At 40.7% G+C, this 72,089-nt stretch overlaps 4 protein-coding genes and 1 long non-coding RNA gene across 5 annotated transcripts in view; 1 reads left to right on the forward strand and 4 right to left on the reverse strand.

Moving 5' to 3' along the window:
* Positions 1-12,540: 12,540 nt before the first annotated feature.
* Positions 12,541-20,196, reverse strand: LOC145644913 (uncharacterized). Its single transcript, XM_081695373.1, has 7 exons — positions 20,109-20,196; positions 19,941-19,995; positions 19,606-19,799; positions 15,488-15,642; positions 13,642-14,105; positions 13,144-13,349; positions 12,541-12,969 (listed from the first exon to the last, which is right to left on the reverse strand). Exons 2-7 carry the CDS (start codon positions 19,954-19,956, stop codon positions 12,772-12,774), a joined length of 1,233 nt encoding a protein of 410 aa, XP_081551499.1. The 5' UTR covers positions 19,957-19,995; positions 20,109-20,196; the 3' UTR covers positions 12,541-12,771.
* Positions 20,197-26,038: 5,842 nt separating this feature from the next.
* On the forward strand, positions 26,039-31,305 carry LOC145659954 (uncharacterized). The gene is made up of 2 exons (XR_014126147.1): positions 26,039-26,149; positions 30,889-31,305. It is a non-coding gene; the product is annotated as an uncharacterized LOC145659954 (long non-coding RNA).
* A 4,150-nt stretch (positions 31,306-35,455) lies between these two features.
* LOC118241791 (uncharacterized) lies at positions 35,456-43,114 on the reverse strand. Its single transcript, XM_035528774.2, has 7 exons — positions 43,026-43,114; positions 42,858-42,912; positions 42,523-42,716; positions 38,403-38,557; positions 36,557-37,020; positions 36,059-36,264; positions 35,456-35,884 (listed from the first exon to the last, which is right to left on the reverse strand). Exons 2-7 carry the CDS (start codon positions 42,871-42,873, stop codon positions 35,687-35,689), a joined length of 1,233 nt encoding a protein of 410 aa, XP_035384667.1. The 5' UTR covers positions 42,874-42,912; positions 43,026-43,114; the 3' UTR covers positions 35,456-35,686.
* Positions 43,115-53,645: 10,531 nt separating this feature from the next.
* LOC118241849 (uncharacterized) lies at positions 53,646-61,000 on the reverse strand. The gene is made up of 7 exons (XM_081694536.1): positions 60,955-61,000; positions 60,787-60,841; positions 60,452-60,645; positions 56,359-56,513; positions 54,515-54,978; positions 54,018-54,223; positions 53,646-53,843 (listed from the first exon to the last, which is right to left on the reverse strand). Exons 2-7 carry the CDS (start codon positions 60,800-60,802, stop codon positions 53,646-53,648), a joined length of 1,233 nt encoding a protein of 410 aa, XP_081550662.1. The 5' UTR covers positions 60,803-60,841; positions 60,955-61,000.
* Positions 61,001-70,256: 9,256 nt separating this feature from the next.
* LOC145659955 (uncharacterized) overlaps positions 70,257-72,089 on the reverse strand; it is a 2,592-nt gene continuing 759 nt past the window's right edge. The window contains exon 2 of the mRNA XM_081723795.1: positions 70,257-72,089. This exon is cut by the window's right edge and continues 215 nt beyond it. Within this exon, the coding sequence (XP_081579921.1) occupies positions 71,364-72,089 (726 nt within the window). The 3' untranslated portion in view covers positions 70,257-71,363.

A 72,089-nucleotide genomic window follows, 5' to 3' on the forward strand; every position in this document is an offset into this window, starting at 1 on the left:
TAAAAGCGAATTAGGTCATCTAAACGGCTTAGAATTCTTGGTTTTGAAGAACATATGAAAAATACTTATGCATAGTAATTTATTGATTGAAACACTGGGAAATCAAACTCATATCAGACTTTGGCTATTGAGCGAGTGACATACCTTAAATAACGCGGAAAACCGCTTTTCTTCACTTGAGGAAAAAGAAAAGCTATTGCTACCAATGTTTAACTTGTTGTTATCTAGCCATTTATCATTAAGGGCAATATTAGGTTTGGAACTTTTGCCATGGGGGCAGGTGAATCGTTGCCAACTCCAGCAAACAGGTGATGAGCAAACAAATCCAACAAGGAGCAGAAAAAAGAGTTGACCTTTAATGACCTTATAAAATGCAAAAACATTTTGTGAGGCTGTGAGGCCGTAACAAGGAAAAAGAAGGAGAAATGGCTAATGTAATGGAAGTTGTGAAAAAGTGAGCAGCAGCAAAACAAACAGAAGCACAAATGGAAGGGGTTTTCAGTGTATTTTACAGAGCTTATCATTCATAAACAAACAATCATACTGGTGCAACTGTCTTCAGGAGTGATGCAAGCCAAAATAGCAAACAAAACCCAGACTAATTAAATAAAACTACACACTAACTAATCATAACAACACAACTCCCTAACTCCCTAACACAAAAACAGAAACAAAACAAACGGCCAACAAAAATAGCAGTCACTCCCTACCACCAGTGTCCAACACCAAAATACCAAAAAACCATATTTACACAATCTATATATATGTATATAGGTATATATACACAACTGCGGAAGTAGGAAGGGCGAAGCCAAAGACGAAGTCCAAAAATGAGGAAACACTCACTCACTCATTCATTCATTCATTCAATCTCACTCACTCACTCTCTCTCTCTCTCTCTCTCTCTCTCTCTCTCTCTCCCTCTCTCTCTCTCTCTCTCTCTCCTGGGAGGGGCCTTTAAATAGCCAACACAGTTGGCTGGGAAAGCCGGCAAGGAAAGGGGCGGAGTCTCAATCAGGGTGGAAATCCTGGCAGTGGATCTGGAGCACACACACACATCCATCTTTCCGTAACAAATATGTGACAGGAATTATGTGGAATCCATTCTAAATCCACTCTTATTCGTTATATAAGTCTAAACAGTGGTTTGAATGTTTTTTATATCTTTTTTATAGATTTGGTCAGCTTTTGGTGGTTTCTGTTATAAAGTCGCTAAAATATTCACAATACAGTGAAAAGAGGCCTTCAGACTTCAGCAACCATCCAACACTAATACACTAAATGCTACTTTGCATTTCCCCTGTGAGGCTGTCAAATCAAATAAACTGTTAATTGGTGGTGGACATGATCAGTCAAGACATTAAAGTTTAACTCGGACACATGAAATTGACTAATCTTCAAAATAACAAAACAGTTACAGAAATTTCAGACCACAAATAATGCAAAGAAAACAAGCTCATAATCATTTATAAACAACACAGTACTAATATTTCAACTTAGGATGAGTCAACAAATCAATATTTGGTGGAATAACCCTGATTTTTAATCACAGCTTTCATGTGTCTTGGCATGCTTTCCACTAGTCTTTCACATTGCTGTTGGGTAACTTTATGCTACTCCTGGCACAGAAATTCCAGGAGCTCGGTTTTGTTTGATGGCTTGTGATCATCCTTCTTCCTCTTGATCACATTCCAGAGGTTTTCATTGGGGTTCAGGTCTGGAGATTGGGCTGGCCATGATAGGATCTTGATTTGGTGGTCTCTCATCCATTGAAATACACAAAATTTCACCTCGTCTGCCAGTTCAGTCCAGTGATTAATCATTCCACATGCCATCCTGCTACCAATATTTTCACAGTGCTGTTGCGACCTCACCACCTAGAGAGAGTCATAACACAAGGCTAAACTCCTGCTGAACCTTCTTTTTTTTTTTGACTCTTCTTTTTCTGCTGGTGATTGCTCACCTGAGATGGAAACTCCAGGAAGGCACCAAACGCAACACATCAACACTTATTCTAACGTGATTGTGTGTGTATAGTAGGAGTAAGTTTGTACTTTTACCAAACTACTATCAGAGGAAAATGGCTTTAGTAACGACTAGCACAGCCTTGGCTAGGTTCCACCCAAGTGATTCAAACTAAATACAAGCTGTTTAATAGTCACCACTTGTCATATTGTAGGTTTGAATGTCCACAAATTAAAGATCTCGGTCTGCTTCAACAGTCTTTAACTATGTTCTACTGAGAGAGAGAGAGAGAGAGAGAGAGAGAGAGAGAGAGAGAGGGGTAATGTAAAGAAATTGTGTGTCCATGTCCATTTTTGTCTTAGCGGAGGTGGAGATGTCTGTACTTCAAGACCCACGTGAGGCAGCACACCAGCTGTTCTGCAGGCCCAGACACAGACCAGTGGAGAAGAAGCACCCCTGCCCCACTCACACACCCACGCAGAAGCCCAGACACAGACCAGTGGAGAGGAAGCACCCCTGCTCCACTCACACACCCACGCAGAGTTCTGGATCTGAGACGTGAGAGCAGCCTGCATTCCTGAGAATGGGAAGTTCTGGATCTGGATCGCCCCACAAATGAGTGACTGCATTGCACTTATTACATTATACCTACTTCAATGTAAAATACTTTTGGGTGTGAGATACTATGATGCCTATTTTGGTGTTTTAATGTTAGGTAGGCCATCCAGGGCTGATCTAAGCTTTCTAAGAGTTTATGAACAGATAGCAGTCAGAAGAGGATAGATTTAGTGTGTTTGGTTCCTCCCCCTTTGAATCTTGATGCCTCTCAAGGTTTCTTCCTCCTGCTCTAGGGAGTTTTTAATTGTCACTGTCAACCCTGGTTTGCTGACTGAGGGTTTGGACTTGGACATTTGTAAAGCTGCTTTGTGACATCTGTTGTAAAAAGTGCTATATAAATAAATTTGATTTGATAGTTAAGTGCAGGAAGTGAAAAACATGATTTGACTGATGTGTTGTAATTCTTACTCAAAGTAACTCACAAACAAGGTAAAGTGTTCCACAGGTCTATATAATATGCACGAGAGAGAGAGCATGTGAAGCTAGGTGAAGTTAGCGCTCAGCGCCGAGCACCTCTGAGACTGCTGCAAGTGCGCTCTCTGGTGGAGCAGCAGCAGAACTGCAGGGATTCCCCAGACCAGAGAAACAGGCTTTACTCAAAAACAGACGTGAGGTCCTTTTCTAAACTCTACAGGGTTATACAGTGGAAAAAGAAGGAGGAGTGGAGAAGAGCTGGGGGGGGAGGGAGGGAGGGAGGGAGAGAGAGAGAGAGAGAGAGAGACAGACAGACACACACACAGACAGACACACACAGACTCAGAACACAACACACAAAGAGAGTGTGTGAAAGATGTGTGTGAATGAGAGAGAGGTAGGTGTACTTCCATCAGATAGAGCAAAGACCAAACTAAAAGACAAAGGTAAAGGATATTCAGACAAAGAGACTGTGTCTCTAACAGCCACTAGTGTAATGCTGATGTCCATGTGCAGTGAAAGCATACAGCTGTGAAGAAGTCCCAGTATGAGCCAGACACTAGGTTAGATTAGCAGGTCCCTCAAACATGCACGCGTTGTTTGAATATTCTGAATCTTCTGTAGCGCTGCACAGCTGAGAACACAGAGCACCACGCACTGTCCAGACGGCTTTCACTGTCTCTGTGATGAGGTCTCCTGTCTCATGTAGGACTCCACTGATCTTTTCAACCAGAATGACTCCGGATGGTGACTTTGTAATTCTTGTTAACGTTAACCTGCAATAAAGGATTGACCAGCAGTTCTCTTCTATTAATTCTGAAGTCTGCATCATCATTTTCTATTTGAATGATTAATTTTAAAACTAGCTGACTGGGGATTTAGGAACGACATTTATCGGTGGCCCGTACTACGGGAACTTTGTCTGTGGACCCACACTGTTATCAGCACAAACTGACAGATCACCTAAAAACTGCATTGTTCTGTGTGTGATGGCTGAAATTGACAGAAGCGCACGTTTTGAAGGTAAGATGATGCCTTTTAAAAGTTCTGCATAGTTGGAAATTTCAGACTTTTGTTCAGAGAGTTTTGTAGTGGTTGGGTCTCGGGATCATAGAAAGTGCGGACTGAGTGTTGGTGAATAAGAATAGATTGTTAACGTTATAAAAACAATTAAAAGGAGTAACAGTGCACAAAAATGAAAGTGAGACCTTATGCAAACTTAAATGATTGTGTGTGAAAAAAATCTGTATGACAAATAACTATGAAAAAGCCATCCTATAAAAATTTTAAAAAGTAATAGCAAACACCAGCTTGATAAAAAACATACAACTATGAGATGAACAACTGCTCAGAGAGAGATACAGACAAAAGAGCTCAGAGTAAAAAGGCAAAAGCACTGTGGACCCACACTGTTATCAGCACAAACTGACAGATCACCTAAAAACTGCATTGTTCTGTGTGTGATGGCTCAAATTGACAGAAGCGCAGAGAGATAAATGTTAAATGTAGTTGATTGGGTTTGTCTAAAGTGTTCACCTAAGTGTTTGTCGTTTTGTTTCTCTAAAGTGAAGTTAAAAGCGAATTAGGTCATCTAAACGGCTTAGAATTCTTGGTTTTGAAGAACATATGAAAAATACTTATGCATAGTAATTTATTGATTGAAACACTGGGAACTCAAACTCATATCAGACTTTGGCTATTGAGCGAGTGACATACCTTAAATAACGCGGAAAACCGCTTTTCTTCACTTGAGGAAAAAGAAAAGCTATTGCTACCAATGTTTAACTTGTTGTTATCTAGCCATTTATCATTAAGGGCAATATTAGGTTTGGAACTTTTGCCATGGGGGCAGGTGAACCGCTGCCAACTCCAGCAAACAGGTGATGAGCAAACAAATCCAACAAGGAGCAGAAAAAAGAGTTGACCTTTAATGACCTTATAAAATGCAAAAACATTTTGTGAGGCTGTGAGGCCGTAACAAGGAAAAAGAAGGAGAAATGGCTAATGTAATGGAAGTTGTGAAAAAGTGAGCAGCAGCAAAACAAACAGAAGCACAAATGGAAGGGGTTTTCAGTGTATTTTACAGAGCTTATCATTCATAAACAAACAATCATACTGGTGCAACTGTCTTCAGGAGTGATGCAAGCCAAAATAGCAAACAAAACCCAGACTAATTAAATAAAACTACACACTAACTAATCATAACAACACAACTCCCTAACACAAAAACAGAAACCAAACAAACGCCCAACAAAAATAGCAGTCACTCCCTACCACCAGTGTCCAACACCAAAATACCAAAAAACCATATTTACACAATCTATATATATGTATATAGGTATATATACACAACTGCGGAAGTAGGAAGGGCGAAGCCAAAGACGAAGTCCAAAAATGAGGAAACACTCACTCACTCATTCATTCATTCATTCAATCTCACTCACTCACTCTCTCTCTGTCTCTCTCTCTCTCTCTCTCTCTCTCTCCCTCTCTCTCTCTCTCTCTCTCTCCTGGGAGGGGCCTTTAAATAGCCAACACAGTTGGCTGGGAAAGCCGGCAAGGAAAGGGGCGGAGTCTCAATCAGGGTGGAAATCCTGGCAGTGGATCTGGAGCACACACACACATCCATCTTTCCGTAACAAATATGTGACAGGAATTATGTGGAATCCATTCTAAATCCACTCTTATTCGTTATATAAGTCTAAACAGTGGTTTGAATGTTTTTTATATCTTTTTTATAGATTTGGTCAGCTTTTGGTGGTTTCTGTTATAAAGTCGCTAAAATATTCACAATACAGTGAAAAGAGGCCTTCAGACTTCAGCAACCATCCAACACTAATACACTAAATGCTACTTTGCATTTCCCCTGTGAGGCTGTCAAATCAAATAAACTGTTAATTGGTGGTGGACATGATCAGTCAAGACATTAAAGTTTAACTCGGACACATGAAATTGACTAATCTTCAAAATAACAAAACAGTTACAGAAATTTCAGACCACAAATAATGCAAAGAAAACAAGCTCATAATCATTTATAAACAACACAGTACTAATATTTCAACTTAGGATGAGTCAACAAATCAATATTTGGTGGAATAACCCTGATTTTTAATCACAGCTTTCATGTGTCTTGGCATGCTTTCCACTAGTCTTTCACATTGCTGTTGGGTAACTTTATGCTACTCCTGGCACAGAAATTCCAGGAGCTCGGTTTTGTTTGATGGCTTGTGATCATCCTTCTTCCTCTTGATCACATTCCAGAGGTTTTCATTGGGGTTCAGGTCTGGAGATTGGGCTGGCCATGATAGGATCTTGATTTGGTGGTCTCTCATCCATTGAAATACACAAAATTTCACCTCGTCTGCCAGTTCAGTCCAGTGATTAATCATTCCACATGCCATCCTGCTACCTATATTTTCACAGTGCTGTTGCGACCTCACCACCTAGAGAGAGTCATAACACAAGGCTAAACTCCTGCTGAACCTTCTTTTTTTTTTTGACTCTTCTTTTTCTGCTGGTGATTGCTCACCTGAGATGGAAACTCCAGGAAGGCACCAAACGCAACACATCAACACTTATTCTAACGTGATTGTGTGTGTATAGTAGGAGTAAGTTTGTACTTTTACCAAACTACTATCAGAGGAAAATGGCTTTAGTAACGACTAGCACAGCCTTGGCTAGGTTCCACCCAAGTGATTCAAACTGAATACAAGCTGTTTAATAGTCACCACTTGTCATATTGTAGGTTTGAATGTCCACAAATTAAAGATCTCGGTCTGCTTCAACAGTCTTTAACTATGTTCTACTGAGAGAGAGAGAGAGAGAGAGAGAGAGAGAGAGAGAGAGAGAGAGAGAGAGGGGTAATGTAAAGAAATTGTGTGTCCATGTCCATTTTTGTCTTAGCGGAGGTGGAGATGTCTGTACTTCAAGACCCACGTGAGGCAGCACACCAGCTGTTCTGCAGGCCCAGACACAGACCAGTGGAGAAGAAGCACCCCTGCCCCACTCACACACCCACGCAGAAGCCCAGACACAGACCAGTGGAGAGGAAGCACCCCTGCTCCACTCACACACCCACGCAGAGTTCTGGATCTGAGACGTGAGAGCAGCCTGCATTCCTGAGAATGGGAAGTTCTGGATCTGGATCGCCCCACAAATGAGTGACTGCATTGCACTTATTACATTATACCTACTTCAATGTAAAATACTTTTGGGTGTGAGATACTATGATGCCTATTTTGGTGTTTTAATGTTAGGTAGGCCATCCAGGGCTGATCTAAGCTTTCTAAGAGTTTATGAACAGATAGCAGTCAGAAGAGGATAGATTTAGTGTGTTTGGTTCCTCCCCCTTTGAATCTTGATGCCTCTCAAGGTTTCTTCCTCCTGCTCTAGGGAGTTTTTAATTGTCACTGTCAACCCTGGTTTGCTGACTGAGGGTTTGGACTTGGACATTTGTAAAGCTGCTTTGTGACATCTGTTGTAAAAAGTGCTATATAAATAAATTTGATTTGATAGTTAAGTGCAGGAAATGAAAAACATGATTTGACTGATGTGTTGTAATTCTTACTCAAAGTAACTCACAAACAAGGTAAAGTGTTCCACAGGTCTATATAATATGCACGAGAGAGAGAGCATGTGAAGATAGGTGAAGTTAGCGCTCAGCGCCGAGCACCTCTGAGACTGCTGCAAGTGCGCTCTCTGGTGGAGCAGCAGCAGAACTGCAGGGATTCCCCAGACCAGAGAAACAGGCTTTACTCAAAAACAGACGTGAGGTCCTTTTCTAAACTCTACAGGGTTATACAGTGGAAAAAGAAGGAGGAGTGGAGAAGAGCTGGGGGGGGAGGGAGGGAGAGAGAGAGAGAGAGAGAGAGAGAGAGAGAGAGAGACAGACAGACACACACACAGACAGACACACACAGACACAGAACACAACACACAAAGAGAGTGTGTGAAAGATGTGTGTGAATGAGAGAGAGGTAGGTGTACTTCCATCAGATAGAGCAAAGACCAAACTAAAAGACAAAGGTAAAGGATATTCAGACAAAGAGACTGTGTCTCTAACAGCCACTAGTGTAATGCTGATGTCCATGTGCAGTGAAAGCATACAGCTGTGAAGAAGTCCCAGTATGAGCCAGACACTAGGTTAGATTAGCAGGTCCCTCAAACATGCACGCGTTGTTTGAATATTCTGAATCTTCTGTAGCGCTGCACAGCTGAGAACACAGAGCACCACGCACTGTCCAGACGGCTTTCACTGTCTCTGTGATGAGGTCTCCTGTCTCATGTAGGACTCCACTGATCTTTTCAACCAGAATGACTCCGGATGGTGACTCTGTAATTCTTGTTAACGTTAACCTGCAATAAAGGATTGACCAGCAGTTCTCTTCTATTAATTCTGAAGTCTGCATCATCATTTTCTATTTGAATGATTAATTTTAAAACTAGCTGACTGGGGATTTAGGAACGACATTTATCGGTGGCCCGTACTACGGGAACTTTGTCTGTGGACCCACACTGTTATCAGCACAAACTGACAGATCACCTAAAAACTGCATTGTTCTGTGTGTGATGGCTGAAATTGACAGAAGCGCACGTTTTGAAGGTAAGATGATGCCTTTTAAAAGTTCTGCATAGTTGGAAATTTCAGACTTTTGTTCAGCGAGTTTTGTAGTGGTTGGGTCTCGGGATCATAGAAAGTGCGGACTGAGTGTTGGTGAATGAGAATAGATTGTTAACGTTATAAAAACAATTAAAAGGAGTAACAGTGCACAAAAATGAAAGTGAGACCTTATGCAAACTTAAATGATTGTGTGTGAAAAAAATCTGTATGACAAATAACTATGAAAAAGCCATCCTATAAAAATTTTAAAAAGTAATAGCAAACACCAGCTTGATAAAAAACATACAACTATGAGATGAACAACTGCTCAGAGAGAGATACATACAAAAGAGCTCAGAGTAAAAAGGCAAAAGCACACAAAGAGATAAATGTTAAATGTAGTTGATTGTGTTTGTCTAAAGTGTTCACCTAAGTGTTTGTCGTTTTGTTTGTCTAAAGTGAAGTTAAAAGCGAATTAGGTCATCTAAACGGCTTAGAATTCTTGGTTTTGAAGAACATATGAAAAATACTTATGCATAGTAATTTATTGATTGAAACACTGGGAACTCAAACTCATATCAGACTTTGGCTATTGAGCGAGTGACATACCTTAAATAACGCGGAAAACCGCTTTTCTTCACTTGAGGAAAAAGAAAAGCTATTGCTACCAATGTTTAACTTGTTGTTATCTAGCCATTTATCATTAAGGGCAATATTAGGTTTGGAACTTTTGCCATGGGGGCAGGTGAACCGCTGCCAACTCCAGCAAACAGGTGATGAGCAAACAAATCCAACAAGGAGCAGAAAAAAGAGTTGACCTTTAATGACCTTATAAAATGCAAAAACATTTTGTGAGGCTGTGAGGCCGTAACAAGGAAAAAGAAGGAGAAATGGCTAATGTAATGGAAGTTGTGAAAAAGTGAGCAGCAGCAAAACAAACAGAAGCACAAATGGAAGGGGTTTTCAGTGTATTTTACAGAGCTTATCATTCATAAACAAACAATCATACTGGTGCAACTGTCTTCAGGAGTGATGCAAGCCAAAATAGCAAACAAAACCCAGACTAATTAAATAAAACTACACACTAACTAATCATAACAACACAACTCCCTAACTCCCTAACACAAAAACAGAAACAAAACAAACGGCCAACAAAAATAGCAGTCACTCCCTACCACTAGTGTCCAACACCAAAATACCAAACAAACGATATTTACACAATCTATATATATGTATATAGGTATATATACACAACTGCCGAAGCAGGAAGGGCGAAGCCAAAGACGAAGTCCAAAAATGAGGAAACACTCACTCACTCACTCACTCATTCATTCATTCATTCACACACTCTCTCTCTCTCTCTCTCTCTCCTGGGAGGGGCCTTTAAATAGCCAACACAGTTGGTTGGGAAAGCCGGCAAGGAAAGGGGCGGAGTCTCAATCAGGGTGGAAATCCTGGCAGTGGATCTGGAGCACACACACACATCCATCTTTCCGTAACACATATGTGACAGGAATTATGTGGAATCCATTCTAAATCCACTCTTATTCGTTATATAAGTCTAAACAGTGGTTTGAATGTTTTTTATATCTTTTTTATAGATTTGGTCAGCTTTTGGTGGTTTCTGTTATAAAGTCGCTAAAATATTCACAATACAGTGAAAAGAGGCCTATCTGTTCTGGGAGATCAATCCATCATCCCTCAGACGCCGTGTGGCAGAAAGAGTCTGACAGTTTTATGGAACAGCTAAGGAAAACAAAAGTTTTGGACCAGACTTCAGCAACCATCCAACACTAATACACTAAATGCTACTTTGCATTTCCCCTGTGAGGCTGTCAAATCAAATAAACTGTTAATTGGTGGTGGACATGATCAGTCAAGACATTAAAGTTTAACTTGGACACATGAAATTGACTAATGGTCAAAATAACAAAACAGTTACAGAAATTTCAGACCACAAATAATGCAAAGAAAACAAGCTCATAATCATTTATAAACAACACAGTACTAATATTTCAACTTAGGATGAGTCAACAAATCAATATTTGGTGGAATAACCCTGATTTTTAATCACAGCTTTCATGTGTCTTGGCATGCTTTCCACTAGTCTTTCACATTGCTGTTGGGTAACTTTATGCTACTCCTGGCACAGAAATTCCAGGAGCTCGGTTTTGTTTGATGGCTTGTGATCATCCTTCTTCCTCTTGATCACATTCCAGAGGTTTTCATTGGGGTTCAGGTCTGGAGATTGGGCTGGCCATGATAGGATCTTGATTTGGTGGTCTCTCATCCACACTTTGATTGGCCTGGCTGTGTGACATGGAGCATTGTCCTGTTGAAAAAAACAACCATTACAGTTGGGGAACATTGTCAAAGCAGAAGGAAGCAAGTTTTCTTCCTGCACAGTTTTGTAAGTTGCTTGATTCATGCGTCCTTCACAAAGACAAAGCTGCCCGATTCCAGCCTGGCTGAAACACCTCCAGATCATCACCAATCCTGCACCAAATTTCACAGTGGGTGTGAGATACTCTGGCTTGTAGGCCTCTCCAGGTCTCCGTCTAACCATTACACGACCAGGTGTTGGATAAAGCTTAAAATTGCACTCATTGGAGAAGATGACCGTATTCCAGTCCTCTACGGTCCAGTCGTAATGGTCTTTTACTAACTTCAGTCTGGTTCTTCTTTGCTTCTCATTGATGAAGGGCTTTTTTCTAGCTTTGCACAACTTCAGCCCTGCCTCCAGAAACCTGTTTCTCACCGTCCTCGCTGTGCAATTCACCCCAGCTGTTGCATGCCACTTTTTGTAGGTCACTTGACATCATTAAGTGACATTTGAATGAGGTGGCGATCATCACAGTCGGTAGATAGTCGAGGCTGCAAGTGCGGGTTAGGAAAGTGTTCTATTCGGCGCGAACAGACACAGGAAAACAGCAGCGGTGCAGCAGTTAGTGATTCGGGTGTTTTCTTTTTAACGTGACCCGATCCCGGGGCTGGTATGGAGTCGAGTTTGTTTAAGGTGCTGATGTATTTGTTTTATAGGCAACTTGGGAGCAGCTTGCATCCTGAATGAAAGGAGGGCGGTGGGAAAAGTAAAAACGTTTTGAGCGGGTGAACGCAATTTTGGTAAAAATGGAGTATGATGTAATGTGTTTTGTTTGTTGATTTTGTGCTTACTTTGTCGTGATGTGGGATAATCTGTTGTGTATTTTGTGTGCAGGGAGCTGAGTCACGTTTTTGTTCCCACTATGAGTATTTCCTGATTCTGAGTTTTTCAGTAATGTAAGGTTTTATTGGGTGTGGTGTGGAAATATTTATCAGGAATTGTACTGATGAAGTGATTCATGTACGTGTGATGGTGACCACGTTAAAAGTCATTGAAGCCATTTGTGCTTAAACTCAGAACCAGATTTTCCACTCATTGTGTGTTTTAGTGTTATGGTTTTTAAATTGTATTAAACTTGTGTGACCTGGTACTGGTGGTGTTGCTGTTTTTTTTTTAAAAAAAGGTGATACCTGTTGCACATACACAGATGGAATTTGCATAAAATACTGTTTAATGGTGGAACTCTCCCAAAAAGGCAACTTCTGTTCTTAAAGACTCAAGGTAATCTTTCACTGATATGGGTATTTTGTGTTATTTTCATGTTATGTGGCTTCATGTGACCTGTCATACTACAGTTGTCATAGCAACACCAGGTCTGTTTACAACACTACTACATTAGTTGGAGCACTTGGAGCTGTTGCGTCTATATGCTCCTGGATCTCCTCACACATGATCTACTGCCACCTCATGATTTACACAAGCGCTGGCCACAAAGATTTGGAAGTAGGTGGCTCTGAAAAACAGATTCATTGAGCTGCTGTAATGGCCAGTTTCACATGGCAGTAAAGTTCATTATGGGAAATTAAAAGAGGAGAAAGATTTTTTTTTCAGCCTTGAATGATTTGAGGCTTAAATGAGAAAGCTACGCTATTTTAATCAGGTACACATACATTGTAAATTGTGTATGACTGACTACAAGGTCATATAGTTCTGATTAAAAAAGGAATGACTGATTGTACCTAAATACAGAAAATCAATATTATCTATAAAAATTACCAATATATGACCACCAATTAACAGAGTATTTGATTTGACAGCCTCAGAGGAGAAATGCACAGTAGTATTTAGTGCTTTAGTTTTGGATGGCTGCTGGAGTCTGGTTCAAGACTTTCATTTCCTGTAGCTGTCCCATAACACTGTTATACTCTTCCTGCCACACGGCGTCTGAGAGAGACGATGGATCAATCTCCAGGAACGCATAGGCATCCTTGGACTGTATTTTGAATATTTCAGCAGCTTTACCACAGGAACCACCAAAATTTGACCAAATCTGTAAAAGAGATACAAAAACCATTTGGACAACTGTTCTGACTTACATAATGAACAATAGATTCCACAATATACTTATCAAGCATTACTCTAATGTGCAGTGTTTTTGAATTTTAAAAAATGTCATTGTATATTGTAATTTTACTTTACTGTAACTGTTTCATATATCAGTTACCTCTGAAGCCTTTTGGATTGAATTCACAAATTCTTCTTTAAGTTCAGGTTCATCAACAAGATCTTCATTAACAAATGTCTTTTTCTGCATGACACCCAACATACTGTGCACCTTTTGCCAGAAGTTTTTGATCTGAATCAGAATGTTCTGGATTTTAGTCAGATATCGCTGGACCTCGTTCAGGTGGACAGGGCTGGGTATAGAGCCTGGTACACACAAACAGAAACACAGACTGCTTATTTAAACCAACAATGAGTACAGGACAGGAAAATTGTGCAGTGTTTTGCTATGGAAGTGTTTTCAGAGCTCTGTGTACTTTTGTATTCTTAAAAATAGATTGTTTACAGTCTCATTTACTAATGTACATGTGTGGAGATGAACTGGTCCAGTAACACTACACACAGAACCCATGAGCTTATTCAAAAAACTGTTAACAGACAGACAAGCATACATAACCAAAAACAGTCATCCAGCAGACATCACCCAATCATCACTCACCCTTGTCGATTTTTACTTTGGCCAGTTTCATCTGTAAGTCAATCTGCTGGACCTCAATGCTCCACTGTTGGTTCATCAGAGCCGTCTTTTGAGAGGTGAGCTGATTCAGCTGGTTTTCAAGAGCTTTGATTTTTGCAGCAGCAGCGGGGGATGTTGCGGCATCGTAAATGGACTTGACGATTGGCCCAATGAACGGCACAATCGCAGCGAAGATTCCGAGGCCTGAGCTTTTGCTTGTCACGTCCCTTACATAACTCTCAAGTTCCAGGTTTTTGGCATCTATCTTCCTTTTGGTGTCTTCAAGCTCGTTCCTAACTCCGGCAAGCTTTTCTTCAAGGGTCTTTATAGCTCCCTCCATTTCCTGAACTTCCTTGGAAAGCTGCTCAGACTTGGCCTCAGTGTTTGCCTTTTCAGTGATGATGTCACTGGTAGTTGTGGCCACATCTTCGTTGTGTTGAACATAGCTAAATATTAAAAGTGTGAAAATAGTCAACATTCATTTACTTTGTGTGTCTGTAGGTTGAGAAGATTCCAGGTATTTGTTATCAGTCTATGTCACTGTGTCATTAAAGCTGCACTAGGTAACATTTGTTTGTTAAAATTGAAAGAAGTCACATTACTAAGCCAAGAGGAAAAACCTTCTGCTAAAATATAGTGTCTTTCTGCAAGTCACCCTATAAAGCATGAAATATTCATTCAGATTCTGAACTGTTGGGGCGGATTTGGCAAGTGTTTTCTGAACCACATCAGATGTTTTTATGAATTAACGAATCACACGCACAGGATCAAAAACAAGGTCCGGCTCGATTGGCCGTTTCCCTGAGTAATGTTACAGGGGGCGTGGCTCACAGTTCTGATATACCTGTGCATGTGTACAGTGCTGAAAGTCAGTGAATTGAAGGATAGAGATACTGCCTCATATGGAGACATCAGAACGGCAACCCCAGTCATCCTCTGCAGCATTACCCGCATGTGACTCCTACACATTGTGTTGACTTTTCAGGGGTGTCAACAGCCTGCAGGGGTTCAGGAATGTTGGTTTATTTTTGATTGCTGAACAGGTACATTATGTTGGTGGTTTGCTAGCTAGCAAGCAAACAAGCAATTTGTTATTGATTAGGAATTTATTGTTATCTTGTGTATTGTACAAGGTAAATGTTAAGCTGTTTTAGCTATGTAGCCAATGTTAGCTGGCAAATTCGCTAATATTATTATATAATCACTTTGCTGACAGTGTCTTTTTTGTTTCAGAGTTTGTCCTCTTATGTCTGAACAAGGAAAACCTTTAATCTCTCAGATTATCTCCAGTGCTACCATCTCTCTCCTTTCATGTATGCAACTATAGCTTTAAATTAAACTTGTCTAACATTATGCCTGTGCTACCAGGCTGTAGCGTATCTGTTGGATGATTACAAGAGTAAGTTACATAATTCACTTACATCCTGAGAGAGCATTCCAGAGAGATCTGATCAAATTCTCTGTGAACACTCCTTCAACATGAATGCACTCGCAATCATCAGATAAATTCACTTGGGCAAATGGAAGGCAGCACAACCCACTTTACAAAATGCTCATGATTCATGCGGTTGCATACTTCCACCAGAGTGGTCGCCAATTCTAAAAATCTACATAGTGCAGCTTTAAAGTACTACATATCAATCTTCACATCAGCACAGGCGTCACAGACACCAGAATAAAACTGAAATTGAAGAACTCTAAAAGCTAATAATTATTTAACTTTCAAACTATTAATCTGACATGCATTTCTCTACTAACAGAACAGCACTGCTTCACACCATTTCTATACATCATGGTGATCTAGGCTGCAAAAAATACATGTTGTTACCTTTGCACCATCTTGTCCGCATCTGCAATAAGTTCATCAATCCAGGTTCTTGCTTTTTCCAGGTACTTTACTGCCAGTGTTGGTTTGTTTTTTTCAATAGCATGTATCAGCATTGGAAACAGTGATGAAACCAGGGTCTGACTGATGCCCATACACTGTGGTGGAAGGAATAACATAAGATATGCAGAATGTAATTTAACATTTACCTCCCACCTTATATGACCTTTGCTGCTGCTGTTCCTCCATGTGATGGACATATTGGCTACAACACAGTTACTGAGCTCATTAAGGATTCAGAGATATTTATGGTGATGTGATTACAAACATCTCACTTCCTGAATTCCATATTGGTTCTGTGGTACTTGAGCAGGTCTGATTACTGAAGATCATCACGGTTTCTGTTCTAGAGCGTCAGTTACTGAGGCAGTAGAGTAGCAGCTTGTATTATGACTCTCTTGTAAAACATTTTAACTGTTTAACTGTTTACTGGTGTGCTGTGAAGCACTGAGGTGAATAGTTTATTGAAGTGGTGAAATAATTTGATTATACTGATTGGTTAAACCTTTTTCCTTAATGTACTCTAACACTGTGTGACCTTGTAGCTGTAGTACTTTTAACTCTTTGTCTAGATTGATCATATAAGAATACACAGCAGATCACATCAATCTCCTAATAACATGAAGAATTTACACGGAACCATCAACCCCATCTGCCTCACCTAATGAGGTGGGGATTATCACTCCACCTGTTATGATAATCAGCCCCAAGAGGAAGGAGTTTATAGACTTTTGACCAAGCCAGAGGGTCTGTCTCATCTTACACAACTCTTTCTCCTGATATGTAAAAGCAAACTTCCAGCTAACAGAGAACATGCTCTGATTACATGCTCTTCAAATATAGAAACAGATGCTATTATGTTACAAAACCTCTACTACTGAACATCTGTCAGTTGTGATCTTCATTTATTTCATTTTTCTTCCATTGATCATATGTTATGCAAGTGAATTGATGATGTTACTGTCTCCAAGACCATCACCACATGCCCCAACCAGAAGCCATGGATGCCTGCTGAGGTGCGCATGCTACTGAGCACCCGTGACTCAGCCTTTAGAACAGGTGACAGAAAGGCTCTCAGAAAAGCGAGAGCCAAACTGTCATGTGCGATCAGGGAAGCAAAGCGTGCACACGCACAGAGGATCCATGGACACTTCAAAGACACGGGTGACACACGGCGCATGTGGGAGGGCATTCAGGCCATTACTAACTACAGGAAAACATCACCTTCCTGTGACAGTGATGCCACCCTCCCAGATGCACTGAATGACTTCTATGCACGGTTTGAAGCGCAGAACAACGTTGCAGCAGAAAAGCCCATCCCTCCGCAAAACGACCAGGTGCTGTGCCTGACGGCGGCTGATGTGAGGTGTACTCTGCGTGGAGTTAACCCATGGAAAGCTGCTGGACCAGACAACATCCCAGGTCGTGTGCTCAAAGAATGTGCTGACCAGCTTGCAGATGTCCTGACAGACATCTTCTATATCTCTCTGAGCTGCGCCATGGTCCCAACATGCTTCAAGATCACCACCATCGTCCCCGTGCCTAAGAAGCCCGTGGTGTTGTGTCTCAACGACTACCGTCCCATTGCACTCACATCCATCATCACGAAGTGCTTCGAGAGACTTGTCATGAGACACATCAAGACCCAGCTTCCCCCTTCTCTGGACCCCCTGCAGTTCGCGCACCGCTCCAACCGCTCTACAGATGATGCCATCTCTACCACACTTCATCTGGCACTCACACACCTGGATAAAAAGGGCACCTATGTAAGAATGCTGTTCATAGACTTCAGTTCAGCATTCAACACCATTGTTCCTCAGCATCTGATTGGAAAGTTGAGCTTACTGGGCTTGAACACCTCCCTCTGTAACTGGATCCTGGATTTCTTGACTGGTAGACCTCACTCAGTCAGTCCGGATTGGGAGCAGCACTTGCAACACCACCACACTGAGTACTGGTGCTCCCCAGGGCAGCGTACTCAGCCCTCTGCTGTTCACACTGCTGACTCATGACTGTGCAGCGATGCACAGTTCGAATCACATCATCAAGTTCGCCGCTGACACGACCGTGGTGGGTCTCATCAACAAAGACAACGAGTCAGCATACAGAGAGGAGGTGCGAGAACTGGTGAACTGGTGTAAGGCCAACAACCTGTATCTGAATGTTGACAAGATAAAAGAAATGGTTGTTGACTTCAGGAGAGCAAGGCAAGATCACTCCCCGCTTACCATCAACGGCTCCTCAGTGGAGATCATCAAGAACATCAAGTTCCTTGGTGTTCACTTAGCGGAGAACCTCACCTGAACCCTGAACACCAGTTCCACCACCAAGAGAGCCCAGCAACATCTTTACTTCCTTCGGAAGCTGAGGGAAGCCCATCTCCCATCACCCATCCTCACTACCTTCTACAGAGATACTGTAGAAAGCATTCTGAGCAGCTGCATCATTACCTGGTTTGGGAACTGCACCGCCTTTGACCGCAAGACCCTCCAGAGAATAGTGAGAACAGCTGAGAAGATCATTGGGGTCTCTCTTCCCTCCATCACGAACATCTACATAACACGCTGCATCCGGAAAGCCACCAACATTGTGAAAGACCCCACACACCCCTCACATGAACTGTTCACCCTTTTGCCATCTGGAAGAAGGTACCGCAGCATCCAGTCCCGCACCTCCAGACTGTGCAACAGCTTCTTCCCAGAAGCCATTAGACTCCTGAACACTGGCTAACTACAATTCCAATTCAGATTCCAAAATCGGCACTTTTATACATGCTTATACACAGTCACACACACATACACACACACACACACACACACATACGCACTCATACACACACATACATACATACATATCTATACACACACTCACACATTGTTTTGCATCGGACTAGTGCTGAAGTCAAACCTCACACAAATAAACTATGCACTCCTGTTGCAGTCTTGCACATTATCCTACTTGCTGCTAGAGTACTGTACTAAACCAGCACTGTACTCTGAACTGTTCTGGCTGCTACTGGTGACTGCTATGTTCAGGGTAGCATGTCACTGATTCCTATGCACAACTCGCTTTACATATGCCCAGTACTGTGTACTGCACTAAATAATTGCACTGTCTACTCATTTTGTATTTGTCCTGTTCTGTATTTATTATTGTTTATTTAATGTTTATTTAATGACATTTTTGCACTATATTGGAGTGTTTGCACTTGTGTAGCATGTTGTCTGTTGCACTGTTGTTTCATGTTGCACTATGGTCCTGGAGGAACACTGTCTCATTTTTGTTGTGTATTTGTATATAGCTGAAATGACAATAAAACCTCTTTGAATTTGAACTTTGAACTTGAACTTTTAAAATAAACTGTTTGTGTTATTTTAAGGATTTGGATTTCAATCTGGAATTAAATTTTTTTTTCCAAACGGGAAGGCTATAATTTTATTTAATGTGTCATTATGACAGTGAGAAAGTCCTTTTGAAATAATCACATTTGTTCTATGGAGCAAAAGAAATTGTACAAAATAAATCGTTTTGTATTTTTAATATTTGGTTTGTTCATTTTATATATTTAGTTAATCAGCTATTTAAATCTATTGGATATTTCATTACATTTTCTTTAGTGTTTTAGAGGTCACTGATTCAGTTCCTGGACAGGTTGGTTCCAGAGTTCTGACTTTATTTTGTTATTCTGAAAATGTAGCGTTCTACTAATAAGAATGCTTTCAGTTGGTTATATTTCTCTTTTAAGGCTAATGTTAATTATGGTGGCATGTAGTTTTGAATATCGCTTTATATTAATTTGCAAAATAATTTATTAACACATTTTCTAATAAGAAAACTTAAAACTTTCAGTTTGATATGTTTTTGCTATGTCTGATATTTTAAGGTGAAGTGTTGCTGTAAGTTCATTAGAATATCCATTCTGTTCATCAAATCTGTTATTATAACTTTGGATTCCAGTGTTTTACACAATACAGTCATTGATTGTTATGAATTAATTCTAAATAATTTTTTTCCTGACGGACAGAAACGACCAGAGATCTCACCCTACATTGACACCATACCTTCAGCAGAAGAGCTTCAGAGGATCCAAAGAGAAGTTGGGTTTCCACAGCACGCTTCCTGAGGAGCCTCTCCAAGTTTGGAAACTTAGCCAGACACAGGTAGGAGATGTGGTACAGCAGGGATATCTGCTTAGAAGTTGGGAGAAGCTCCTCTGTGAATCCTGGACTCCATACGGAGTTGGTTGGCACAAGTTCTGTGATTCAGTTAAAACATATTTGAATGAAACATGTGGTCAAACAACCATGCTGGTATAATGTCTAAACCTTCTCATGTCCTAAAGAATTGGAAAAAGTACAATCAATCACTCTGAAGAAAATAATAACTTAAAGCTTGCCTTTGCTGTTAGCCATTGTATGTAAGACCAGGGAAGACTTGTAAACTGTGTTATCCTATAATTCAGTAAAAGAGATTAGAATGATATCATCAAACAGAACAACTGGACTATGTTTTGGTTCGTGAACCTAAAATAAAAAATGTGCAAATACTAAGAAGGGAACCTTACCTGTAACTCTTTGTACGTCTTGCTGGTTGAGTGTGTTGAGGTCTCACTGGAGAACCTTTATACCATGCACACCCCGCCTCTTACACAGAAAGAAATTGCTGTCAAAGGTCTGAGGAAACCCAAGACAAGGTGATGAAAGATAAAGAAAAAGGAAGTTTCCTTTGCCTTTAGGTTAATATAGGAAATACACCAGAAATTTAATCCCTCCTCCCCATAAAGTCCTGTGCATTATTTAAACAAAACCTTTTGCAGGCTTGCCACAATGACCTATTTCAGATATCATATTGTTACAAAAGTGAGGAGGACCAGTCTAACTAGAAAATAGAAGCGACACCTTCTGCACCTCGTGTGTCAACAGGTTCGCTGGAAGACATGCTGAGGGATGCATTTCTTACATTTTTTCTATCAAGTCCTATAGATAATTCAAATATGAAGTTGTGCTGGACTGCCACAAACCGCCTATTTCAGATTTGTCACGTTATATATTTATTTGTTTATTTGCTTCGTTCTTAATAAATTTAATCCATTTAGTAAATATGATACAATCATCCACTTTGCACCATTGTAGATCTATGACATTACTGACTTTCCACATTCAGCTGAAAATGGTCAATTGTGAAGTTTATATCTGTGTATCCCACAAACTCCTGAAGGACAAAACCTTGTGTCTGAAGATGTTTACTATACAAAGACATCTACAGGACACTCATTAACACAGGACACAGGTCTTTTTATGTCATGGATATGCGTGGGAGGAATATGATGCAATTTAATTTATGTTTAAGGAGTGTTTGCCATTGTGTCTTTTTCACAATCACACAGTAAGATGGGAGTGATAAAATGGAACTGCAAATTTAATGCAATTTGTACAAAAACAGAATATCATAAATGATATCATGAAAGTAATAATGTGATGGCAAGAACAGCCCTTTTAGATGCTAAAAGTCTCTGTTAAAGTTCTTATCAGTTAAAGATCTGAAGAAAACCAGAAGTTCTGAAAGAAGTTCTGAAGAAAGGCCACCTGGTCTTTGAAGTTTGATTAATCTCAGATGCACTTGTTACTGTCACAGTGGCATCAAAAGAAACCATTTTGAACAGTTTTGCTTGTGCAGTTAGTGTTGGGCTGTCGAGCTGATGCAGGGGTTTCTCATGAGCAGGTCATCTGAAGCACAAGAACAGTTTACGTTGTGCATTTTCTCAGGATTCTTTAACAATTAATCTGGTTTGGTCTTAAACTGGCTCTCTTTGTGCATAAATTCTGCTCTTCATTTAAAAATCAAAGTGTCTATTATGATTTCTACATTGCAACTATATTTCCTTGATTCATAGTGGGCAGTGAAGTCAGGCTAGTCTACCTTCTATAGGCCTGATTAGCCTTAATATCCAGGTGGCAGGTTAACTGTGAATAGCAGGGATGTATGCATTTCTCTTCTGGGGAAGAAAAGCACACCTCTGATGAAACAACATGTCTTTCCAGTGAACCTGATACAATCTAGATGCAAGTGAGAGTTTGCTCATTCTACTATCTAGTTATACCAGACTTCCTGCCTTCTGTAGAATCCATACATCACTCTGTAACTCATGACACAACTCATCTGTCGAAACTAGATAGGACAAGGCTAAACTCCTGCTGAACCCGATCCAGACTAATAAGGAAGTAGTGGCGAAACAAGCAGGCCTTGTGATAGTGGATAAGATGCAGAAAACAGAAGTGCTAATAGATGTGACGGTGCCAAGTGATGGAAACATCTAAAGAAGGAAAATGAGGAGTGAGAAAATACCAGTGACTGAAAAAAGAAACAGATTGTGGAGGGTTAACACCAAGAATGTCCCAGTGTAACTTTATTTATCCTTTTTTAATCAATCTTAACTTTATTTTTGATAGTCCATTTAAATTTGAGGATCAACTTAGCACTGTTGTCAATTGCTCAACATCCAGCCTTTGCAATACTCCTTCGCAAAACAGGAACCTGCTTGTCCAAACGCGTCTGTTGCACCATCCATATGTTGAAATATTGTCTCCTTGGTATGTAAGTCATTACAGCCACAGGCCCATCTCCATGGAGATGTAAAGTGTAAAGTATGACAAGACAGGTAACCTAGTAAGGGATGGAATGTGGCCCTTTCATAGTGTTTAGATTCCTTTTTTGTTCTGTGTTTGTATTTATGTGAAATAGAATTAGAAACATTTCCGAAATTAAGGACACCACACTACAAATATAATAGCAGAGCGATACCTGGTGCAGGTGATAAACCCAAAGTAAACAGCTTGCTTATTTAAAAACAGAACAGATCACAAAGATCTTCCACAGTGGGCAGGGATGTTCTCTAAACTTCCAGAGATTGAATGTTTGATTCATGGGCTTCCTAACAGAGAAACTAACACATTTTCTTACATCCATGTTAATACTATAAAAAACCCCAATTCTTTGACCTTGATATTGCAGAACACTGCATAATACTTAAATGTGAAAATTATTTCATTGGAATCAGTTTATTACTCTATTAGCTATGTCATAAATTTTATTCTTTGACTGTTTACATTTATCTGACTCTTTTATCCAAAGCAACTTACAATTATATAAGAATACAACTTGAGCAATTTGCTCAGGGGCGCAACAGTGGTGGAGCTTGAACCAGCAACCTTCCGATTACAAATCAAGCACCACAACCGCTGAGCTACCATTACCCACTGTTGTTGTTACTCAATCTAAATGACTCTTACAGTTTTGCTTATATTTATAGTTTTTTGGTCAGTTCTCAATGCCACTGAATACGTCTTATATCACAAAGGTGTCTTGTCATGTTTTATCATCTAACAGTTAAGTATATGAACACAGAAACTTGTGGCAAGTTGAACTAAAGGACTCTTTGACTAACTTGATCAACACACTGTTTAAGTTTAAATTAAAAATAATAAAACCCTCTAAAATGAAACAAAAAGAAACATCTATATTTTCCAATGCCCTACAGTATGTTTGACCTTTGACCCAGGAGATCTTGTAGTAACCAATGCAAAGCCATGAAAACACACAGTGTGATCACTTTGTCAGGCTGCCCTACCCAACAGCTGCACCAAACAGGCTGACAACCATATTACAGTCAGCACTTCATACACAAAATTCCAACAACCTTGAGATTTCTTTTTGTACTTTGACTTCTCCCTACAATTTCCTTTCAGTGCTTAGGAGAAAAGCGTAAGCAACACACTGCTGCTGTTTCAGTGTTCAGTTTCCGATTCTATTTACTTAAAACACAAAGAGGACATGATCAGACTGCCGTTTGTTTCTCTGATGGGCTGATGAGTGGTACAGACTGACACGATTGTCCTCAAATTATATCCTTGCATGTCTCTCTCTAGTCCTCAGAGGGTGGAGTTAAGACACAAGCCAGATGCAGGAAAGGAAGAACCAGGAGACACAATGACAGAAATGAGTAAAAGCCCTCCATGTATTAAATGACCAAATGTAAAACAGTGTAGTATTTGGCCAAGCTGTTACTGCCATGTTAGTGCAGTTGTAGGCCAAAGGGCTGAATAAGGTTAAGCAAACACTAAATCTAAACAGGTCATCACAGGTTACTTACATGGAGTCCAAGGTTCACAACACACACACACACGCACACACACACGCACGCGCACACACACACACACACACACACACACACACACACACACACACACAGAGTGAGAGAGAGAGCATTTCAGCTGTGGGATGAGCCATGTCAGAACCAGGAGACACAATGACAGAAATGAGTAAAAGCCCTCCATGTATTAAATGACCAAATGTAGAACAGTGTAGCAATCACAGATGGAATATGCATCAAATACCATATGTGCAATGGTGGAATACATTATATCATTTCACTGGATATTCTGAGAGACCGAATGTCCATTCATACATACAATATGTTTTACTATTGTAGTTGCCTTCCTTAGATATAATTGTTGATATATAGGGTATTAAAATAATGTGTGGAATTCTTGATTTGGCGAGATTTGGGATAAACTGACTGTCCATCTAAATCTCTATATACTCAATAAATGTGGTTACATATAAACTAAAGGCTGATTCATTCAGGGAGTACTCTAATGAACTGACAGAACACATTTTATTGCAATTTGGCCAAGCTGTTACTGCCATGTTAGTGCAGTCTTGTAGGGCAAAGGGCTGAGTGAGGTTAACCAAACACTAAATCTATGCAGGTCATCACAGGTTACTCACATGGAGCCCAAAGTTCACAACACACACACACATAGTGAGAGAGAACATTTCAGCTGTGGGATGAGCCATGTCATCGCTGGCTGTGCTCCTGAAACACGTACCGGCCTGGTTCCTCTGTGGTGGAGTTTTTGTACCTGTGACTCTTCTTTTTCTGCTGGTGATTGCTCACCTGAGATGGAAACTCCAGGAAGGCACCAAACGCAACACATCAACACTTATTCAAACGTGATTGTGTGTGTATAGTAGTAGTAAGAGTAGTAGTAAGTCTGTACTTTTACCAAACTACTATGGGAGGAAAATGGCTTTAGTAATGACTAGCACAGCCTTGGCTAGGTGTCACCCAAGTGATTAAAACTGAATACAAGCTGTTTAATAGTCACCACGTGTCATATTGTAGGTTTGAATGTCCACAAATTAAAGATCTCGGTCTGCTTCAACAGTCATTAACTATGTTCTCCAGAGAGAGAGAGAGAGAGAGAGAGAGAGAGAGAGAGGTAATGTAAAGAAATTGTGTGTCCATGTCCATTTTTGTCTTAGCGGAGGTGGAGATGTCTGTACTTCAAGACCCACGTGAGGCAGCACACCAGCTGTTCTGCAGGCCCAGACACAGACCAGTGAAGAGGAAGCACCCCTGCCCCACTCACACACCCACGCAGAAGCCCAGACACAGACCAGTGGAGAGGAAGCACCCCTGCACCACTCACACACCCATGCAGAGGTCCAGACACAGACCAGTGGAGAGGAAGCACCCCTGCCCCACTCACACACCCACGCAGAGGTCCAGACACAGACCAGTGAAGAGGGAAGCACCCCTGCCCCACTCACACACCCACGCAGAGGTCCAGACACAGACTTTGACCAAGACCAGTGGAGAGGAAGCACCCCTGCTCCACTCACACACCCACGCAGAGTTCTGGATCTGAGACGTGAGAGCGCCTGCATTCCTGAGAATGGGAAGTTCTGGATCTGGATCGCCCCACAAATGAGTGACTGCATTGCACTTATTACATTATACCTACTTCAATGTAAAATACTTTTGGGTGTGAGATATTATGATGCCTATTTTGGTGTTTTAATGTTAGGTAGGCCATCCAGGGCTGATCTAAGCTTTCTAAGAGTTTATGAACAGATAGCAGTCAGAAGAGGATAGATTTAGTGTGTTTGGTTCCTCCCCCTTTGAATCTTGATGCCTCTCAAGGTTTCTTCCTCCTGCTCTAGGGAGTTTTTAATTGTCACCCTTGGTTTGTTGACTGAGGGTTTGGACTTGGACATTTGTAAAGCTGCTTTGTGACATCTGTTAAAAAGTGCTATATAAATAAATTTGATTTGATAGTTAAGTGCAGGAAATGAAAAACATGATTTGACTGATGTGTTGTAATTCTTACTCAAAGTAACTCACAAACAAGGTAAAGTGTTCCACAGGTCTATATAATATGCACGAGAGAGAGAGCATGTGAAGCTAGGTGAAGTTAGCGCTCAGCGCTAGCACCTCTGAGACTGCTGCAAGTGCGCTCTCTGGTGGAGCAGCAGCAGAACTGCAGGGATTCCCCAGACCAGAGAAACAGGCTTTACTCAAAAACAGACGTGAGGTCCTTTTCTAAACTCTACAGGGTTATACAGTGGAAAAAGAAGGAGGAGTGGAGAAGAGCTGGAGAGAGAGAGAGAGAGAGAGAGAGAGAGAGAGACAGACACACACACAGACAGACACACAGACACAGAACACAACACACAAAGAGAGTGTGTGAAAGATGTGTGTGAATGAGAGAGAGGTAGGTGTACTTCCATCAGATAGAGCAAAGACCAAACTAAAAGACAAAGGTAAAGGATATTCAGGCAAAGAGACTGTGTCTCTAACAGCCACTAGTGTAATGCTGATGTCCATGTGCAGTGAAAGCATACAGCTGTGAAGAAGTCCCAGTATGAGCCAGACACTAGATTAGATTAGCAGGTCCCTCAAACATGCACGCGTTGTTTGAATATTCTGAATCTTCTGTAGCGCTGCACAGCTGAGAACACAGAGCACCACGCACTGTCCAGACGGCTTTCACTGTCTCTGTGATGAGGTCTCCTGTCTCATGTAGGACTCCACTGATCTTTTCAACCAGAATGACTCCGGATGGTGACTTTGTAATTCTTGTTAACGTTAACCTGCAATAAAGGATTGACCAGCAGTTCTCTTCTATTAATTCTGAAGTCTGCATCATCATTTTCTATTTGAATGATTAATTTTAAAACTAGCTGACTGGGGATTTAGGAACGACATTTATCGGTGGCCCGTACTACGGGAACTTTGTCTGTGGACCCACACTGTTATCAGCACAAACTGACAGATCACCTAAAAACTGCATTGTTCTGTGTGTGATGGCTGAAATTGACAGAAGCGCACGTTTTGAAGGTAAGATGATGCCTTTTAAAAGTTCTGCATAGTTGGAAATTTCAGACTTTTGTTCAGAGAGTTTTGTAGTGGTTGGGTCTCGGGATCATAGAAAGTGCGGACTGAGTGTTGGTGAATGAGAATAGATTGTTAACATTATAAAAACAATTAAAAGGAGTAACAGTGCACAAAAATGAAAGTGAGACCTTATGCAAACTTAAATGATTGTGTGTGAAAAAAATCTGTATGACAAATAACTATGAAAAAGCCATCCTATAAAAATTTTAAAAAGTAATAGCAAACACCAGCTTGATAAAAAACATACAACTATGAGATGAACAACTGCTCAGAGAGAGATACAGACAAAAGAGCTCAGAGTAAAAAGGCAAAAGCACTGTGGACCCACACTGTTATCAGCACAAACTGACAGATCACCTAAAAACTGCATTGTTCTGTGTGTGATGGCTCAAATTGACAGAAGCGCAGAGAGATAAATGTTAAATGTAGTTGATTGGGTTTGTCTAAAGTGTTCACCTAAGTGTTTGTCGTTTTGTTTCTCTAAAGTGAAGTTAAAAGCGAATTAGGTCATCTAAACGGCTTAGAATTCTTGGTTTTGAAGAACATATGAAAAATACTTATGCATAGTAATTTATTGATTGAAACACTGGGAACTCAAACTCATATCAGACTTTGGCTATTGAGCGAGTGACATACCTTAAATAACGCGGAAAACCGCTTTTCTTCACTTGAGGAAAAAGAAAAGCTATTGCTACCAATGTTTAACTTGTTGTTATCTAGCCATTTATCATTAAGGGCAATATTAGGTTTGGAACTTTTGCCATGGGGGCAGGTGAATCGTTGCCAACTCCAGCAAACAGGTGATGAGCAAACAAATCCAACAAGGAGCAGAAAAAAGAGTTGACCTTTAATGACCTTATAAAATGCAAAAACATTTTGTGAGGCTGTGAGGCCGTAACAAGGAAAAAGAAGGAGAAATGGCTAATGTAATGGAAGTTGTGAAAAAGTGAGCAGCAGCAAAACAAACAGAAGCACAAATGGAAGGGGTTTTCAGTGTATTTTACAGAGCTTATCATTCATAAACAAACAATCATACTGGTGCAACTGTCTTCAGGAGTGATGCAAGCCAAAATAGCAAACAAAACCCAGACTAATTAAATAAAACTACACACTAACTAATCATAACAACACAACTCCCTAACACAAAAACAGAAACCAAACAAACGCCCAACAAAAATAGCAGTCACTCCCTACCACCAGTGTCCAACACCAAAATACCAAAAAACCATATTTACACAATCTATATATATGTATATAGGTATATATACACAACTGCGGAAGTAGGAAGGGCGAAGCCAAAGACGAAGTCCAAAAATGAGGAAACACTCACTCACTCATTCATTCATTCATTCAATCTCACTCACTCACTCTCTCTCTCTCTGTCTCTCTGTCTCTCTCTCTCTCTCTCTCCCTCTCTCTCTCTCTCTCTCTCTCCTGGGAGGGGCCTTTAAATAGCCAACACAGTTGGCTGGGAAAGCCGGCAAGGAAAGGGGCGGAGTCTCAATCAGGGTGGAAATCCTGGCAGTGGATCTGGAGCACACACACACATCCATCTTTCCGTAACAAATATGTGACAGGAATTATGTGGAATCCATTCTAAATCCACTCTTATTCGTTATATAAGTCTAAACAGTGGTTTGAATGTTTTTTATATCTTTTTTATAGATTTGGTCAGCTTTTGGTGGTTTCTGTTATAAAGTCGCTAAAATATTCACAATACAGTGAAAAGAGGCCTTCAGACTTCAGCAACCATCCAACACTAATACACTAAATGCTACTTTGCATTTCCCCTGTGAGGCTGTCAAATCAAATAAACTGTTAATTGGTGGTGGACATGATCAGTCAAGACATTAAAGTTTAACTCGGACACATGAAATTGACTAATCTTCAAAATAACAAAACAGTTACAGAAATTTCAGACCACAAATAATGCAAAGAAAACAAGCTCATAATCATTTATAAACAACACAGTACTAATATTTCAACTTAGGATGAGTCAACAAATCAATATTTGGTGGAATAACCCTGATTTTTAATCACAGCTTTCATGTGTCTTGGCATGCTTTCCACTAGTCTTTCACATTGCTGTTGGGTAACTTTATGCTACTCCTGGCACAGAAATTCCAGGAGCTCGGTTTTGTTTGATGGCTTGTGATCATCCTTCTTCCTCTTGATCACATTCCAGAGGTTTTCATTGGGGTTCAGGTCTGGAGATTGGGCTGGCCATGATAGGATCTTGATTTGGTGGTCTCTCATCCATTGAAATACACAAAATTTCACCTCGTCTGCCAGTTCAGTCCAGTGATTAATCATTCCACATGCCATCCTGCTACCAATATTTTCACAGTGCTGTTGCGACCTCACCACCTAGAGAGAGTCATAACACAAGGCTAAACTCCTGCTGAACCTTCTTTTTTTTTTTGACTCTTCTTTTTCTGCTGGTGATTGCTCACCTGAGATGGAAACTCCAGGAAGGCACCAAACGCAACACATCAACACTTATTCTAACGTGATTGTGTGTGTATAGTAGGAGTAAGTTTGTACTTTTACCAAACTACTATCAGAGGAAAATGGCTTTAGTAACGACTAGCACAGCCTTGGCTAGGTTCCACCCAAGTGATTCAAACTGAATACAAGCTGTTTAATAGTCACCACTTGTCATATTGTAGGTTTGAATGTCCACAAATTAAAGATCTCGGTCTGCTTCAACAGTCTTTAACTATGTTCTACTGAGAGAGAGAGAGAGAGAGAGAGAGAGAGAGAGAGAGAGAGAGAGAGATGGGTAATGTAAAGAAATTGTGTGTCCATGTCCATTTTTGTCTTAGCGGAGGTGGAGATGTCTGTACTTCAAGACCCACGTGAGGCAGCACACCAGCTGTTCTGCAGGCCCAGACACAGACCAGTGGAGAAGAAGCACCCCTGCCCCACTCACACACCCACGCAGAAGCCCAGACACAGACCAGTGGAGAGGAAGCAGCCCTGCACCACTCACACACCCACGCAGAGGCCCAGACACAGACCAGTGGAGAGGAAGCACCCCTGCACCACTCACACACCCACGCAGAGGCCCAGACACAGACCAGTGGAGAGGAAGCACCCCTGCACCACTCACACACCCCTGCCTCACTCACACACCCACGCAGAGGTCCAGACACAGACCAGTGGAGAGGAAGCACCCCTGCTCCACTCACACACCCACGCAGAGTTCTGGATCTGAGACGTGAGAGCAGCCTGCATTCCTGAGAATGGGAAGTTCTGGATCTGGATCGCCCCACAAATGAGTGACTGCATTGCACTTATTACATTATACCTACTTCAATGTAAAATACTTTTGGGTGTGAGATACTATGATGCCTATTTTGGTGTTTTAATGTTAGGTAGGCCATCCAGGGCTGATCTAAGCTTTCTAAGAGTTTATGAACAGATAGCAGTCAGAAGAGGATAGATTTAGTGTGTTTGGTTCCTCCCCCTTTGAATCTTGATGCCTCTCAAGGTTTCTTCCTCCTGCTCTAGGGAGTTTTTAATTGTCACTGTCAACCCTGGTTTGCTGACTGAGGGTTTGGACTTGGACATTTGTAAAGCTGCTTTGTGACATCTGTTGTAAAAAGTGCTATATAAATAAATTTGATTTGATAGTTAAGTGCAGGAAATGAAAAACATGATTTGACTGATGTGTTGTAATTCTTACTCAAAGTAACTCACAAACAAGGTAAAGTGTTCCACAGGTCTATATAATATGCACGAGAGAGAGAGCATGTGAAGCAAGGTGAAGTTAGCGCTCAGCGCCGAGCACCTCTGAGACTGCTGCAAGTGCGCTCTCTGGTGGAGCAGCAGCAGAACTGCAGGGATTCCCCAGACCAGAGAAACAGGCTTTACTCAAAAACAGACGTGAGGTCCTTTTCTAAACTCTACAGGGTTATACAGTGGAAAAAGAAGGAGGAGTGGAGAAGAGCTGGGGGGGGAGGGAGGGAGGGAGGGAGGGAGAGAGAGAGAGAGAGAGAGAGAGACAGACAGACAGACAGACACACACACAGACAGACACACACAGACACAGAACACAACACACAAAGAGAGTGTGTGAAAGATGTGTGTGAATGAGAGAGAGGTAGGTGTACTTCCATCAGATAGAGCAAAGACCAAACTAATAGACAAAGGTAAAGGATATTCAGACAAAGAGACTGTGTCTCTAACAGCCACTAGTGTAATGCTGATGTCCATGTGCAGTGAAAGCATACAGCTGTGAAGAAGTCCCAGTATGAGCCAGACACTAGGTTAGATTAGCAGGTCCCTCAAACATGCACGCGTTGTTTGAATATTCTGAATCTTCTGTAGCGCTGCACAGCTGAGAACACAGAGCACCACGCACTGTCCAGACGGCTTTCACTGTCTCTGTGATGAGGTCTCCTGTCTCATGTAGGACTCCACTGATCTTTTCAACCAGAATGACTCCGGATGGTGACTCTGTAATTCTTGTTAACGTTAACCTGCAATAAAGGATTGACCAGCAGTTCTCTTCTATTAATTCTGAAGTCTGCATCATCATTTTCTATTTGAATGATTAATTTTAAAACTAGCTGACTGGGGATTTAGGAACGACATTTATCGGTGGCCCGTACTACGGGAACTTTGTCTGTGGACCCACACTGTTATCAGCACAAACTGACAGATCACCTAAAAACTGCATTGTTCTGTGTGTGATGGCTGAAATTGACAGAAGCGCACGTTTTGAAGGTAAGATGATGCCTTTTAAAAGTTCTGCATAGTTGGAAATTTCAGACTTTTGTTCAGAGAGTTTTGTAGTGGTTGGGTCTCGGGATCATAGAAAGTGCGGACTGAGTGTTGGTGAATGAGAATAGATTGTTAACATTATAAAAACAATTAAAAGGAGTAACAGTGCACAAAAATGAAAGTGAGACCTTATGCAAACTTAAATGATTGTGTGTGAAAAAAATCTGTATGACAAATAACTATGAAAAAGCCATCCTATAAAAATTTTAAAAAGTAATAGCAAACACCAGCTTGATAAAAAACATACAACTATGAGATGAACAACTGCTCAGAGAGAGATACATACAAAAGAGCTCAGAGTAAAAAGGCAAAAGCACACAAAGAGATAAATGTTAAATGTAGTTGATTGGGTTTGTCTAAAGTGTTCACCTAAGTGTTTGTCGTTTTGTTTCTCTAAAGTGAAGTTAAAAGCGAATTAGGTCATCTAAACAGCTTAGAATTCTTGGTTTTGAAGAACATATGAAAAATACTTATGCATAGTAATTTATTGATTGAAACACTGGGAACTCAAACTCATATCAGACTTTGGCTATTGAGCGAGTGACATACCTTAAATAACGCGGAAAACCGCTTTTCTTCACTTGAGGAAAAAGAAAAGCTATTGCTACCAATGTTTAACTTGTTGTTATCTAGCCATTTATCATTAAGGGCAATATTAGGTTTGGAACTTTTGCCATGGGGGCAGGTGAACCGCTGCCAACTCCAGCAAACAGGTGATGAGCAAACAAATCCAACAAGGAGCAGAAAAAAGAGTTGACCTTTAATGACCTTATAAAATGCAAAAACATTTTGTGAGGCTGTGAGGCCGTAACAAGGAAAAAGAAGGAGAAATGGCTAATGTAATGGAAGTTGTGAAAAAGTGAGCAGCAGCAAAACAAACAGAAGCACAAATGGAAGGGGTTTTCAGTGTATTTTACAGAGCTTATCATTCATAAACAAACAATCATACTGGTGCAACTGTCTTCAGGAGTGATGCAAGCCAAAATAGCAAACAAAACCCAGACTAATTAAATAAAACTACACACTAACTAATCATAACAACACAACTCCCTAACTCCCTAACACAAAAACAGAAACAAAACAAACGGCCAACAAAAATAGCAGTCACTCCCTACCACTAGTGTCCAACACCAAAATACCAAACAAACGATATTTACACAATCTATATATATGTATATAGGTATATATACACAACTGCCGAAGCAGGAAGGGCGAAGCCAAAGACGAAGTCCAAAAATGAGGAAACACTCACTCACTCACTCACTCATTCATTCATTCATTCACACACTCTCTCTCTCTCTCTCTCTCTCCTGGGAGGGGCCTTTAAATAGCCAACACAGTTGGTTGGGAAAGCCGGCAAGGAAAGGGGCGGAGTCTCAATCAGGGTGGAAATCCTGGCAGTGGATCTGGAGCACACACACACATCCATCTTTCCGTAACACATATGTGACAGGAATTATGTGGAATCCATTCTAAATCCACTCTTATTCGTTATATAAGTCTAAACAGTGGTTTGAATGTTTTTTATATCTTTTTTATAGATTTGGTCAGCTTTTGGTGGTTTCTGTTATAAAGTCGCTAAAATATTCACAATACAGTGAAAAGAGGCCTATCTGTTCTGGGAGATCAATCCATCATCCCTCAGACGCCGTGTGGCAGAAAGAGTCTGACAGTTTTATGGAACAGCTAAGGAAAACAAAAGTTTTGGACCAGACTTCAGCAACCATCCAACACTAATACACTAAATGCTACTTTGCATTTCCCCTGTGAGGCTGTCAAATCAAATAAACTGTTAATTGGTGGTGGACATGATCAGTCAAGACATTAAAGTTTAACTTGGACACATGAAATTGACTAATGGTCAAAATAACAAAACAGTTACAGAAATTTCAGACCACAAATAATGCAAAGAAAACAAGCTCATAATCATTTATAAACAACACAGTACTAATATTTCAACTTAGGATGAGTCAACAAATCAATATTTGGTGGAATAACCCTGATTTTTAATCACAGCTTTCATGTGTCTTGGCATGCTTTCCACTAGTCTTTCACATTGCTGTTGGGTAACTTTATGCTACTCCTGGCACAGAAATTCCAGGAGCTCGGTTTTGTTTGATGGCTTGTGATCATCCTTCTTCCTCTTGATCACATTCCAGAGGTTTTCATTGGGGTTCAGGTCTGGAGATTGGGCTGGCCATGATAGGATCTTGATTTGGTGGTCTCTCATCCACACTTTGATTGGCCTGGCTGTGTGACATGGAGCATTGTCCTGTTGAAAAAAACAACCATTACAGTTGGGGAACATTGTCAAAGCAGAAGGAAGCAAGTTTTCTTCCTGCACAGTTTTGTAAGTTGCTTGATTCATGCGTCCTTCACAAAGACAAAGCTGCCCGATTCCAGCCTGGCTGAAACACCTCCAGATCATCACCAATCCTGCACCAAATTTCACAGTGGGTGTGAGATACTCTGGCTTGTAGGCCTCTCCAGGTCTCCGTCTAACCATTACACGACCAGGTGTTGGATAAAGCTTAAAATTGCACTCATTGGAGAAGATGACCGTATTCCAGTCCTCTACGGTCCAGTCGTAATGGTCTTTTACTAACTTCAGTCTGGTTCTTCTTTGCTTCTCATTGATGAAGGGCTTTTTTCTAGCTTTGCACAACTTCAGCCCTGCCTCCAGAAACCTGTTTCTCACCGTCCTCGCTGTGCAATTCACCCCAGCTGTTGCATGCCACTTTTTGTAGGTCACTTGACATCATTAAGTGACATTTGAATGAGGTGGCGATCATCACAGTCGGTAGATAGTCGAGGCTGCAAGTGCGGGTTAGGAAAGTGTTCTATTCGGCGCGAACAGACACAGGAAAACAGCAGCGGTGCAGCAGTTAGTGATTCGGGTGTTTTCTTTTTAACGTGACCCGATCCCGGGGCTGGTATGGAGTCGAGTTTGTTTAAGGTGCTGATGTATTTGTTTTATAGGCAACTTGGGAGCAGCTTGCATCCTGAATGAAAGGAGGGCGGTGGGAAAAGTAAAAACGTTTTGAGCGGGTGAACGCAATTTTGGTAAAAATGGAGTATGATGTAATGTGTTTTGTTTGTTGATTTTGTGCTTACTTTGTCGTGATGTGGGATAATCTGTTGTGTATTTTGTGTGCAGGGAGCTGAGTCACGTTTTTGTTCCCACTATGAGTATTTCCTGATTCTGAGTTTTTCAGTAATGTAAGGTTTTATTGGGTGTGGTGTGGAAATATTTATCAGGAATTGTACTGATGAAGTGATTCATGTACGTGTGATGGTGACCACGTTAAAAGTCATTGAAGCCATTTGTGCTTAAACTCAGAACCAGATTTTCCACTCATTGTGTGTTTTAGTGTTATGGTTTTTAAATTGTATTAAACTTGTGTGACCTGGTACTGGTGGTGTTGCTGTTTTTTTTTTAAAAAAAGGTGATACCTGTTGCACATACACAGATGGAATTTGCATAAAATACTGTTTAATGGTGGAACTCTCCCAAAAAGGCAACTTCTGTTCTTAAAGACTCAAGATAATCTTTCACTGATATGGGTATTTTGTGTTATTTTCATGTTATGTGGCTTCATGTGACCTGTCATACTACAGTTGTCATAGCAACACCAGGTCTGTTTACAACACTACTACATTAGTTGGAGCACTTGGAGCTGTTGCGTCTATATGCTCCTGGATCTCCTCACACATGATCTACTGCCACCTCATGATTTACACAAGCGCTGGCCACAAAGATTTGGAAGTAGGTGGCTCTGAAAAACAGATTCATTGAGCTGCTGTAATGGCCAGTTTCACATGGCAGTAAAGTTCATTATGGGAAATTAAAAGAGGAAAAAGATTTTTTTTTCAGCCTTGAATGATTTGAGGCTTAAATGAGAAAGCTACGCTATTTTAATCAGGTACACATACATTGTAAATTGTGTATGACTGACTACAAGGTCATATAGTTCTGATTAAAAAAGGAATGACTGATTGTACCTAAATACAGAAAATCAATATTATCTATAAAAATTACCAATATATGACCACCAATTAACAGAGTATTTGATTTGACAGCCTCAGAGGAGAAATGCACAGTAGTATTTAGTGCTTTAGTTTTGGATGGCTGCTGGAGTCTGGTTCAAGACTTTCATTTCCTGTAGCTGTCCCATAACACTGTTATACTCTTCCTGCCACACGGCGTCTGAGAGAGACGATGGATCAATCTCCAGGAACGCATAGGCATCCTTGGACTGTATTTTGAATATTTCAGCAGCTTTACCACAGGAACCACCAAAATTTGACCAAATCTGTAAAAGAGATACAAAAACCATTTGGACAACTGTTCTGACTTACATAATGAACAATAGATTCCACAATATACTTATCAAGCATTACTCTAATGTGCAGTGTTTTTGAATTTTAAAAAATGTCATTGTATATTGTAATTTTACTTTACTGTAACTGTTTCATATATCAGTTACCTCTGAAGCCTTTTGGATTGAATTCACAAATTCTTCTTTAAGTTCAGGTTCATCAACAAGATCTTCATTAACAAATGTCTTTTTCTGCATGACACCCAACATACTGTGCACCTTTTGCCAGAAGTTTTTGATCTGAATCAGAATGTTCTGGATTTTAGTCAGATATCGCTGGACCTCGTTCAGGTGGACAGGGCTGGGTATAGAGCCTGGTACACACAAACAGAAACACAGACTGCTTATTTAAACCAACAATGAGTACAGGACAGGAAAATTGTGCAGTGTTTTGCTATGGAAGTGTTTTCAGAGCTCTGTGTACTTTTGTATTCTTAAAAATAGATTGTTTACAGTCTCATTTACTAATGTACATGTGTGGAGATGAACTGGTCCAGTAACACTACACACAGAACCCATGAGCTTATTCAAAAAACTGTTAACAGACAGACAAGCATACATAACCAAAAACAGTCATCCAGCAGACATCACCCAATCATCACTCACCCTTGTCGATTTTTACTTTGGCCAGTTTCATCTGTAAGTCAATCTGCTGGACCTCAATGCTCCACTGTTGGTTCATCAGAGCCGTCTTTTGAGAGGTGAGCTGATTCAGCTGGTTTTCAAGAGCTTTGATTTTTGCAGCAGCAGCGGGGGATGTTGCGGCATCGTAAATGGACTTGACGATTGGCCCAATGAACGGCACAATCGCAGCGAAGATTCCGAGGCCTGAGCTTTTGCTTGTCACGTCCCTTACATAACTCTCAAGTTCCAGGTTTTTGGCATCTATCTTCCTTTTGGTGTCTTCAAGCTCGTTCCTAACTCCGGCAAGCTTTTCTTCAAGGGTCTTTATAGCTCCCTCCATTTCCTGAACTTCCTTGGAAAGCTGCTCAGACTTGGCCTCAGTGTTTGCCTTTTCAGTGATGATGTCACTGGTAGTTGTGGCCACATCTTCGTTGTGTTGAACATAGCTAAATATTAAAAGTGTGAAAATAGTCAACATTCATTTACTTTGTGTGTCTGTAGGTTGAGAAGATTCCAGCTATTTGTTATCAGTCTATGTCACTGTGTCATTAAAGCTGCACTAGGTAACATTTGTTTGTTAAAATTGAAAGAAGTCACATTACTAAGCCAAGAGGAAAAACCTTCTGCTAAAATATAGTGTCTTTCTGCAAGTCACCCTATAAAGCATGAAATATTCATTCAGATTCAGAACTGTTGGGGCGGATTTGGCAAGTGTTTTCTGAACCACATCAGATGTTTTTATGAATTAACGAATCACACGCACAGGATCAAAAACAAGGTCCGGCTCGATTGGCCGTTTCCCTGAGTAATGTTACAGGGGGCGTGGCTCACAGTTCTGATATACCTGTGCATGTGTACAGTGCTGAAAGTCAGTGAATTGAAGGATAGAGATACTGCCTCATATGGAGACATCAGAACGGCAACCCCAGTCATCCTCTGCAGCATTACCCGCATGTGACTCCTACACATTGTGTTGACTTTTCAGGGGTGTCAACAGCCTGCAGGGGTTCAGGAATGTTGGTTTATTTTTGATTGCTGAACAGGTACATTATGTTGGTGGTTTGCTAGCTAGCAAGCAAACAAGCAATTTGTTATTGATTAGGAATTTATTGTTATCTTGTGTATTGTACAAGGTAAATGTTAAGCTGTTTTAGCTATGTAGCCAATGTTAGCTGGCAAATTCGCTAATATTATTATATAATCACTTTGCTGACAGTGTCTTTTTTGTTTCAGAGTTTGTCCTCTTATGTCTGAACAAGGAAAACCTTTAATCTCTCAGATTATCTCCAGTGCTACCATCTCTCTCCTTTCATGTATGCAACTATAGCTTTAAATTAAACTTGTCTAACATTATGCCTGTGCTACCAGGCTGTAGCGTATCTGTTGGATGATTACAAGAGTAAGTTACATAATTCACTTACATCCTGAGAGAGCATTCCAGAGAGATCTGATCAAATTCTCTGTGAACACTCCTTCAACATGAATGCACTCGCAATCATCAGATAAATTCACTTGGGCAAATGGAAGGCAGCACAACCCACTTTACAAAATGCTCATGATTCATGCGGTTGCATACTTCCACCAGAGTGGTCGCCAATTCTAAAAATCTACATAGTGCAGCTTTAAAGTACTACATATCAATCTTCACATCAGCACAGGCGTCACAGACACCAGAATAAAACTGAAATTGAAGAACTCTAAAAGCTAATAATTATTTAACTTTCAAACTATTAATCTGACATGCATTTCTCTACTAACAGAACAGCACTGCTTCACACCATTTCTATACATCATGGTGATCTAGGCTGCAAAAAATACATGTTGTTACCTTTGCACCATCTTGTCCACATCTGCAATAAGTTCATCAATCCAGGTTCTTGCTTTTTCCAGGTACTTTACCGCCAGTGTTGGTTTGTTTTTTTCAATAGCATGTATCAGCATTGGAAACAGTGATGAAACCAGGGTCTGACTGATGCCCATACACTGTGGTGGAAGGAATAACATAAGATATGCAGAATGTAATTTAACATTTACCTCCCACCTTATATGACCTTTGCTGCTGCTGTTCCTCCATGTGATGGACATATTGGCTACAACACAGTTACTGAGCTCATTAAGGATTCAGAGATATTTATGGTGATGTGATTACAAACATCTCACTTCCTGAATTCCATATTGGTTCTGTGGTACTTGAGCAGGTCTGATTACTGAAGATCATCACGGTTTCTGTTCTAGAGCGTCAGTTACTGAGGCAGTAGAGTAGCAGCTTGTATTATGACTCTCTTGTAAAACATTTTAACTGTTTAACTGTTTACTGGTGTACTGTGAAGCACTGAGGTGAATAGTTTATTGAAGTGGTGAAATAATTTGATTATACTGATTGGTTAAACCTTTTTCCTTAATGTACTCTAACACTGTGTGACCTTGTAGCTGTAGTACTTTTAACTCTTTGTCTAGATTGATCATATAAGAATACACAGCAGATCACATCAATCTCCTAATAACATGAAGAATTTACACGGAACCATCAACCCCATCTGCCTCACCTAATGAGGTGGGGATTATCACTCCACCTGTTATGATAATCAGCCCCAAGAGGAAGGAGTTTATAGACTTTTGACCAAGCCAGAGGGTCTGTCTCATCTTACACAACTCTTTCTCCTGATATGTAAAAGCAAACTTCCAGCTAACAGAGAACATGCTCTGATTACATGCTCTTCAAATATAGAAACAGATGCTATTATGTTACAAAACCTCTACTACTGAACATCTGTCAGTTGTGATCTTCATTTATTTCATTTTTCTTCCATTGATCATATGTTATGCAAGTGAATTGATGATGTTACTGTCTCCAAGACCATCACCACATGCCCCAACCAGAAGCCATGGATGCCTGCTGAGGTGCGCATGCTACTGAGCACCCGTGACTCAGCCTTTAGAACAGGTGACAGAAAGGCTCTCAGAAAAGCGAGAGCCAAACTGTCATGTGCGATCAGGGAAGCAAAGCGTGCACACGCACAGAGGATCCATGGACACTTCAAAGACACGGGTGACACACGGCGCATGTGGGAGGGCATTCAGGCCATTACTAACTACAGGAAAACATCACCTTCCTGTGACAGTGATGCCACCCTCCCAGATGCACTGAATGACTTCTATGCACGGTTTGAAGCGCAGAACAACGTTGCAGCAGAAAAGCCCATCCCTCCGCAAAACGACCAGGTGCTGTGCCTGACGGCGGCTGATGTGAGGTGTACTCTGCGTGGAGTTAACCCATGGAAAGCTGCTGGACCAGACAACATCCCAGGTCGTGTGCTCAAAGAATGTGCTGACCAGCTTGCAGATGTCCTGACAGACATCTTCTATATCTCTCTGAGCTGCGCCATGGTCCCAACATGCTTCAAGATCACCACCATCGTCCCCGTGCCTAAGAAGCCCGTGGTGTTGTGTCTCAACGACTACCGTCCCATTGCACTCACATCCATCATCACGAAGTGCTTCGAGAGACTTGTCATGAGACACATCAAGACCCAGCTTCCCCCTTCTCTGGACCCCCTGCAGTTCGCGCACCGCTCCAACCGCTCTACAGATGATGCCATCTCTACCACACTTCATCTGGCACTCACACACCTGGATAAAAAGGGCACCTATGTAAGAATGCTGTTCATAGACTTCAGTTCAGCATTCAACACCATTGTTCCTCAGCATCTGATTGGAAAGTTGAGCTTACTGGGCTTGAACACCTCCCTCTGTAACTGGATCCTGGATTTCTTGACTGGTAGACCTCACTCAGTCAGTCCGGATTGGGAGCAGCACTTGCAACACCACCACACTGAGTACTGGTGCTCCCCAGGGCAGCGTACTCAGCCCTCTGCTGTTCACACTGCTGACTCATGACTGTGCAGCGATGCACAGTTCGAATCACATCATCAAGTTCGCCGCTGACACGACCGTGGTGGGTCTCATCAACAAAGACAACGAGTCAGCATACAGAGAGGAGGTGCAAGAACTGGTGAACTGGTGTAAGGCCAACAACCTGTATCTGAATGTTGACAAGATAAAAGAAATGGTTGTTGACTTCAGGAGAGCAAGGCAAGATCACTCCCCGCTTACCATCAACGGCTCCTCAGTGGAGATCATCAAGAACATCAAGTTCCTTGGTGTTCACTTAGCGGAGAACCTCACCTGAACCCTGAACACCAGTTCCACCACCAAGAGAGCCCAGCAACATCTTTACTTCCTTCGGAAGCTGAGGGAAGCCCATCTCCCATCACCCATCCTCACTACCTTCTACAGAGATACTGTAGAAAGCATTCTGAGCAGCTGCATCATTACCTGGTTTGGGAACTGCACCGCCTTTGACCGCAAGACCCTCCAGAGAATAGTGAGAACAGCTGAGAAGATCATTGGGGTCTCTCTTCCCTCCATCACGAACATCTACATAACACGCTGCATCCGGAAAGCCACCAACATTGTGAAAGACCCCACACACCCCTCACATGAACTGTTCACCCTTTTGCCATCTGGAAGAAGGTACCGCAGCATCCAGTCCCGCACCTCCAGACTGTGCAACAGCTTCTTCCCAGAAGCCATTAGACTCCTGAACACTGGCTAACTACAATTCCAATTCAGATTCCAAAATCGGCACTTTTATACATGCTTATACACAGTCACACACACATACACACACACACACACACACACACATACGCACTCACACACACACATACATACATACATATCTATACATACACTCACACATTGTTTTGCATCGGACTAGTGCTGAAGTCAAACCTCACACAAATAAACTATGCACTCCTGTTGCAGTCTTGCACATTATCCTACTTGCTGCTAGAGTACTGTACTAAACCAGCACTGTACTCTGAACTGTTCTGGCTGCTACTGGTGACTGCTATGTTCAGGGTAGCATGTCACTGATTCCTATGCACAACTCGCTTTACATATGCCCAGTACTGTGTACTGCACTAAATAATTGCACTGTCTACTCATTTTGTATTTGTCCTGTTCTGTATTTATTATTGTTTATTTAATGTTTATTTAATGACATTTTTGCACTATATTGGAGTGTTTGCACTTGTGTAGCATGTTGTCTGTTGCACTGTTGTTTCATGTTGCACTATGGTCCTGGAGGAACACTGTCTCATTTTTGTTGTGTATTTGTATATAGCTGAAATGACAATAAAACCTCTTTGAATTTGAACTTTGAACTTGAACTTTTAAAATAAACTGTTTGTGTTATTTTAAGGATTTGGATTTCAATCTGGAATTAAATTTTTTTTTCCAAACGGGAAGGCTATAATTTTATTTAATGTGTCATTATGACAGTGAGAAAGTCCTTTTGAAATAATCACATTTGTTCTATGGAGCAAAAGAAATTGTACAAAATAAATCGTTTTGTATTTTTAATATTTGGTTTGTTCATTTTATATATTTAGTTAATCAGCTATTTAAATCTATTGGATATTTCATTACATTTTCTTTAGTGTTTTAGAGGTCACTGATTCAGTTCCTGGACAGGTTGGTTCCAGAGTTCTGACTTTATTTTGTTATTCTGAAAATGTAGCGTTCTACTAATAAGAATGCTTTCAGTTGGTTATATTTCTCTTTTAAGGCTAATGTTAATTATGGTGGCATGTAGTTTTGAATATCGCTTTATATTAATTTGCAAAATAATTTATTAACACATTTTCTAATAAGAAAACTTAAAACTTTCAGTTTGATATGTTTTTGCTATGTCTGATATTTTAAGGTGAAGTGTTGCTGTAAGTTCATTAGAATATCCATTCTGTTCATCAAATCTGTTATTATAACTTTGGATTCCAGTGTTTTACACAATACAGTCATTGATTGTTATGAATTAATTCTAAATAATTTTTTTCCTGACGGACAGAAACGACCAGAGATCTCACCCTACATTGACACCATACCTTCAGCAGAAGAGCTTCAGAGGATCCAAAGAGAAGTTGGGTTTCCACAGCACGCTTCCTGAGGAGCCTCTCCAAGTTTGGAAACTTAGCCAGACACAGGTAGGAGATGTGGTACAGCAGGGATATCTGCTTAGAAGTTGGGAGAAGCTCCTCTGTGAATCCTGGACTCCATACGGAGTTGGTTGGCACAAGTTCTGTGATTCAGTTAAAACATATTTGAATGAAACATGTGGTCAAACAACCATGCTGGTATAATGTCTAAACCTTCTCATGTCCTAAAGAATTGGAAAAAGTACAATCAATCACTCTGAAGAAAATAATAACTTAAAGCTTGCCTTTGCTGTTAGCCATTGTATGTAAGACCAGGGAAGACTTGTAAACTGTGTTATCCTATAATTCAGTAAAAGAGATTAGAATGATATCATCAAACAGAACAACTGGACTATGTTTTGGTTCGTGAACCTAAAATAAAAAATGTGCAAATACTAAGAAGGGAACCTTACCTGTAACTCTTTGTACGTCTTGCTGGTTGAGTGTGTTGAGGTCTCACTGGAGAACCTTTATACCATGCACACCCCGCCTCTTACACAGAAAGAAATTGCTGTCAAAGGTCTGAGGAAACCCAAGACAAGGTGATGAAAGATAAAGAAAAAGGAAGTTTCCTTTGCCTTTAGGTTAATATAGGAAATACACCAGAAATTTAATCCCTCCTCCCCATAAAGTCCTGTGCATTATTTAAACAAAACCTTTTGCAGGCTTGCCACAATGACCTATTTCAGATATCATATTGTTACAAAAGTGAGGAGGACCAGTCTAACTAGAAAATAGAAGCGACACCTTCTGCACCTCGTGTGTCAACAGGTTCGCTGGAAGACATGCTGAGGGATGCATTTCTTACATTTTTTCTATCAAGTCCTATAGATAATTCAAATATGAAGTTGTGCTGGACTGCCACAAACCGCCTATTTCAGATTTGTCACGTTATATATTTATTTGTTTATTTGCTTCGTTCTTAATAAATTTAATCCATTTAGTAAATATGATACAATCATCCACTTTGCACCATTGTAGATCTATGACATTACTGACTTTCCACATTCAGCTGAAAATGGTCAATTGTGAAGTTTATATCTGTGTATCCCACAAACTCCTGAAGGACAAAACCTTGTGTCTGAAGATGTTTACTATACAAAGACATCTACAGGACACTCATTAACACAGGACACAGGTCTTTTTATGTCATGGATATGCGTGGGAGGAATATGATGCAATTTAATTTATGTTTAAGGAGTGTTTGCCATTGTGTCTTTTTCACAATCACACAGTAAGATGGGAGTGATAAAATGGAACTGCAAATTTAATGCAATTTGTACAAAAACAGAATATCATAAATGATATCATGAAAGTAATAATGTGATGGCAAGAACAGCCCTTTTAGATGCTAAAAGTCTCTGTTAAAGTTCTTATCAGTTAAAGATCTGAAGAAAACCAGAAGTTCTGAAAGAAGTTCTGAAGAAAGGCCACCTGGTCTTTGAAGTTTGATTAATCTCAGATGCACTTGTTACTGTCACAGTGGCATCAAAAGAAACCATTTTGAACAGTTTTGCTTGTGCAGTTAGTGTTGGGCTGTCGAGCTGATGCAGGGGTTTCTCATGAGCAGGTCATCTGAAGCACAAGAACAGTTTACGTTGTGCATTTTCTCAGGATTCTTTAACAATTAATCTGGTTTGGTCTTAAACTGGCTCTCTTTGTGCATAAATTCTGCTCTTCATTTAAAAATCAAAGTGTCTATTATGATTTCTACATTGCAACTATATTTCCTTGATTCATAGTGGGCAGTGAAGTCAGGCTAGTCTACCTTCTATAGGCCTGATTAGCCTTAATATCCAGGTGGCAGGTTAACTGTGAATAGCAGGGATGTATGCATTTCTCTTCTGGGGAAGAAAAGCACACCTCTGATGAAACAACATGTCTTTCCAGTGAACCTGATACAATCTAGATGCAAGTGAGAGTTTGCTCATTCTACTATCTAGTTATACCAGACTTCCTGCCTTCTGTAGAATCCATACATCACTCTGTAACTCATGACACAACTCATCTGTCGAAACTAGATAGGACAAGGCTAAACTCCTGCTGAACCCGATCCAGACTAATAAGGAAGTAGTGGCGAAACAAGCAGGCCTTGTGATAGTGGATAAGATGCAGAAAACAGAAGTGCTAATAGATGTGACGGTGCCAAGTGATGGAAACATCTAAAGAAGGAAAATGAGGAGTGAGAAAATACCAGTGACTGAAAAAAGAAACAGATTGTGGAGGGTTAACACCAAGAATGTCCCAGTGTAACTTTATTTATCCTTTTTTAATCAATCTTAACTTTATTTTTGATAGTCCATTTAAATTTGAGGATCAACTTAGCACTGTTGTCAATTGCTCAACATCCAGCCTTTGCAATACTCCTTCGCAAAACAGGAACCTGCTTGTCCAAACGCGTCTGTTGCACCATCCATATGTTGAAATATTGTCTCCTTGGTATGTAAGTCATTACAGCCACAGGCCCATCTCCATGGAGATGTAAAGTATGACAAGACAGGTAACCTAGTAAGGGATGGAATGTGGCCCTTTCATAGTGTTTAGATTCCTTTTTTGTTCTGTGTTTGTATTTATGTGAAATAGAATTAGAAACATTTCCGAAATGAAGGACACCACACTACAAATATAATAGCAGAGCGATACCTGGTGCAGGTGATAAACCCAAAGTAAACAGCTTGCTTATTTAAAAACAGAACAGATCACAAAGATCTTCCACAGTGGGCAGGGATGTTCTCTAAACTTCCAGAGATTGAATGTTTGATTCATGGGCTTCCTAACAGAGAAACTAACACATTTTCTTACATCCATGTTAATACTATAAAACCCCCCAATTCTTTGACCTTGATATTGCAGAACACTGCATAATACTTAAATGTGAAAATTATTTCATTGGAATCAGTTTATTACTCTATTAGCTATGTCATAAATTTTATTCTTTGACTGTTTACATTTATCTGACTCTTTTATCCAAAGCAACTTACAATTATATAAGAATACAACTTAACAATTGAGGGTCTTGCTCAGGGGCCCAACAGTGGTGGAGCTTGAACCAGCAACCTTCCGATTACAAGTCAAGTACCATAACCGCTGAGCTACCATTACCCACTGTTGTTGTTACTCAATCTAAATAACTCTTACAGTTTCGCTTATATTTATAGTTTTTTGGTCAGTTCTCATTGTCACTGAATACGTCTTTTATCACAAAGGTGTCTTGTCATGTTTTATCATCTAACAATTAATTATGTGAACACAGAAACTTGTGGCAAGTTGAACTAAAGGACTCTTTGACTAACTTGATCAACACACTGTTTAAGTTTAAATTAAAAATAATAAAACCCTCTAAAATGAAACAAAAAGAAACATCTATATTTTCCAATGCCCAGCAGTATGTTTGACCTTTGACCCAGGAGATCTTGTAGTAACCAATGCAAAGCCATGAAAACACACACAGTGTGATCACTTTGTCAGGCTGCCCTACCCAACAGCTGCACCAAACAGGCTGACAACCATATTACAGTCAGCATTTCATACACAAAATTCCAACAACCTTGAGATTTCTTTTTGTACTTTGACTTCTCCCTACAATTTCCTTTCAGTGCTTAGGAGAAAAGTGTAAGCAACACAATGCTGCTGTTTCAGTCTTCAGTTTCTGATTAAAATATAGTTGACAATCAGATTCTATTTACTTAAAACACAAAGAGGACACGACCAGACTGCCGTTTGTTTCTCTGATGGGCTGATGAGTGGTACAGACTGACACGATTGTCCTCAAATTATATCCTTGCATGTCTCTCTCTAGTCCTCAGAGGTTGGAGTTAAGACACAAGCCAGATGCAGGAAAGGAAGAACCAGGAGACACAATGACAGAAATGAGTAAAAGCCCTCCATGTATTAAATGACCAAATGTAGAACAGTGTAGCAATCACAGATGGAATATGCATCAAATACCATATGTGCAATGGTGGAATACATTATATGATTTCACTGGATATTCTGAGAGACCGAATGTCCATTCATACATACAATATGTTTTACTATTGTAGTTGCCTTCCTTAGATATAATTGTTGATATATAGGGTATTAAAATAATGTGTGGAATTCGAGATTCGGGATAAACTGACTGTCCCACTAAATCTCTATACACTAAATAAATGTGGGTACATATAAACTAAAGGCTGATTAATTCAGGGAGTACTCTAATGAACTGACAGAACACATTTTATTGCAATTTGGCCAAGCTGTTACTGCCATGTTAGTGCAGTCTTGTAGGGCAAAGGGCTGAGTGAGGTTAACCAAACACTAAATCTATGCAGGTCATCACAGGTTACTCACATGGAGCCGAAAGTTCACAACACACACACACACAAAGTGAGTGAGAGCATTTCAGCTGTGGGATGAGCCATGTCATCGCTGGCTGTGCTCCTGAAACAAGTACCGGCCTGGATCCTCTGTGGTGGAGTTTTTGTACCTGTGACTCTTCTTTTTCTGCTGGTGATTGCTCACCTGAGATGGAAACTCCAGGAAGGCACCAAACGCAACACATCAACACTTATTCTAACGTGATTGTGTGTGTATAGTAGGAGTAAGGTTGTACTTTTACCAAACTACTATCAGAGGAAAATGACTTTAGTAATGACTAGCACAGCCTTGGCTAGGTTCCACCCAAGTGATTCAAACTGAATACAAGCTGTTTAATAGTCACCACTTGTCATATTGTAGGTTTGAATGTCCACAAATTAAAGATCTCGGTCTGCTTCAACAGTCTTTAACTATGTTCTACTGAGAGAGAGAGAGAGAGAGAGAGAGAGAGAGAGAGAGAGAGAGAGAGAGAGATGTAATGTATAGAAATTGTGTGTCCATGTCCATTTTTGTCTTAGTGGAGGTGGAGATGTCTGTACTTCAAGACCCACGTGAGGCAGCACACCAGCTGTTCTGCAGGCCCAGACACAGACCAGTGGAGAGGAAGCACCCCTGCCCCACTCACACACCCACGCAGAGGCCCAGACACAGACCAGTGGAGAGGAAGCACCCCTGCACCACTCACACACCCACGCAGAGGCCCAGACACAGACCAGTGGAGAGGAAGCACCCCTGTGCCACTCACACACCCACGCAGAGGCCCAGACACAGACCAGTGGAGAGGAAGCACCCCTGCACCACTCACACACCCCTGCCTCACTCACACACCCACGCAGAGGCCCAGACACAGACCAGTGTAGAGGAAGCACCCCTGCACCACTCACACGCCCACGCAGAGGTCCAGACACAGACCAGTGGAGAGGAAGCACCCCTGCACCACTCACACACCCCTGCCTCACTCACACACCCACGCAGAGGTCCAGACACAGACCAGTGTAGAGGAAGCACCCCTGCTCCACTCACACGCCCACGCAGAGTTCTGGATCTGAGACGTGAGAGCAGCCTGCATTCCTGAGAATGGGAAGTTCTGGATCTGGATCGCCCCACAAATGAGTGACTGCATTGCACTTATTACATTATACCTACTTCAGTGTAAGTTACTTTTGGGTATGAAATACTATGAAGCCTATTTTGGTGTTTTAATGTTTGGTAGGCCATCCAAGGCTGATCTAAGCTTTCTAAGAGTTTATGAACAGATAGCAGTCAGAAGAGGATAGATTTAGTGTGTTTGTTTCCTCCCCCTTTGAATCTTGTTGCCTCTCAAGGTTTCTTCCTCCTGCTCTAGGGAGTTTTTAATTGTCACTGTCACCCTTGGTTTGCTGACTGGGGGTTTGGACTTGGACATTTGTAAAGCTGCTTTGTGACATCTGTTGTAAAAAGTGCTATATAAATAAATTTGATTTGATAGTTAAGTGCAGGAAGTGAAAAACATGATTTGACTGATGTGTTGTAATTCTTACTCAAAGTAACTCACAAACAAGGTAAAGTGTTCCACAGGTCTATATAATATGCACGAGAGAGAGAGCATGTGAAGCTAGGTGAAGTTAGCGCTCAGCGCCGAGCACCTCTGAGACTGCTGCAAGTGCGCTCTCTGGTGGAGCAGCAGCAGAACTGCAGGGATTCCCCAGACCAGAGAAACAGGCTTTACTCAAAAACAGACGTGAGGTCCTTTTCTAAACTCTACAGGGTTATACAGTGGAAAAAGAAGGAGGAGTGGAGCAGTGGAGAAGAGCTGGGGGGGAGGGAGGGAGAGAGAGAGAGAGAGAGAGAGACAGACAGACACACACAGAGACAGACACACACACAGACACAGAACACAACACACAAAGAGAGTGTGTGAAAGATGTGTGTGAATGAGAGAGAGGTAGGTGTACTTCCATCAGATAGAGCAAAGACCAAACTAAAAGACAAAGGTAAAGGATATTCAGACAAAGAGACTGTGTCTCTAACAGCCACTAGTGTAATGCTGATGTCCATGTGCAGTGAAAGCATACAGCTGTGAAGAAGTCCCAGTATGAGCCAGACACTAGGTTAGATTAGCAGGTCCCTCAAACATGCACGCGTTGTTTGAATATTCTGAATCTTCTGTAGCGCTGCACAGCTGAGAACACAGAGCACCACGCACTGTCCAGACGGCTTTCACTGTCTCTGTGATGAGGTCTCCTGTCTCATGTAGGACTCCACTGATCTTTTCAACCAGAATGACTCCGGATGGTGACTCTGTAATTCTTGTTAACGTTAACCTGCAATAAAGGATTGACCAGCAGTTCTCTTCTATTAATTCTGAAGTCTGCATCATCATTTTCTATTTGAATGATTAATTTTAAAACTAGCTGACTGGGGATTTAGGAACGACATTTATCGGTGGCCCGTACTACGGGAACTTTGTCTGTGGACCCACACTGTTATCAGCACAAACTGACAGATCACCTAAAAACTGCATTGTTCTGTGTGTGATGGCTGAAATTGACAGAAGCGCACGTTTTGAAGGTAAGATGATGCCTTTTAAAAGTTCTGCATAGTTGGAAATTTCAGACTTTTGTTCAGCGAGTTTTGTAGTGGTTGGGTCTCGGGATCATAGAAAGTGCGGACTGAGTGTTGGTGAATGAGAATAGATTGTTAACGTTATAAAAACAATTAAAAGGAGTAACAGTGCACAAAAATGAAAGTGAGACCTTATGCAAACTTAAATGATTGTGTGTGAAAAAAATCTGTATGACAAATAACTATGAAAAAGCCATCCTATAAAAATTTTAAAAAGTAATAGCAAACACCAGCTTGATAAAAAACATACAACTATGAGATGAACAACTGCTCAGAGAGAGATACATACAAAAGAGCTCAGAGTAAAAAGGCAAAAGCACACAAAGAGATAAATGTTAAATGTAGTTGATTGGGTTTGTCTAAAGTGTTCACCTAAGTGTTTGTCGTTTTGTTTCTCTAAAGTGAAGTTAAAAGCGAATTAGGTCATCTAAACGGCTTAGAATTCTTGGTTTTGAAGAACATATGAAAAATACTTATGCATAGTAATTTATTGATTGAAACACTGGGAACTCAAACTCATATCAGACTTTGGCTATTGAGCGAGTGACATACCTTAAATAACGCGGAAAACCGCTTTTCTTCACTTGAGGAAAAAGAAAAGCTATTGCTACCAATGTTTAACTTGTTGTTATCTAGCCATTTATCATTAAGGGCAATATTAGGTTTGGAACTTTTGCCATGGGGGCAGGTGAACCGCTGCCAACCCCAGCAAACAGGTGATGAGCAAACAAATCCAACAAGGAGCAGAAAAAAGAGTTGACCTTTAATGACCTTATAAAATGCAAAAACATTTTGTGAGGCTGTGAGGCCGTAACAAGGAAAAAGAAGGAGAAATGGCTAATGTAATGGAAGTTGTGAAAAAGTGAGCAGCAGCAAAACAAACAGAAGCACAAATGGAAGGGGTTTTCAGTGTATTTTACAGAGCTTATCATTCATAAACAAACAATCATACTGGTGCAACTGTCTTCAGGAGTGATGCAAGCCAAAATAGCAAACAAAACCCAGACTAATTAAATAAAACTACACACTAACTAATCATAACAACACAACTCCCTAACTCCCTAACACAAAAACAGAGAAAAAACAAACGCCCAACAAAAATAGCAGTAACTCCCTACCACCAGTGTCCAACACCAAAATACCAAACAAATGATATTTACACAATCTATATATATGTATATATACACAACTACCGAAGCAGGAAGGGCGAAGCCAAAGACGAAGTCCAAAAATGGGGAAACACTTACTCACTCACTCATTCATTCATTCATTCATTCATTCTCTCTCTCTCTCTCTCTCTCTCTCTCTCTCCTGGGAGGGGGCTTTGAACAGCCAACATAGTTGGCTGGGAAAGCCGGCAAGGAAAGGGGCGGAGTCTCAATCAGGGTGGAAATCCTGGCAGTGGATCTGGAGCACACACACACACATCCATCTTTCCGTAACAAATATGTGACAGGAATTATGTAGAATCCATTCTAAATCCACTCTTATTCGTTATATACGTCTAAACAGTGGTTTGAATGTTTTTTATATCTTTTTTATAGATTTGGTCAGCTTTTGGTGGTTTCTGTTATAAAGTCGCTAAAATATTCACAATACAGTGAAAAGATGCCTACCTGTTCTGGGAGATCAATCCATCATCCCTCAGACGTGGTGTGGCAGAAAGAGTCTGACAGTTTTATGGAACAGCTAAGAAAAATTAAAGTTTTGGACCAGACTTCAGCAACCATCGAACACTAATATACTAAATGCTACTTTGCATTTCCCCTGTGAGGCTGTCAAATCAAATAAACTGTTAATTGGTGGTGAACATGATCAATCAAGACATTAAAGTTTAACTTGGACACATGAAAATGACTAATGGTCAAAATAACAAAACAGTTACAGAAATTTCAGACCACAAATAATGCAAAGAAAACAAGCTCATAATCATTTATAAACAACACAGTACTAATATTTCAACTTAGGATGAGTCAACAAATCATTATTTGGTGGAATAACCCTGATTTTTAATCACAGCTTTCATGTGTCTTGGCATGCTTTCCACTAGTCTTTCACATTGCTGTTGGGTAACACTATGCTACTCCTGGCACAGAAATTCCAGGAGCTCGGTTTTGTTTGATGGCTTGTGATCATCCTTCTTCCTCTTGATCACATTCCAGAGGTTTTCATTGGGGTTCAGGTCTGGAGATTGGGCTGGCCGTGATAGGATCTTGATTTGGTGGTCCCTCATCCACACTTTGATTGGCCTGGCTGTGTGACATGGAGCATTGTCCTGTTGAAAAAAACAACCATTAGAGTTGGGGAACATTGTCAGAGCAGAAGGAAGCAAGTTTTCTTCCTGCACAGTTTTGTAAGTTGCTTGATTCATGCGTCCTTCACAAAGACAAAGCTGCCCGATTCCAGCCTGGCTGAAACACCTCCTGATCATCACCAATCCTGCACCAAATTTCACAGTGGGTGTGAGATACTCTGGCTTGTAGGCCTCTCCAGGTCTCCGTCTAACCATTACACGACCAGGTGGTGGATAAAGCTTAAAATTGCCCTCATCGGAGAAGATGACCTTACTCCAGTCCTCTACGGTCCAGTCATAATGGTCTTTTACTAACTTCAGTCTGGTTCTTCTTTGCTTCTCATTGATGAAGGGCTTTTTTCTAGCTTTGCACAACTTCAGCCCTGCCTCCAGAAACCTGTTTCGCACCGTCCTCGCTGTGCAATTCACCCCAGCTGTTGCATGCCATTTTTTGTAGGTCACTTGACATCATTAAGTGACATTTGAATGAGGTGGCGATCATCACAGTCGGTAGATAGTCGAGGCTGCAAGTGCGGGTTAGGAAAGTGTTCTATTCGGCGCGAACAGACACAGGAAAAGAGCAGCGGTGCAGCAGTTAGTGATTCGGGTGTTTTCTTTTTAACTTGACCCGATCCCGGGGCTGGTATGGAGTCATGTTTGTTTAAGGTGCTGATGTATTTGTTTTATAGGCAACTTGGGAGCGGGTGAACACAATTTTGGTAAACATGGAGTATGATGTAATGTGTTTTAATGTTTGTTGATTTTGTGCTTACTTTGTCGTGATGTGGGATAATCTGTTGTGTATTTTGTGTGCAGGGAGCTGAGTCACGTTTTTGTTCCCACTATGAGTATTTCCTGATTCTGAGTTTTTCAGTAATGTAAGTTTTTATTGGGTCTGGTGTGGAAATATTTATCAGGAATTGTACTGATGAAGTGATTCATGTACGTGTGATGGTGACCACGTTAAAAGTCATTGAAGCCATTTGTGCTTAAACTCAGAACCAGATTTTCCACTCATTGTGTGTTTTAGTGCTATGTTTTTTAAATTGTATTAAACTTGTCTGACCTGGTACTGGTGGTGTTGCTTTTTTTTTTTTTTAAAAAAAAGGTGATACCTGTTGCACATACACAGATGGAATTTGCATAAAATACTGTGTAATGGTGGAACGTTCCCAAAAAGGCAACTTCTGTTCTTAAAGACTCAAGGTAATCTTTCACTGATATGGGTATTTTCTGTTATTTTCATGTTATGTGGCTTCATGTGACCTGTCGTACTACAGTTGTCATAGCAACACCAGGTCTGTTTACAACACTACTACATTAGTTGGAGCACTTGGAGCTTTTGCATCTATATGCTCCTGGATCTCCTCCCACATGATCTACTGCCACCTCATGATTTACACAAGCGCTGGCCACAAAGATTTGGAAGTAGGTGGCTCTGAATAACAGATTCAATCAGTTGCTGTAATGGCCAGTTTCACATGGCAGTAAAGTTCATTATGGGAAATTAAAAGAGGAGAAAGATTTTTTTTTCAGCCTTGAATGATTTGAGGCTTAGATGAGAAAGATACGCTATTCTAATCAGGTACACATACATTGTAAATTGTGTATGACTGACTACAGTTTCATATAGTTCTGATTAAAAAAGGAATGACTGATTGTACCTAAATACAGAAAATCAATATTATCTATAAAAATTACCAAAATATGACCACCAATTAACAGAGAATTTGATTTGACAGCCTCAGAGGGGAAATGCACAGTAGTATTTAATGCTTTAGTTTTGGATGGCTGCTGGAGTCTGGTTCAAGACTTTCATTTCCTGTAGCTGTCCCATCACACTGTTATACTCTTCCTGCCACACGGCTTCTGAGAGAGACGATGGATCAATCTCCAGGAACGCATAGGCATCCTTGGACTGTATTTTGAATATTTCAGCAGCTTTACCACAGGAACCACCAAAATTTGACCAAATCTGTAAAAGAGATACAAAAAGCATTTGGACAACTGTTCTGACTTACATAATGAACAATAGATTCCAAATTATACTTATCAAGCATTACTCTAATGTGCAGTGTTTTTGAATTTTAAAAAATGTCATTGTATATTGTAATTTTACTTTACTGTAACTGTTTCATATATCAGTTACCTCTGAAGCCTTTTGGATTGAATCCACAAATTCTTCTTTAAGTTCAGGTTCATCAACAAGATCTTCATTAACAAACGTCTTTTTCTGCATGACACCCAACATACTGTGCACCTTTTCCCAGAAGTTTTTGATCTGAATCAGAATGTTCTGGATTTTAGTCAGATATCGCTGGACCTCGTTCAGGTGGACAGGGCTGGGTATAGAGCCTGGTACACACAAACAGAAACACAGACTGCTTATTTAAACCAACAATGAGTACAGGACAGCAAAAGTGTGCAGTGTTTTGCTATGGAAGTGTTTTCAGAGCTCTGTGTACTTTTGTATTCTTAAAAATAGATTGTTTACAGTCTCATTTACTAATGTACATATGTGGAGATGAATTGGTCCAGTAACACTACACACAGAACCAATGAGCTTATTCAAAAAACTGTTAAAAGACAGACAAGCATACATAAACAAAAACAGTCATTCAGTAGACATCACCAATCATCACTCACCCTTGTCGATTTTTACTTTGGCCAGTTTCATCTGTAAGTCAATCTGCTGGACCTCAATGCTCCACTGTTGGTTCATCAGAGCCGTCTTTTGAGAGGTGAGCTGATTCAGCTGGTTTTCAAGAGCTTTGATTTTTGCAGCAGCAGCGGGGGATGTTGTGGCATCGTAAATGGACTTGACGATTGGCCCAATGAACGGCACAATCGCAGCGAAGATTCCGAGCCTTGAGCTTTTGCTTGTCACGTCCCTTACATAACTCTCAAGTTCCCGGTTTTTGGTATCTATCTTCCTTTTGGTGTCTTCAAGCTCGTTCCTAACTCCGGCAAGCTTTTCTTCAAGGGTCTTTATAGCTCCCTCCATTTCCTGAACTTCCTTGGAAAGCTGCTCAGACTTGGCCTCAGTGTTTGCCTTTTCAGTGATGATGTCACTGGTAGTTGTAGCCACGTCTCCGTTGTGCTGAACATAGCTAAATATTAAAAGTGTGAAAATAGTCAACATTCATTTACTTTGTGTGTCTGTAGTTTGAGAAGATTCCAGCTATTTGTTATCAATCTATGTCACTGTGTCATTAAAGCTGCACTAGGTAACATTTGTTTGTTAAAATTGAAAGAAGTCACATTACTAAGCCAAGAGGAAAAACCTTTTGCTAAAATATAGTGTCTTTCTGCAAGTCACCCTATAAAGCATGAAATATTCATTCAGATTCAGAACTGTTGGATCAGATTTGGCAAGAGTTTTCTGAACCACATCAGATGTCTTTATGAATTAACATCACATGCAAAGGATAAAAAACAAGGTCCAGCTCGATTGGCTGGTTCACTGAGTAATATTACAAGGGGCGTGGCTCACAGTTCTGATATACCTGTGCATGTGTACAGTGCTGAAAGTCAGTGAATTGAAGGATAGAGATACTGCCTCATATGGAGGCATCAGAACGGCAACCCCAGTCATCCTCTGCAGCATTACCCGCATGTGACTCCTACACATTGTGTTGACTTTTCAGGGGTGGCAACAGCCTGCAGGGGTTCAGGAATGTTGGTTTATTTTTGATTGCCGAACAGGTACATTATGTTGGTGGTTTGCTAGCTATCAAGCAAACAAGCAATTTGTTATTGATTAGGAATTTAATGTTATCTTGTGTATTGTACAAGGTAAATGTTAAGCTGTTTTAGCTATGTAGCCAATGTTAGCTGGCAAATTCGCTAATATTATTATATAATCACTTTGCTGACAGTGTCTTTTTTGTTTCAGAGTTTGTCCTCTTATGTCTGAACAAGGAAAGCCTTTAATCTCTCAGATTATCTCCAGTGCTACCATCTCTCTCCTTTCATGTATGCAACTATAGCTTTAAATTAAACTTGTCTAACATTATGCCTGTGCTACCAGGCTGTAGCATATCTGTTGGATGATTACAAGAGTAAGTTAGATAATGCACTTACATCCTGAGAGAGCATTCCAGAGAGATCTGATCAAATTCTCTGTGAACACTCCTTCAACATGAATGCACTCGCAATCATCAGATAAATTCACTTGGGGAAATGGAAGGCAGCACAACCCACTTTACAATATGTTCATGATTCATGCGGTTGCATACTTCCACCAGAGTGGTCGCCAATTCTAAAAATCTACATAGTGCAGCTTTAAAGTACAACATATCAATCTTCACATCAGCACAGGCGTCACAGACACCAGAATAAAACTGAAATTGAAGAACTCTAAAAGCTAATAATTATTTAACTTTCAAACTATTAATCTGACATGCATTTCTCTACTAACAGAACAGCACTGCTTCACACCATTTCTATACATCATGGTGATCTAGGCTGCAAAAAATACATGTTGTTACCTTTGCACCATCTTGTCCGCATCTGCAATAAGTTCATCAATCCAGGTTCTTGCTTTTTCCAGGTACCTTACCGCCAGTGTTGGTTTGTTTTTTTCAATAGCATGTATCAGCATTGGAAACAGTGATGAAACCAGGGTCTGACTGGTGCCCATACTCTGTGGTGGAAGGAACAACATAAGATATGCAGAATGTAATTTAACATTTACCTCCCACCTTATATGACCTTTGCTGCTGCTGTTCCTCCATGTGATGGACATATTGGCTACAACACAGTTACTGAGCTCATTAAGGATTCAGAGATTTTTATGGTGATGTAATTACAAACATCTCACTTCCTGACTTCCATATTGGTTCTGTGGTACTTGAGCAGGTCTGATTACTGAAGATCATCACGGTTTCTGTTCTAGAGCGTCAGTTACTGAGGCAGTAGAGTAGCAGCTTGTATTATGACTCTCTTGTAAAACATTTTAACTGTTTAACTGTTTACTGGTGTACTGTGAAGCACTGAGGTGCATAGTTTATTAAAGTGGTGAAATAATTTGATCATACTGATTGGTTAAACCTTTTTCCTTAATGTACTCTGACACTGTGTGACCTTTTAGCTGTAGTACTTTTAACTCTTTGTCTAGATTGATCATATAAGAATACACAGCAGATCACATCAATCTCCTAATAACATGAAGAATTTACACGGAACCATCAACCCCATCTGCCTCACCTAATGAGGTGGGGATTATCACTCCACCTGTTATGATAATCAGCCCCAAGAAGAAGGAGTTTATAGACTTTTGACCAAGCCAGAGGGTCTGTCTCATCTTACACAACTCTTTCTCCTGATATGTAAAAGCAAACTTCCAGCTAACAGAGAACATGCTCTGATTACATGCTCTTCAAATATAGAAACAGATGCTATTATGTTACAAAACCTCTACTACTGAACATCTGTCAGTTGTGATCTTCATTTATTTCATTTTTCTTCCATTGATCATATGTTATGCAAGTGAATTGATGATGTTACTGTCTCCAAGACCATCACCACATGCCCCAACCAGAAGCCATGGATGCCTGCTGAGGTGCGCATGCTACTGAGCACCCGTGACTCAGCCTTCAGAACAGGTGACAGAAAAGCGAGAGCCAAACTGTCATGTGCGATCAGGGAAGCAAAGCGTGCACACGCACAGAGGATCCATGGACACTTCAAAGACACGGGTGACACACGGCGCATGTGGGAGGGCATTCAGGCCATTACTAACTACAGGAAAACATCACCTTCCTGTGACAGTGATGCCACCCTCCCAGATGCACTGAATGACTCTTATGCACGGTTTGAAGCGCAGAACAACGTTGCAGCAGAAAAGCCCATCCCTCCGCAAAACGACCAGGTGCTGTGCCTGACGGCGGCTGATGTGAGGTGTACTCTGCTTGGAGTTAACCCATGGAAAGCTGCTGGACCAGACAACATCCCAGGTCGTGTGCTCAAAGAATGTGCTGACCAGCTTGCAGATGTCCTGACAGACATCTTCTATATCTCTCTGAGCTGCGCCATGGTCCCAACATGCTTCAAGATCACCACCATCGTCCCCGTGCCTAAGAAGCCCGTGGTGTTGTGTCTCAACGACTACCGTCCCATTGCACTCACATCCATCATCACGAAGTGCTTCGAGAGACTTGTCATGAGACACATCAAGACCCAGCTTCCCCCTTCTCTGGACCCCCTGCAGTTCGCGCACCGCTCCAACCGCTCTACAGATGATGCCATCTCTACCACACTTCATCTGGCACTCACACACCTGGATAAAAAGGGCACCTATGTAAGAATGCTGTTCATAGACTTCAGTTCAGCATTCAACACCATTGTTCCTCAGCATCTGATTGGAAAGTTGAGCTTACTGGGCTTGAACACCTCCCTCTGTAACTGGATCCTGGATTTCTTGACTGGTAGACCTCACTCAGTCAGTCCGGATTGGGAGCAGCACTTCCAACACCACCACACTGAGTACTGGTGCTCCCCAGGGCAGCGTACTCAGCCCTCTGCTGTTCACACTGCTGACTCATGACTGTGCAGCGATGCACAGTTCGAATCACATCATCAAGTTCGCCGCTGACACGACCGTGGTGGGTCTCATCAACAAAGACAACGAGTCAGCATACAGAGAGGAGTTGCGAGAACTGGTGAACTGGTGTAAGGCCAACAACCTGTATCTGAATGTTGACAAGATAAAAGAAATGGTTGTTGACTTCAGGAGAGCAAGGCAAGATCACTCCCCGCTTACCATCAACGGCTCCTCAGTGGAGATCATCAAGAACATCAAGTTCCTTGGTGTTCACTTAGCGGAGAACCTCACCTGAACCCTGAACACCAGTTCCACCACCAAGAGAGCCCAGCAACCTCTTTACTTCCTTCGGAAGCTGAGGGAAGCCCATCTCCCATCACCCATCCTCACTACCTTCTACAGAGATACTGTAGAAAGCATTCTGAGCAGCTGCATCATTACCTGGTTTGGGAACTGCACCGCCTTTGACCGCAAGACCCTCCAGAGAATAGTGAGAACAGCTGAGAAGATCATTGGGGTCTCTCTTCCCTCCATCACGAACATCTACATAACACGCTGCATCCGGAAAGCCACCAACATTGTGAAAGACCCCACACACCCCTCACATGAACTGTTCACCCTTTTGCCATCTGGAAGAAGGTACCGCAGCATCCAGTCCCGCACCTCCAGACTGTGCAACAGCTTCTTCCCAGAAGCCATTAGACTCCTGAACACTGGCTAACTACAATTCCAATTCAGATTCCAAAATCGGCACTTTTATACATGCTTATACACAGTCACACACACATACACACACACACACACACACACACATACGCACTCACACACACACATACATACATACATATCTATACACACACTCACACATTGTTTTGCATCGGACTAGTGCTGAAGTCAAACCTCACACAAATAAACTATGCACTCCTGTTGCAGTCTTGCACATTATCCTACTTGCTGCTAGAGTACTGTACTAAACCAGCACTGTACTCTGAACTGTTCTGGCTGCTACTGGTGACTGCTATGTTCAGGGTAGCATGTCACTGATTCCTATGCACAACTCGCTTTACATATGCCCAGTACTGTGTACTGCACTAAATAATTGCACTGTCTACTCATTTTGTATTTGTCCTGTTCTGTATTTATTATTGTTTATTTAATGTTTATTTAATGACATTTTTGCACTATATTGGAGTGTTTGCACTTGTGTAGCATGTTGTCTGTTGCACTGTTGTTTCATGTTGCACTATGGTCCTGGAGGAACACTGTCTCATTTTTGTTGTGTATTTGTATATAGCTGAAATGACAATAAAACCTCTTTGAATTTGAACTTTGAACTTGAACTTTTAAAATAAACTGTTTGTGTTATTTTAAGGATTTGGATTTCAATCTGGAATTAATTTTTTTTTTCCAAACGGGAAGGCTATAATTTTATTTAATGTGTCATTATGCCAGTGAGAAAGTCCTTTTGAAATAATCACATTTGTTCTATGGAGCAAAAGAAATTGTACAAAATAAATCGTTTTGTATTTTTAATATTTGGTTTGTTCATTTTATATATTTAATTAATCAGCTATTTAAATCTATTGGATATTTCATTACATTTTCTTTAGTGTTTTAGAGGTCACTGATTCAGTTCCTGGACAGGTTGATTCCAGAGTTCTGACTTTATTTTGTTATTCTGAAAATGTAGCGTTCTACTAATAAGAATGGTTTCAATTTGTAATATTTCTCTTCTAAGGCTAATGTTAATTATGGTGGCATGTAGTTTTGAATATCGCTTTATATTAATTTGCAAAATAATTTATCAACACATTTTCTAGAAAACTTTAAACTATCAGTTTGATATTTTTTTTTGCAATGTCTGATATTTTAAGGTGAAGTGTTGCTGTAAGTTCACTAGAATATCCAATCTGTCATTATAACTTTGGATTCCAGTGTTTTACACAATACAGTCATTGATTGTTATTAATTCATTATAAATTATTTTCTTCCTGACATACAGAAACGACCAGAGATCTCACCCTACACTGATACCATACCTTCAGCAGAAGAGCTTCAGAGGATCCAAAGAGAAGTTGTGTTTCCACAGCACACTTCCTGAGGAGCCTCTCCAAGTTTGGAAACTTAGCCAGACACAGGTAGGAGATGTGGTACAGCAGGGATATCTGCTTAGAAGTTGGGAGAAGCTCCTCTGTGAATCCTGGACTCCATACGGAGTTGGTTGGCACAAGTTCTGTGAATCGGTTAAAACATATTTGAATGAAACATGTGGTCAACCACCCATGCTGGTATAATGTCTAAAACTTCTCATGTCCTAAAGAATTGGAAAAAGTACAATCAATCACTCTGAAAAAAATAATAAATTAAAACTTGCCTTTGCTGTTAGCCATTGTATGTAAGACCAGGTAAGACTTGTATACAGTGTTATCCTATAATTCAGTAAAAGAGATTAGAATGATATCATCAAACAGAACAACTGGACTATGTTTTGGTTCGTGAACCTAAAATAAAAAATGTGCAAATACTAAGAAGGGAACCTTACCTGTAACTCTTTGTACGTCTTGCTGGTTGAGTGTGTTGAGGTCTCACTGGAGAACCTTTATACCATGCACACCCCGCCTCTTACACAGAAAGAAATTGCTGTCAAAGGTCTGAGGAAACCCAAGACAAGGTGATGAAAGATAAAGAAAAAGGAAGTTTCCTTTGCCTTTAGGTTAATATAGGAAATACACCAGAAATTTAATCCCTCCTCCCCATAAAGTCCTGTGCATTATTTAAACAAAACCTTTTGCAGGCTTGCCACAATGACCTATTTCAGATATCATATTGTTACAAAAGTGAGGAGGACCAGTCTAACTAGAAAATAGAGGCGACACCTTCTGCACCTCGTTTGTCAACAGGTTCGCTGGAAGACATGCTGAGGGATGCATTTCTTACATTTTTTCTATCAAGTCCTATAGATAATTCAAATATGAAGTTGTGCTGGACTGCCACAAACCGCCTATTTCAGATTTGTCACGTTATATATTTATTTGTTTATTTGCTTCGTTCTTAATAACTTTAATCCATTTAGTAAATATAATACAATCATCCACTTTGCACCATTGTAGATTCTATGACATTACTGACTTTCCACATTCAGCTGAAAATGGTGAATTGAGAAGTTTATATCTGTGTATCCCACAAACTCCTGAAGGACAAAGCCTTGTGTCTGAAGATGTTTACTATACAAAGTCATATACAGGACACTCATTAACACAGGACACAGGTCTTTTTTTAAAAGAAACCATTTTGAACAGTTTTGCTTGTGCAGTTAGTGTTGGGCTGTCGAGCGGATGCAGGGGTTTCTCATGAGCAGGTCATCTAAAGCACAAGAACAGTTTACGTTGTGCATTTTCTCAGGATTCTTTAACAATTCCTCTGGTTTGGTCTTAAATTGGCTCTCTTTGTGCATAAATTCTGCTCTTCATTTAAAAATCAATGTGTCTATTATGATTTCTACATTGCAACTATATTTCCTTGATTCATAGTGGGCAGTGAAGTCAGTCCAGTCTACCTTTTATAGGCCTAGTTAACCTTAATGTCCAGGTGGCAGGTTAACTGTGAATAGCAGGGATGTATGCATTTCTCTTCTGGGGAAGAAAAGCACACCTCTGATGAAACAACATGTCTTTCCAGTGAACTTGATACAATCTAGATGCAGGTGAGAGGTTGCTCATTCTACTACTTGGCACTACTTGTGCCAACCAACTCCGTATGGAGTCCAGGATTCACGGAGGAGCTTCTCCCAGCTTCTAAGCAGATATCCCTGCTGTACCACATCTCCTACCTGTGTCTGGCTAAGTTTCCAAACTTGGAGAGGCTCCTCAGGAAGCGTGCTGGGGAAACCCAACTTCTCTTTGGATCCTCTGAAGCTCTTCTGCTGAAGGTATGGTGTCAGTGTAGGGTGAGATCTCTGGTCGTTTCTGTCTGTCAGGAAGAAAATAATTTATAATGAATTAATAACAATCAATGACCGTATTGTGTAAAACACTGGAATCCAAAGGTATAATGACAGATTGGATATTCTAGTGAATTTACAGCAACACTTCACCTTAAAATATCAGACATAGCAAAAAAAAATATCAAACTGATAGTTTAAAGTTTTCTAGAAAATGTGTTGATAAATTATTTTGCAAATTAATATAAAGCGATATTCAAAACTACATGCCACCATAATTAACATTAGACTTATAAGAGAAATATAACCAACTGAAAGCATTCTTATTAGTAGAACGCTACATTTTCGGGATAACAAAATTGAGTCAGATCTTTGGAATCAACCTGTCCAGGTACTGAATCAGTGTCCTCTAAAACACTAAAGAAAAATGTAATGAAATATCCAGTAGATTTAAATAGCTGCATTCATGTTGAAGGAGTTTTCACAGAGAATTTGATCAGATCTCTCTGGAATGCTCTCTCAGGATGTAAGTGCATTATCTAACTTACTCTTCTAATCATCCAACAGATAGGCTACAGCCTGGTAGCACAGGCATAATGTTAGCCAAGTTTAATTTAAAGCTATAGTTGCATACATGAAAGGAGGGAGACGGTAGCACTGGAAATAATCTGAGAGATTAAAGGCTTTCCTTGTTCAGACATGAGAGGACAAACTCTGAAACAAAAAAGACACTCTCAGCAAAGTGATTATATCATAATATTAGCGAATTTGCCAGCTAACATTGGCTACATAGATAAAACAGCTTAACATTTACCTTGTACAATACACAAGATAACATTAAATTCCAAATCAATAACAAATTGCTTGTTTGCTTGCTAGCTAGCAAACCACCAACATAATGTACCTGTACAGCAATCAAAAATAAACAAACATTCCTGAACCCCTGCAGGCTGTTGCCACCCCTGAAAAGTCAACACAATGTGTAGGAGTCACATGCGGGTAATGCTGCAGAGGATGACTGGGGTTGCCGTTCTGATGTCTCCATATGAGGCAGTATCTCTATCCTTCAATTCACTGACTTTCAGCACTGTACACATGCACAGGTATATCAGAACTGTGAGCCACGCCCCCTGTAACATTACTCAGGGAAACAGCCAATCGAGCTGGACCTTGTTTTTGATCCTGTGCATGTGATTCGTTAATCCATAAAAACATCTGATGTAGTTCAGAAAACTCTTGCCAAATCTGATCCAACAGTTTTGAATCTGAATGAATATTTCATGCTTTATAGTGTGACTCGCAGAAAGACACTATATTTTAGCAGAAGGTTTTTCCTCTTGGCTTAGTAATGTGAATTCTTTCAATTTTAACAAACAAATGTTACCTAGTGCAGCTTTAATGACACAGTGACATAGACTGATAACAAATTGCTGGAATCTTCTCAACCTACAGACACACAAAGTAAATGAATGTTGACTATTTTCACATTTTTTATATTTAGCTATGTTAAACACAACAAACACGTGGCCACAACTACCAGTGACTTCATCAATGAAAAGGCAAACACTGAGGCCAAGTCTGAGAAGCTTTCCAAGGAAGTTCAGGAAATGGAGGGAGCTATAAAGACCCTTGAAGAAAAGCTTGCCAGAGTTAGGAACGAGCTTGAAGAAACCAAAACGAAGATAGATGCCAAAAACCTGGAACTTGAGAGTTATGTAAGGGATGTGACAAGCAAAAGCTCATGCCTCGGAATCTTCGCTGCGATTGTGCCATTCATTGGGCCAATCGTCAAGTCCATTTACCATACCGCAACATCCCCCGCTGCTGCTGCAAAAACGAAAGCTCTTGAAAACCAGCTGAATCAGCTCACCTCTCAAAAGACGGCTCTGATGAACCAACAGTGGAGCATTGAGGTCCAACAGATTGACTTACAGATGAAACTGGCCAAAGTAAAAATCGACAATGGTGAGTGATGATTGGTGATGTCTGCTGGATGACTGTTTTTGGTTATGTATGCTTGTGTGTCTGTTAACAGTTTTTTGAATAAGCTCATGGGTTCTGTGTGTAGTGTTACTGGACCAGTTCATCTCCACACATGTACATTAGTAAATGAGACTGTAAAGAATCTATTTTAAGAATACAAAAGGACACAGAGCTCTGAAAACACTTCCATAGCAAAACACTGCACAATTTTGCTGTCCTGTACTCATTCTTGGTTTAAATAAGCAGTCTGTTTCTGTTTGTGTGTACCAGGCTCTATACCCAGCCCTGTCCACCTGAACGAGGTCCAGCGATATCTGACTAAATTCCAGAACATTCTGATTCAGATGAAAAACTTCTGGGAAAAGGTGCACAGTATGTTGGGTGTCATGCAGAAAAACACGTTTGTTAACGAAGATCTTGTTGATGAACCTGAACTTAAAGAAGAATTTGTGAATTCAATCCAAAAGGCTTCAGAGGTAACTGATATTTGAAACAGTTACAGTAAAGTCAAATTACAATATACAATGACATTTTTTTAAAATTCAAAAACACTGAACATTAGAGTAATGCCTGATAAGAATAATGTGGAATCTATTGTTCATTATGTAAGTCAGAACAGTTGTCCAAATGGTTTTGTATCTCTTTTACAGATTTGGTCAAATTTTGGTGGTTCCTGTGTTAAAGCTGCTAAAATATTCAAAATACAGTCCAAGGATGCCTATGCGTTCCTGGAGATTGATCCATCGTCTCTCTCAGACGCCGTGCGGCAGGAAGAGTATAACAGTGTGATGGGACAGCTACAGGAAATGAAAGTCTTGAACCAGACTCCAGCAGCCATCCAAAACTAAAGCATTAAATACTACTGTGCATTTCCCCTTTGAGGCTGTCAAATCAAATACTCTGTTAAGTGGTGGTCATATTTTGGTAATTTTTATAGATAATATTGATTTTCTGCTTTTAGGTACAATCAGTCATTCCTTTTTTATTCAGAACTATATGACCTTGTAGTCAGTCATACACAATTTACAATGTATGTGTACCTGATTAGAATAGCGTAGCTTTCTCATCTAAGCCTCAAATCATTCAAGGCTGAAAAAAAAAATCTTTCTCCTCTTTTAATTTCCCATAATGAACTTTACTGCCATGTGAAACTGGCCATTACAGCAGCTCAATGAATCTGTTTTTCAGAGCCACCTACTTCCAAATCTTTGTGGCCAGCGCTTGTGTAAATCATGAGGTGGCAGTAGATCATGTGTGAGGAGATCCAGGAGCATATAGACGCAACAGCTCCAAGTGCTCCAACTAATGTAGTAGTGTTGTAAACAGACCTGGTGTTGCTATGACGACTGTAGTACGACAGGTCACATGAAGCCACATAACTTGAAAATAACACAAAATACCCATATCAGTGAAAGATTACCTTGAGTCTTTAAGAACAGAAGTTGCCTTTTTGGGAGAGTTCCACCATTAAACAGTATTTTATGCAAATTCCATCTGTGTATGTGCAACAGGTATCACCTTTTTTTAAAAAAAAGCAACTCCACCAGTACCAGGTCAGACAAGTTTAATACAATTTAAAAAACATAACACTGAAACACACAATGAGTGGAAAATCTGGTTCTGAGTTTAAGCACAAATGGCTTCACTGACTTTTAACGTGGTCACCATCACACGTACATGAATCACTTCATCAGTACAATTCCTGATAAATATTTACACACCACACCCAATAAAACCTTACATTACTGAAAAACTCAGAATCAGGAAATACTCATAGCGGGAACAAAAATGTGACTCAGCCCCCTGCACACAAAATACACAACAGATTATCCCACATCACGACAAAGTAAGCACAAAATCAACAAACACATTACATCATACTCCATGTTTACCAAAATTGCGTTCACCCGCTCAAAACGTTTTTACTTTTACCATTTTACCTTTCATTCAGGACGCAACCTGCTCCCAAGTTGCCTATAAAACAAATGCATCAGCACCTTAAACAAACACGACTCCATACCAGCCCGGGATCGGGTCACGTTAAAAAGAAAACACCCGAATCACTAACTGCTGCACCGCTGCTCTTTTCCTGTGTCTGTTCGCACCGAATAGAACACTTTCCTAACCCGCACTTGCAGCCTTGACTATCTACCGACTGTGATGATCGCCACCTCATTCAAATGTCACTTAATGATGTCAAGTGACCTACAAAAAATGGCATGCAACAGCTGGGGTGAATTGCACAGCGAGGACGGTGAGAAACAGGTTTCTGGAGGCAGGGCTGAAGTTGTGCAAAGCTAGAAAAAAGCCCTTCATCAATGAGAAGCAAAGAAGAACCAGACTGAAGTTAGTAAAAGACCATTATGACTGGACCGTAGAGGACTGGAGTAAGGTCATCTTCTCCGATGAGTGCAATTTTAAGCTTTATCCAAGACCTGGTCATGTAATGGTTAGACGGAGACCTGGAGAGGCCTACAAGCCAGAGTATCTCACACCCACTGTGAAATTTGGTGCAGGATTGGTGATGATCTGGAGGTGTTTCAGCCAGGCTGGAATCGGGCAGCTTTGTCTTTGTGAAGGACGCATGAATCAAGCCACTTACAAAACTGTGCAGGAAGAAAACTTGCTTCCTTCTGCTCTGACAATGTTCCCCAACTCTAATGGTTGTTTTTTTCAACAGGACAATGCTCCATGTCACACAGCCAGGCCAATCAAAGTGTGGATGAGGGACCACCAAATCAAGATCCTATCATGGCCAGCCCAATCTCCAGACCTGAACCCTAATGAAAACCTCTGGAATGTGATCAAGAGAAAGAATGATGATCACAAGCCATCAAGCAAACCTGAGCTCCTTGAATTTCTGTGCCATGAGTGGTATAAAGTTACCCAACAGCAATGTGAAACACTGCTGGAAAGCATGCCAAGACACATGAAAGCGGTGATTAAAAATCAGGGTTATTCCACCAAATATTGATTTGTTGACTCATCCTAAGTTGAAATATTAGTACTGTGTTGTTTATAAATGATTATGAGCTTGTTTTCTTTGCATTATTTGTGGTCTGAAATTTCTGTAACTGTTTTGTTATTTTGACCATTAGTCATTTTCATAAAAACACGCTCTAAAATACAATATTTTTATCTGGAATTTGGAAGAAATGTTGCCAGTAGTTTATAGAATAAAATAAAACTGCTCAGCCTGGTCAAACACATATCCATCAATTGTAAAACTAGAAAAACTGATCATTTTCTTCCAGAGCTGTAAATCAAGGACAATCAAGTCCACAATAAAGACAGCATCTTCATGCTTTACTTCACAGATGCACAGGCATGTAAAAAAAAAGTTTATTTACTCTGTAACTATCTCTATTATTTTCATTGACATGTGGTGCATTGTATTTCTACATTAAATAAATACCGTAGTTCAAAAGAAACATACCGTAGCATCAAGATGAAGGACATAGTGTGTGACATCATCTCTTGATCATGAACACACAGCAACAGGCAAAACAGAAATAGAATAATGAGGGAAAATGACTAAAATATAGCACTTCACATGGGAGGTAACTAATCTAAAGTGCTAAAACGGCAGTGATGTGTGGAGACAGGCTAAGCTAAACAAACCAAACACATCCACATAACCAAAACAATACATTTAACATGGTATGTAAACTTAATTACAGTCTGTGGGTTGGTGCATGGCATCATGGGTCTTTGCCATCTCTCTCTCTCTCTATGGGCTGATGTTGGGTAGAACAATATTTATCAGAGAGCAGTATTCATTTATTTGAACCCTCAAAAATTTTGTTGTGTTGATAGAATGTGTCCAAGTTAAACTTTAATGTCTTGACTGATCATGTCCACCACCAAAACAGTTTATTTGATTTGACAGCCTCACAGGGGAAATGCAAAGTAGCATTTAGTGTATTAGTGTTGGATGGTTGCTGAAGTCTGGTCCAAAACTTTAATTTTCCTTAGCTGTTCCATAAAACTGTCAGACTCTTTCTGCCACATAGCATCTGAGGGATGATGGATTGATCTCCCAGAACAGGTAGGCATCTTTTCACTGTATTTTGAATATTTTAGCGACTTTATAACAGACACCACCAAAAGCTGACCAAATCTTTAAAGAAAATATAAAAAACATTCAAACCACTGTTTAGACTTATATAACAAATAAGAGTGGATTGAGAATGGATTCCTGTCCATTCCTGTCACATATTTGTTACGGAAAGATGGATGTGTGTTTGCGTTCCAGATCCACTGCCAGGATTTCCACCCTGATTGAGACTCCGCCCCTTTCCTTACTGTGTTGGCTATTTAAAGGCCACTCCCAGGAGAGAGAGAGAGAGACAGAGAGAGAGAGAGAGAGAGATTGAATGAATGAATGAATGAATGAATGAGTGAGTGAGTGAATGTTTCCTCATTTTTGGACTTCGTCTTTGGCTTCGCCCTTCCTGATTTGCCAGTTGTGTATATATACATATATACATATATTTAGATTGTGTAAATATCGTTTGTTTGGTATTTTGGTGTTGGACACTGGTGGTAGGGAGTGACTGCTATTTTTGTTGGGCGTTTGTTTTGTCTCTGTTTTTGTGTTAGGGAGTTAGGGAGTTGTGTTGTTATGATTAGTTAGTGAGTAGTTTTATTTAATTAGTGTGAGTTTTGTTTGCTATTTTGGCTTGCATCACTCCTGAAGACAGTTGCACCAGTATGATTGTTTGTTTATGAATGATAAGCTCTGTAAAATACACTGAAAACACCTTCCATTTGTGCTTCTGTTTGTTTTGCTGCTGCTCACTTTTTCACAACTTCCATTACATTAGCCATTTGTACTTCTTTTTCCTTGTTACGGCCTCACAGCCTCACAAAGTGGTTTTGAATTTTATAAGGTCATTAAAGGTCAACTCTTTTTTCTGCTCCTTGTTGGATTTGTTTGCTCATCACCTGTTTGCTGGAGTTGGCAGCGGTTCACCTGCCCCCGTGGCAAAAGTTCCAAACCTAATATTGCCCTTAATGATAAATAGCTAGATAACAACAAGTTAAACATTGGTAGCAGTAGCTTTTCTTTTTCCTCAAGTGAAGAAAAGCGGTTTTCCGCGTTATTTAAGGTATGTCACTCGCTCAATAGCCAAAGTTTGATATGAGTTTGATTTCCCAGTGTTTCAATCAATAAATTACTATGCATAAGTATTTTTCATATGTTCTTCAAAACCACGAATTCTAAGCCGTTTAGATGACCTAATTCGCTTTTAACTTCACTTTAGAGAAACAAAACGACAGACACTTAGGTGAACACTTTAGACAAACACAATCAACTACATTTAACATTTATCTCTTTGTGTGCTTTTGCCTTTTTACTCTGAGCTCTTTTGTCTGTATCTCTCTCTGAGCAGTTGTTCATCTCATAGTTGTATGTTTTTTATCAAGCTGGTGTTTGCTATTACTTTTTAAAATTTTTATAGGATGGCTTTTTCAGTTATTTGTCATACAGATTTTTTTCACACAATCATTTAAGTTTGCATAAGGTGTCACTTTCATTTTTGTGCACTTCTACTCCTTTTAATTGTTTTTATAACGTTCACAATCTATTCTCATTCACCAACACTCAGTCTGCACTTTCTATGATCCCGATACCCAACCACTACAAAACTCTGTGAACAAAAGTCTGAAATTTCCAACTAAGGCAGAACTTTTAAAAGACATCATCTTACCTTCAAAACACGCTTCTGTCAAATTCAGCCATCACACACAGAACAATGCAGTTTTTAGGTGATCTGTCAGTTTGTGCTGATAACAGTGTGGGTCCACAGACAAAGTTCCCATAGTACGGGCCACCGATAAATGTCGTTCCTAAATCCCCAGTCAGCTAGTTTTAAAATTAAACATTCAAATAGAAAATGATGATGCAGACTTCAGAATTAATAGAAGAGAACTGCTGGTCAATCCTTTATTGCAGGTTAACGTTAACAATAATTACAGAGTCACCATGTTTGAGGGACCTGCTAATCTAATCTAGTGTCTGGCTCATACTGGGGCTTCTTCACAGCTGTATGCTTTCACTGCACATGGACATCAGCGTTACACTAGTGGCTGTTAGAGACACAGTCTCTTTGCCTGAATATCCTTTACCTTTGTCTTTTAGTTTGGTATTTGCTCTATCTGATGGAAGTACACCTACCTCTCTCTCATTCACACACATCTTTCACACACTCTCTTTGTGTGTTGTGTTCTGTGTCTGTGTGTGTGTCTGTCTCTGTGTGTGTCTGTCTGTCTCTCTCTCTCTCTCTCTCTCTCTCTCTCTCTCTCTCTCTCTCTCTCTCTCTCTCTCTCTCTCCCTCCCTCCCCCCCCCCAGCTCTTCTCCACTCCTCCTTCTTTTTCCACTCTATATCCCTGTAGAGTTTAGAAAAGGACCTCACCTCTATTTTTGAGTAAAGCCTGTTTCTCTGGTCTGGGGAATCCCTGCAGTTCTGCTGCTGCTCCACCAGAGAGCGAACTTGCAGCAGTCTCAGAGGTGCTAGCGCTGAGCGCTAACTTCATCTAGCTTCACATGCTCTCCCTCTCTCTCTCGTGCATGTTATATAGACCTGTGGAAGACTTTACCTTGTTTGTGAGTTACTTTGAGTAAGAATTACAACACATCAGTCAAATCATGTTTTTCACTTCCTGCACTTAACTATCAAATCAAATTGATTTATATAGCACTTTTTACAACAGATGTCACAAAGCAGCTTTACAAATGTCCAAGTCCAAACCCTCAGTCAACAAACCAAGGGTGACAGTGACAATTAAAAACTCCCTAGAGCAGGAGGAAGAAACCTTGAGAGGAATCAAGATTCAAAGGGGGAGAGACCAAACACACTAAATCTATCCTCTTCTGACTGCTATCTGTTCATAAACTCTTAGAAAGCTTAGATCAGCCTTGGATGGCCTACCAAACATTAAAACAACAAAATAGGCTTCATAGTATCTCACACCCAAAAGTAACTTACATTGAAGTAGGTATAATGTAATAAGTGCAATGCAGTCACTCATTTGTGGGGCGATCCAGATCCAGAACTTCCCATTCTGAGGAATGCAGGCTGCTCTCACGTCTCAGATCCAGAACTCTGCGTGGGTGTGTGAGTGGTGCAGGGGTGCTTCCTCTCCACTGGTCTGTGTCTGGACCTCTGCTTGGGTGTGTAAGTGGGGAAGGGGTGCTTCCTCTCCACTGGTCTGTGTCTGGGCCTCTGCGTGGGTGTGTGAGTGGTGCAGGGGTGCTTCCTCTCCACTGGTCTGTGTCTGGGCCTCTGCGTGGGTGTGTGAGTGGTGCAGGGGTGCTTCCTCTCCACTGGTCTGTGTCTGGACCTCTGCGTGGGTGTGTGAGTGGTGCAGGGGTGCTTCCTCTCCACTGGTCTGTTTCTGGACCTCTGCGTGGGTGTGTGAGTGGTGCAGGGGTGCTTCCTCTCCACTGGTCTGTGTCTGGACCTCTGTGTGGGTGTGTGAGTGGCGCAGGGGTGCTTCCTCTCCACTGGTCTGTGTCTGGGCTTCTGTGTGGGTGTGTGAGTGAGGCAGGGGTGTGTGAGTGGTGCAGGGGTGCTTCCTCTCCACTGGTCTGTGTCTGGGCCTCTGCGTGGGTGTGTGAGTGGTGCAGGGGTGCTTCCTCTCCACTGGTCTGTGTCTGGACCTCTGCGTGGGTGTGTGAGTGGTGCAAGGGTGCTTCCTCTTCACTGGTCTGTGTCTGGGCCTCTGCGTGGGTGTGTGAGTGGCACAG

The sequence above is a fragment of the Electrophorus electricus genome, chromosome 2, assembly GCF_041902795.1.
Source record: "Electrophorus electricus isolate QZ-2024a chromosome 2, ASM4190279v1, whole genome shotgun sequence".
In the NCBI taxonomy this organism is placed as follows: Eukaryota; Metazoa; Chordata; class Actinopteri; order Gymnotiformes; family Gymnotidae; genus Electrophorus; species Electrophorus electricus.

Coding starts and splice junctions, on each gene's coding strand:
- LOC145644913 (XM_081695373.1), bottom strand. Junction 14,106..15,487: donor GCGGACAAGATGGTGCAAAG/GTAACAACATGT, acceptor TTTAATATTTAG/CTATGTTCAACACAACGAAG. Junction 12,970..13,143: donor CAATCCAAAAGGCTTCAGAG/GTAACTGATATA, acceptor TCTCTTTTACAG/ATTTGGTCAAATTTTGGTGG.
- LOC118241791 (XM_035528774.2), bottom strand. Junction 38,558..42,522: donor CTGAAGCTCTTCTGCTGAAG/GTATGGTGTCAA, acceptor CTTCCACCACAG/TGTATGGGCATCAGTCAGAC. Junction 37,021..38,402: donor GTGGACAAGATGGTGCAAAG/GTAACAACATGT, acceptor TTTAATATTTAG/CTATGTTCAACACAACGAAG.
- LOC118241849 (XM_081694536.1), bottom strand. Junction 56,514..60,451: donor CTGAAGCTCTTCTGCTGAAG/GTATGGTATCAG, acceptor CTTCCACCACAG/AGTATGGGCACCAGTCAGAC. Junction 53,844..54,017: donor CAATCCAAAAGGCTTCAGAG/GTAACTGATATA, acceptor TCTCTTTTACAG/ATTTGGTCAAATTTTGGTGG.